The sequence below is a fragment of the Amborella trichopoda genome, chromosome 3 (genome assembly GCF_054954075.1).
Source record: "Amborella trichopoda isolate Santa Cruz 75 chromosome 3, AtrichopodaSantaCruz75HAP2 v2.0, whole genome shotgun sequence".
NCBI lineage: Eukaryota > Viridiplantae > Streptophyta > Magnoliopsida > Amborellales > Amborellaceae > Amborella > Amborella trichopoda.
This window is the reverse complement of record NC_142338.1, coordinates 51,551,532-51,623,620: the sequence shown is the minus strand read 5'-3', so window position 1 is coordinate 51,623,620 and position 72,089 is coordinate 51,551,532. Positions and strand designations below refer to the sequence as shown.

At 35.5% G+C, this 72,089-nt stretch overlaps 3 protein-coding genes, 1 non-coding gene and 1 pseudogene across 6 annotated transcripts in view; all 5 read right to left on the bottom strand.

The window, feature by feature from the left end:
* Positions 1 to 5,040: 5,040 nt before the first annotated feature.
* On the bottom strand, positions 5,041 to 12,199 carry LOC18429206 (eukaryotic translation initiation factor 3 subunit D). 2 transcript variants are annotated; one of them, XM_006838497.4, is made up of 3 exons: positions 11,876 to 12,199; positions 9,086 to 9,772; positions 5,041 to 6,305 (listed from the first exon to the last, which is right to left on the bottom strand). In XM_006838497.4, exons 2-3 carry the CDS (start codon positions 9,725 to 9,727, stop codon positions 5,274 to 5,276), a joined length of 1,674 nt encoding a protein of 557 aa, XP_006838560.1. In that variant the 5' UTR covers positions 9,728 to 9,772; positions 11,876 to 12,199; the 3' UTR covers positions 5,041 to 5,273. The 2 variants fall into 2 exon arrangements, with proteins under 2 accessions (XP_006838560.1, XP_088717322.1); XM_088861196.1 differs by having other exon boundaries at positions 11,585 to 11,920.
* Positions 12,200 to 20,995: 8,796 nt separating this feature from the next.
* Positions 20,996 to 33,520, bottom strand: LOC18429204 (putative pectate lyase 4). The gene is made up of 6 exons (XR_016051538.1): positions 33,398 to 33,520; positions 32,581 to 32,670; positions 23,113 to 23,463; positions 21,897 to 22,105; positions 21,633 to 21,700; positions 20,996 to 21,489 (listed from the first exon to the last, which is right to left on the bottom strand). It is a non-coding gene; the product is annotated as a putative pectate lyase 4 (transcript).
* Positions 33,214 to 34,542, bottom strand: LOC18429202 (Tetratricopeptide repeat (TPR)-like superfamily protein). Its single transcript, XM_006838493.4, has one exon. It carries the CDS (start codon positions 34,540 to 34,542, stop codon positions 33,424 to 33,426), a length of 1,119 nt encoding a protein of 372 aa, XP_006838556.1. The 3' UTR covers positions 33,214 to 33,423.
* An 8,995-nt stretch (positions 34,543 to 43,537) lies between these two features.
* On the bottom strand, positions 43,538 to 49,445 carry LOC18426977 (putative pectate lyase 4). The gene is made up of 5 exons (XM_006836034.4): positions 48,711 to 49,445; positions 46,452 to 46,803; positions 44,387 to 44,597; positions 44,063 to 44,131; positions 43,538 to 43,915 (listed from the first exon to the last, which is right to left on the bottom strand). Exons 1-5 carry the CDS (start codon positions 49,006 to 49,008, stop codon positions 43,679 to 43,681), a joined length of 1,167 nt encoding a protein of 388 aa, XP_006836097.2. The 5' UTR covers positions 49,009 to 49,445; the 3' UTR covers positions 43,538 to 43,678.
* Positions 49,446 to 60,096: 10,651 nt separating this feature from the next.
* Positions 60,097 to 72,089, bottom strand: part of LOC105420278 (non-specific phospholipase C3-like) — a 14,326-nt pseudogene continuing 2,333 nt past the window's right edge. The window contains exons 3-6 of the transcript XR_016050999.1: positions 70,884 to 71,155; positions 64,804 to 65,035; positions 64,500 to 64,673; positions 60,097 to 63,855 (exon numbers count right to left, since the gene is read on the bottom strand). The product of XR_016050999.1 is annotated as a non-specific phospholipase C3-like (transcript). The remainder of the gene's footprint in view (positions 63,856 to 64,499; positions 64,674 to 64,803; positions 65,036 to 70,883; positions 71,156 to 72,089) is intronic.

The following is a 72,089-nucleotide window of genomic DNA, read 5'->3' as shown; positions in this document are numbered from 1 at the left end:
TACTGGCAAACTCAATTAAGAAATAGTCAGTCCATCATTGAATTTTTCAGCTATCTCATTGCTGAATTCACAGGAACAGTCAAACATGAACAAATTACTGCAAGAGAAGAATTTTTCCAACTTAAATGTTGTTCTTTCAAACGGCATGATCTGGAAAAACATTTTATGGAAATGAACAAAAGATACCATAAGATTGGAGGAATCGATGATGTTAATCTCAAGCAATATTATTTAGAATCTATTCCTCCTACTTTGGGCAAAGAAGCCACCAAGACAATGGAAAACCAAGGACTCACAATTCAAACTGTTAGTTTTGGAGAAATTTATCAGTTTGTTTTACATGCTTTAGAACGGTTATGTAACCAAGTAGAATTTGTCAAGCAAATGGAGGAAAACAAGTATCTTCTTGGCAAATCCTGTGACAAGCCGTATTTAAAGATTAAATGTGACACTGAGAAGCATTGTACATGTCCATCTCTTGGAAGAAAAGCAAAACAGAAATATGGCCATACCATGGACCACAAGAAGAAGAAGAAAAAATTCAAAACTTATAAATTTCTTCGACGATCCAAATTCCGAAAGCATCGAACCAAAGGAGACCGATGTTATGTTTGCGGTCAAAAAGGACATTTTGCAAAGAATTGTCCCAACCAATAGAAAAAGAAGAAGCTCATCCATCTTCTTTCACATGTACTAGACGAATCTGTTAATGATGATTTGGAATCGGTATTTTCGCTGGATGATGAACACAATGATGAGACTTTGATCTCAATCTCCTATACAGTGGACTCTGAGCTTAATGAAATCTCAAATTCAGTCATACCTGATGTATTTTGTCCCCCTGAACCTCTTGACCAAATACCTGCTGACTCCTATCCACTCTCTCAACCAACCCCAATAGCCATGGTTCAACTCTGGCATGAACACTATTCCAAACCGCTTACCCTCCCTGCCTTTTTTGACACTGGTGCATCTGCAAGCATATTAAAACCGGATCTGCTACCTAAACAATTCTGGGAAAACTGCACCCAGTCCTTCAGAGTTGCCAATGGAGAAAAGTTGCCCATCACCCAGATCAGCAAACCTATTCTCATAAAACTTTTCCCAAAAGTTGTCATCCAACATAGACTCTTAGGATCATTTTTACCCAACAAAGACCTCCTGATAGGATTTGATGTACTACACCAGGTCAAATTGCACTGGACTTCCAAAGGACTGCACTATAGAAACCTCACACTCCCATGGATAGCCAGTCTAGATCAACCTTTAACCTTAGAACAGGTCAAAGACAAAATTATTTCTGAATGTTGTGCTACCTCTCATTCAAAATTCTTGAAAAAATGCACAAATCCTTTGTAAAGAAACCAAAACTTCTATGTCAAACTTCCATTCAAAAGGAATGAAGACATAAACCCCACAAAAGCCTCTCACAGAGGACTTAATCCTGCAATGTTAGAACAGGCAAAGCAAGAAATACATGACTGGTTAAGGAAGGATTAATTGAACCAACTAGCTCCCCATGGGCTTGTGAAGCTTTTTATGTAAATAAAAGAGCAGAACAAGTTAGAGGGAAACTTAGATTGGTAATCAACTACCAACCCTTAAACTCTTTTCTTGCTGATGATAAATTCCCTTTGCCCAACCAAACTGCATTATTTTCTCAAATTTCTCATGCACATATATTTTCAAAGTTTGATTTAAAATCTGGTTTTTGGCAAATAGGGATACATCCAGATGACGGACACAAAACAGCTTTTTGTTTACCAAATTACCATTTTCAGTGGACTGTCATGCCTTTTGGTTTGAAAAATACACCAACATATTTTCAAAAGGTTTTAACTACCATTTTCGAACCCATCTCAACACAAACTCTGATATATGTTGATGACATTCTCTTATTCTCTCCAAACTTGCAAAGCCATATCAATTTGTTAAACAAATTCCACTCTCTCTGTTGTCAATTTGGCATTATGCTTTCTGAGAAAAAATGTGTCTTTGCTACTACTGAAATTGATTTCCTTGGAATGCATTTTCATAATGGGATGTACAAACTTCAACCTCATGTTGCCAATCACTTGTCAGAATTTCTTGATACCTTATCCTCTGGTAAACAAATACAGCAATTTCTTGGTATTGTCAACTATATGTCACCCTTTATTCCAAGATTCTCTCCATACCAGCCCTCTTTATTTGCTGTTAAAAAAGAAAGCACCACCATGGACTTACAAGCAAATTGAGAGTGTTCGCGCACTAAAATCCCTTTCAAAAAATCTGCCTTCATTAAAAATACCCTCTTCTGGAAACAGATTTTGCAAACAGATGCCTCGGATGAATTTTGGGCTTGCATTCTTCTTGAAGAAATTGACAAAACAAGGAGAATTTGTGGTTATAAAAGTGGAAAATTTAAACAGTCTGAATTACACTAGCATTCCACTTTTAAAGAAATTCTTGCTGTAAAACGTGGAATAGAAAATTTCCAATTCCACCTTATTGGTTACAATTTTCTGGTTGAAATGGACTTATTTGCTTTCCCACATATGCTGAAGTTTAAAAACAAAATATTACCAAATCCCCAACTTCTACGTTGGTCGAATTGGTTCTCTCAATGGGATTTTGAATATAAACACATTTCAGGGAAAAACAATGTGTTAGCAGATATGTTTTCGAGACATCAATTTTCAGAAAAATTAAATTTCCAAGTCATTCCTTTCACAGGAGCCATTATCAGAATTGATGACACAGATCATGACCTCCCCGATGCAAGATATATGAAGTGATTCTGGATAAAACTCTAGCCTCTAGAAGTGACCATATGCAACAAAAAATGCATGAAATAGTCTTAAGAAATCATGGAGATTGCATGCATGGAATTCGATGCCATCCATCTTACCCTTATCTTAGCCTTTTTGAAACCAGGCATTATTATAACATGCCTAAAGAAGTAATCTGCCTCTTATGGTACTTAACCCAAAACCACCATATTTGTTTTATATTCCATGTAAGAAAACTCATTTCCTACCTAAGACACTGCCATTTTCTTCAATAGAATAATTATATGCACCATAATCCCAGAGCCATGAATTTTTATAGATTCCTCTTAAAATATTACCACTATACTCACTAGATGGATTCTTTCAGACCCTTTCTGAAACCTTAAGTTGTTATCAGTTTCCACCAAACTCTCAAACCTCTTCTTTATCCAGATTATACCTATATCACCCAACATCCCATTATAGAAACCATTAGATGGTATGATTCTGATCTCCTTAATTTCTGGCCTAATAATTCAGAAATTTAGTCCGAGCTCAAAGCTACAATGTGTTACATTAACAGAGTCTCTCCAGACATTATTCCTCTGAATGTTTATACAGGACAAGAAGTATGGAATGACACAACTCCTCGAGGAGCAGCTTTACTTCACTAACTTTACCATTGGCTTGCTGACCATCCACCCCCAGAAGATGCACCAACAGATAGCTCAAGTGATGATTCATACAGTGGACCTTCTCATAGCCCATCTACAGGAAGCTACGACTCAGACGGTTATCCGTACGACATGTTTCCAAATACAGACTGAGACACTGTGGAGCACTATTTTGTCGACAGACACTGTGGAGCACTATTTTGTCGGCAGACACTGTGGAGCACTATTTTGTCGGCAGATACTGTGGAGTACTATTCTGTCAGACGCACCTGTCTGTTACTGTAGAAAGACTTTTGCTCTTTACTGTTCATCTTTTACTGTTTTCAGATGCCAGCTGTCATGGCCTTGTTATTTGCTTTTAATTTTGTTTGAAATCCGGCTTTCACGTCCGGAGTCTATAAAAAGCCTCATATGGCCTTGTAAATGGCAGAGTGCTTCTAGAGCCTCTCAGCCTTGTAGTTCTTGTGTGCTTGCTTTCTTGCTTCTTGCTTGCTTTCTTCATATGTTCTTGCTTTCATCATGTCTTCCGTTTGATGTTTATATCTATCTTATGTCTTTCAATATCTTCTATCTGTTTTATCTGTCTTATGAGGAATGTCTTTCTCCTAAACTCAAGCAATTATGGGGCATAGAGATCTCGTTGTTCTAGCCCATTGGACATGTGACAAAAATAAAAAATCAACCGTCTAGTTTTAGGTACCGGAGATCAAATTTGCCTTATGCACATTAATTCTAATCGATATATGGGAAACAAGTATAAAGCAAGCATTATCTTGAGCTTTTAGCATGAAGGCTTTCCATGAAAGCACGCCTGAAAATAAGGCGTTTCATGAACCTTAATTTATAAGGAGACTTTCATAGCCCCTGTTTCACCCATTCCTTTATTATATTTTCTGACAAGACGGGCAAAAACTTATCAATGAATGGACAAGACATGAATAGTTGCATTGGTCCCATAATTTATTAAACAATCGAAGAAAATATCATCAAGTGGACGTGTGCAGGGCACATAAAATAATAGTACCAACTTTAACACTCTTTCATGTTATTTTAGTTCTTCTTCTTCGGAATGAATGGCTTCACATGGATAATTACAGCGCCTGACATATTTTTACCAAATAAATAAAGAAAAAAAACTATACTGCAAAATAATGACCTAAACTTCCCTTCTAATAATGTTCAAATTGTAAACATCGTCCTCAAAAAGCAGTCCACACAGTATACTCATACAGCTACTTGATATAAATAATGACCTAAACTTCCCTTCTACTAATGTTCAAATTGTAAACATCGTCCTCAAAAAGTAGTCCATACAGTATACTCATACAGCTACTTGATATATATAAAAAAAAAACATGCACATCAGATATACCAGGGTCCAGGGATCATCAAGGGCATCATCAATGTGGATAGGTTCTCATCCATCCAACTCAATTTCAGAGAAAAGCAATTCATTGTTGACTAGTAGATATCAATGGAGAACATACAACAGACGCTCAAAATAAACCCATAGAAAGATGAAGAAACGGCAAGATTTCAAAGCACCATAAGCAAAGTATAGAACATCAACATTCAAAATTTGAAACCCCACAATAGAAAAACAAACATGGCGGCAATTGCAAAAAAATGTTTTAATCCCTAGCTCTATCAATCTCTCCAGCATTGTCATATCAATCTCTGCCTGCAGAGTCACCCATGATATCCTCAGGGAAAAAAAGCTACATATACCAGAAACAAAAGTTTTCATCCTCACACAAATTTTAAGGAAGTTTGATAATCCACCACTCAAAACTTAAAACCCACAACTCTAGAGCACTAACTAGAAAAATAAAAAAGCCAAAGTAGAACCTTAAACATCAGCATCCACATCCTTCTCTTCATCAACCTTGCTAGCAGAAGCAGTAGCCATAGCTGAGTCAGCAGCTTCCTCTTCAGTAGGTGGCTGCACCTGCTCCTCTTCAGGCAGTGGCTCCTCCACATAATCGTTCTCAAAAGCATCTGCTGGGACCTCGTAAATCCTCACTTGTGGCTTTGAGGGGTCCTTGACCAAGACATACTTCCCCTCATTCAACTTCATACACAAGTCGACAATTGATTTCACAATACCCCACATGTTTGATGTGTTCAAATTGATCTGAGATGCAAACTCCCTCGGCTTGTGGCCTTGCACGCTCAATATCACATGGTTAAAGTGGTCACGGGGATGGATCCTCGAGACATATCCCAGCTTCATAACATCAGCACTAGCCAATAGAGCCTGAACAGTCCACTTGGCAAGCTTGTTGGCATTGTTCTTGAGCTCAGTAGCAAGCACCGCCCCCTTTTGAGTTTCGAGCTTTTGGCGCCAGTCGACCCCAGAGTACTTCGGGTCAAATTCATTCAATGCATTGAGGGTGAGAAAAGAGTGTTGTCCCCTTGCATCGATGACACTGTGGACCTCGCACCGGGCAATTAGTGAGGTCTCATCATCAAGCTTCCATCGTCGGTAACGGTATGCCACAGAGGCAACTTCATCTCCCTCAGAGGCAAATGGGTTAGGCTCCTCGAACGTGAGCTTGTTGCCATCACGAATGAGAACTTGTTGGGAGAAGTTCTGATTTATGTAGGCGGCCTCAACACTCAGGGAGTGGGCAGAGTTGATGTCGTCCTTGGCCTCAGGCAGAGGCTCTTGGGAGGTCTCGTTGACAGAGAGGAGGTCAAGCTGGGAGCCGTCACGCTTGTCAAAGAAGAGCTTGTTGCCAACGCGCTGCACAACGATGTCCCATGAGTAGACGGAGCGTGGTGCACACATAAGAGTGGCGAGGATGGCGTCGGTGGCAAAAACTGTTGCACGGTCCTCGTTGGCGAGACGGCGGATTACAGGGTCATCTGTGGTGGTGACCTGCAACACATTTTTTATGGTATATAATTTAGTCTTGAATTGAGGAAAAAACTAAAAGGTGCAATATAATCCAAAGGACAATGGAAAAGCAGAGCTTAGAAACTTGTTTCAACTCAGAAAACTTTGCAGATTCAAACTTGACTTGCCCAATAGCTGAGGTTTATAAATGAAAAAAATTGGATGTTCTCGAGTTTTTGGCTGTATATATACTTTTTTCATGATGTTTTGATACATAAAATGGTATCTAGGGAAGTGGTAGAGTGTGATTTGATATGGTAGCAATCTAGGTTCAAATCCTACAGCAGAAAATTGTAATTCTTTTTTGCTTTTAACTTTCTACAAAATTCTGAAAACACGATGAGATTTTCTAAGTTTACTGTTTAACTGGATGAGTAGACTCGATTATGGCAGTTCCCGACTCGGCCTCCAAGCTTGAATTTCTCAAGGCTGGAAAACCTGTATTCTTTTAGGCCAAGGGGCCACCCACGTGCCACCTCAACCAGATGCATATAAAGACAAATTACCTAATGCTGCAAGCACAAAGGGTAAACAAATAAATTGCTCACACACACATGCTTAGACATTTGTGCACAAGCATGGGAAAATCAGTGAATGGATATCCAGTTACTTCTGTGCCAGAATAATGTGAACATGACATCGTTTCAAACTTGACAAACATTGCAGAGGTCATGGCTGATTTCCAAAGAGGCAAATGCTATCCATATACCTGTATCCCCCACTGCAAACTCACCTTTACCCAAAGTAACAGAGCACCTAGTACCTTTAAGGATTAAAAATTAGCATACTCAATCATTCCTAAGTAATGAAGTATCGTATCGGGTACATAACTAATAATTTGAATTTCATAACTTAATCACGATCCCTTCCGTTTACAATTTACTTCAGTGAATAAATAGGACTAGTTCAGCCTACACCACAATTCTAGCTGTAGACAATGTTTTAAAATGCGGGATGCAGTCCCGATGCAATCGAGGGAGGGGGGATGCGGTCCACATGCGGGTGCATCACCCCGATGTAGTCAATAAATATGAAAAAATCTCAAAAAAATAGGTTAATGCATGAAAAAAATATGGAGGCGATTTATGTGATAGTGGGTATTTAATTTATCCATTAACTCCAATAGTATAGCTGTCAGAGATTTTGTATCCACTATCCCTTGATAGATCATAGAAGACATTAAAAAATAGAAACTAGAAACTAACTTTATAGAAGACAATAGAACTTAGAAGACATCATATTATCATAATTCATAAACAATCAAAAACCATAACCACAAACAACACAATTTCGGTCTTTCGGATTTTTGAGTTTTGCAAATTTCCAAGCGGGATCCTTGTTACTAGAAGACTATGAAGAAGACATTGCCCCAAAAAAATAATACCGATTATTTGATGAAATTATTGATATCTTCTTGACCATTGAAACCCTCGATATGTTGCCGAATCTTCACTTAAACTTCCTCAAATCAGCACCCAAACTAATCCCAATCAACAAGCAAAGATCCACCAATACGAAATTGAAATGTTTTTCAAAAAACATTTCGGCCATTTTCTTTTTATCATTTTGATGCAAACAAAACAGTGAAAGTGGCCGTTTTTGTTGTTTTGGGGGTTTAATACCCCCTAAACCCTATCCCCCCCTTTTTAGAGGGGAAAAATTATGTAAATACCCTTTTCGAGAGGTTTTTTTTTTTTTTTTCACCACGTCGATCGGCCGCATATGCAGTGTGATGCACTATGCGACCGCATATGCAATGCGATGAACTATGCGGCCGCATATGTGGTACAATGAGCTATGCGGTAGCATATGAGGTGGGATGCGGCGCATATGCGGGCACATCCTACCAAAGAGCATATGCACTGTTTTGCAATGCACCTCTTGGAGCATACTGCATGTAGCGGCCGCATTTTAAAACAATGGCTGTAGATACAAATGCTGACATCGGTTTCCATCACAGCATATTGTTAAGAATCATGACAATATACAGCATCAGTATTGTATATACATTCCTCCCTGTACAAACTTTTACTTAGGGAATAAATCATTCCAAAGAAGGTATAAGGAAACAGTACATGTACCAATCCTAATGATCGTATGAAATTCCAAATCTGAAATTATGTTACCCAGATATGACATTCAAGCTCCATGAATTTCCTCTTAGTGAATATTCCGCAAGTATTAGAGTAAACATATTAAAAAAAAATTCTGCAAGTACAAGTGACGTCTCAATGGCGCATTTTAGCTATAATGAAGACAAAACATCAATCAAATATTGGAATGCAGTCAACGATGATTGGTCACATATGTTTCATCATGAAAACATGAGATTGCCAGTCAATTGACCCACCAAAAGAAGACATGTATTTTGGAAAAAGATCATCCTGGTAAAGCAGGAAAGACTACAGACAAATTCAAAGCCAGGCTCGTAGCCAATGGCTAAGAGAAAAAAAGAAGAAGGAATGCATATCAATAGAAAATGATCTCTTTTTCGAATAAAGTTTCAGAAGCCCAGCAAAATGCATTCCAAAATGGCATCCTAAATTATATTAGTGAGAGAAAGATTGTGATTCTAAGATTATACATGCTACCAGGAATCGTATCATGGCTCTCTCACTTAATATTGTTGCAAATTACAATTAGAAACATTGTGACATATTAATTTGCAAAATAACCATGATAAAAAATAGATCATAGACCAACAACCAAAACATACATACAAGTTAAACAAAAAAACAAAACAAAATCCCAACAACACAAACCTTGAAGAAGTTGCGGGTCTTGAACCGCTCAAGGCGACGCTCATTCTTCGGGTTGATGCGATCATACGACCGGTCATAAAACTCAAGCGCTCCGCTTGTCAATAAGTCCTCTGGGGGGTCCGGCACTGAGAAAGAGAGCTTCGAGAAGGTGGAGAATGGTATCTGATCAAGCATCATCCACTCCGGCTGGATATCCACTGAGCTCTTGAATGCCGCCGCCTCCCTCTTCTGAGCATTAGCACGATTTTGATTGAAAAGTCGATCTCTTCTAAGTCTCTGCTTCTCAGCCTCACGCCTTTTGGCCTCAACCTCCTCGTCTTTACGCTGAGGGAGGAGGCGGTGAGGATTTTGATGAAATCGCCACTTGGGTCCAAACTTGGGCCGTGGTGGGGGCTTCCCATCCACAAGGCGAAAGGATTCCTCATCGGCATCATCGAGGGAGAAGTCGAAGACGGTGGAGGAGTCACGGGCAGAGGGGCGCATGGTATAGTTGCGGCTCCAGTCAGCAATGCGGCCAAGCTTCTCAGACTTGGAGAAGGGGGCATAGGGCACATTTTGGAGCTGGTTCTCAAGTACAGCGGGGCCCTCGGGGGGACCCCACCCATCGGGGTTCGAGGGGACATGACCAATCATGAAACCCATGGCTGGTTGCTCTTGGCTTCGTTTACTTTGGTTTAGTGGGTACCCCTGTAGGAAGAAGAAAAGATAAGAAAATCGGGATCTTAATTCCCAATTCCCAAAGAGAGACTGAGAGAGAGGGTTGAGGGGCGGGGGTTGGGTGGGGGGAGGGGGAGAGGTGCTTCCCTATTTGTGGAGGAGAGGGCAAGTAGAAGGAGAAGAGAAATTGGGGATTTCTCCATTAAAGTTAAGAGACTAAGGGGCTGTTTCGGTACATGGAAATATATAGTCCTATGAAATACATTACTGGTGCAATACATTTCCTGAAAATGGGCTTTTGCTGTTTGGGCAGCACATTGCTACTGTTTGGCTACGTCAGGAAGAAACATTTCAGAGAAATTCATAGTCTACCTATATAATTACGGTAGCGTGATCAACTGTTATAGATCAGCTTTCTCTTGATCTAACAAACTTCAAACTGATAATTAATTATTAAATTAATCATTTAATTACATGATCATGTATCACTAGATTGAGGCATACTTAAACTTATGATCAAATTTACAAGAAAACACTGCTGCAATTTTCTGCAGCATAATCAACAAAAAAAATTGCTCATATCAGTGTGATTATCATGATGTTAGTTGTTCCAATTCAATCATAATGATCTCATTCAACAATGTGTTTGATTTGGTGACAATTTTCCGTGGATAATCAACTGAAAACCAATGCATGATTCTCCTATGTGAATCCTCAGCATGAATTAAGAAAAAACATTTTCGAAAGATGCATTAGCATTATCGCACAGCCCCGATGTTGAACTTTGAATAGAAAATGTGATAGGCATATCAGAAAGCATAACATTCCAATGAAAAATGAGATGAGCATGCAAGTCCCTGATAATATTATCTCCTCAATTTACCAGATAAATTATCTCTCTGGTACGCCACCATTAAAATCGCAGTTTGCAAATGGTGAACCATGCATGGGATAAGCATGTTTTTGAGTATTACAAAAACAAAAATTTATATGGCATGCCATTTCGGAAAACCACCACTAAACCACTAAGAAAACTTCCTTTAATTCACTTAGAAAAACACAGCAATATATGATTAAATCACTGTAAATAATTACAAAAGATAGTAATACTATTCAACTCACTGTAAATCATAACTAAATATACATGGATGAATCCATGAAAGAAGATTGTAATACAATCCAAAAACTCAGATGTGTCAAGCAATGCGGATAACAAACCCTAGAATATTCGCCATTGAAACCCAACAGGAGAGAGAGGCATAATAGTAGAGAAAGAGGTACCTGGAACAAAGAAGGTGAGAGAGATGGGTTGGCACAAGCTGGGAGACAGTAGAGAGAGAGAGGGGTAGGGTTTTGCTGGGTCTTGGTCCTTTTAAACGGACCTCAAGCTCCTACAAAGCAGATATGCCCAGTAATCCATTTTGCACCAATCATGGTGAAAAATGGATTTCATGATTTTGAGGGCATTACACGGTAGTGTATTTCTATCTCATATACCTATGCATTGCATACCCAAACGGCGAAAATGGGGATTTCGTGAAAATCTCTGAATTCTTTTTGGGTAGGGCTCAAATCTACAAGCTCAAGGTTTCAACCAAAAGGACCTACCAGTTTAGCTACAGGTGTGAATTCCAAAAAACAATCCCAAAAGACAATGGTTCAGAACCATCAAAATACCAATTAAAAATTGCAACAAGTCGATGATTCATAAACACTACGAATGAAATAAAAATCCAACCTAAAAATTAATAAGGGAAAAACATAAAACTACGCCCATCCTGTGTAATAAAGCCTAATCACAGTTTTAAGATTTTTTTTTTTTTTTGAGAACATCGATAATACCTCTCAGAGAGACCTGTCGAAAAAAATAACATTATGAAGTATCCCAACAATAAATATTAAATCAGGAATAAGTCGACCCTGGATCCAGTACTAGAGCGAGAGGGAAACGTTTTGCTTTTTCACCCATGAACTCAATAGCTTTTGATAGGTTTTGAAAAGCACAAAAGAAAATGAAAACCCTATCAGGCACAAAAGTAAAGAGGTGAATCCTAATAGAGACAGAGAGAGAGATTGCCAACAATGAAAACAAGCATCGGCAAGAAAGTATGCGGTAGTAGAGAGAGAGTGTACCTGGTAGTGTGACGGAAGACGAGCGGCAAGAAGGCGACCGACTACTAGGCTAATGGTGAAGCCCAAACCGTCTAAAACCTCTCCAGGCTGAGGAGGAAGATGCGTTAGATTTTTGACCCCGATAAATGTAAATTCACGTTTCAGTCCTACCCGATAGATTTTTCCCCTTATAATTTTCAGGTTACGTGTTGGGAAGGAAGCACTCAGCAACGCCTACGTTGAAAATGATCAGTGTTTTCACCCGCAGACGGGCGCCGTCTCATTTTTTTATTGGCGTGGATTAAAGAACCGCAGCAGATCCATCATGTGACGACATTTTTTTGTACCATTGCTTTCACGATATGCGGTGGTTTTTAAAGCCCGCATCGAACATAGCATATTCATAACGGGATGAAATATTATATGATTTTGCCTCTGAATATTTTTAAAATTTTTTTAAAAGTTGATGTACTTCCCCAACCGTAGATACAGTGATTGTCTACCTATAAACTATTTATCTTTCGTATAAAGTAGTCACCATCATTATTGTCCTTTATATTTAAAAAGTAATAGTTGAAAAGTGTTAATGATTAAATACAAAGTTTCAAAACAAAATTTCTAGGAGTTCGTGGCTCACCCCAAAATATATACTTCTCCATCTATTTAGAACAAATGAGTTCAATCTAGTTCTAACGCTTTTGATTATTTTATTTTTATTTTTATTTTTTTTTAGGGAAATTATCGTTAATATACTTAAATTTTAATGAAATTGAAAAAAAAAAAAAAAAAAAAAGCCAACTTCCCAAAACCTCACTCAGATCGTTTTTCCCAATTTTCGACATTTTTTGGATGAAAATACTATTTACGGTAGTCTTTATACCATAATGCATTTTGGATCTTCACGGGAATCAAAATGCCGTTACAAATTCAATTAGTAGTTACGTATAGAAAATACCTTAATAGTTTGAAGCAGTGTTTAAAAAAACACCGAGTCGAACTGGACTCGCCCGGTTCGACTCGGGAATCGTCGTGGGGGGATCGAACTGCTAAAAAAATCGGGATTCGTCCGGTTCTAGAGAGAACCGGACGATTCTGCACAGTGACTCGCCGATTCACTGTACGAAATCGGCGAGTCCCGTGAAGAACACGGGTTGCACAGTGTTCTTCACGGGATTCTTCGAAATTTGTCATTTTTTATCATTTTTTTTATTTTTTTTGGCATGTAATCTAATTTGCAGGCTGTAAACAGCTTTTACACGGATTAAATGGTTGAAAAATTTGGTGTTTTTGGATCACGAAACTTGCATTTTTAGGGTTTCCGCCTTTCCTTGTGTTTCATGCCAAATAGGGCATGAATCTTTCAAAATTTGTAGGCATTTTGATCGTAAAGTTGTGCATCAAAACCTTTTGTTACTAATTTGTGATAATCGTTGAGAAAAACAGAGTTTTTTGAAGATTGAAGGCTCCGGTTCACAAAATCAGGTAAGAAGTTTGGTTTTTTTTTTTTTTCCGCCATATGATTAATTTCACACCATATTTTGAAGATAATGAGTTCAATTTGTAGGGTTTTTAATCTTTATTGTGTCTATTATGATTTAAAATTTTCAATTTTATGTAATTTGGTCAATTACAACATGAAATTTGAGATGAACACAGAGATGTCTGCGGAATCAAAATTCCACTGTTTTTTTTTTTTTTCCGCCTTTTGATTCTTTTTTCATGATATATTGGAAATAATGTGTTAAAAATTTAGGGTTTTGATTCCTTATATTGTTGTTTATCAAAAAATGTACTCAATTGGATGTAATTTATTCACTTAGAGGTGGATTTTTGAGTTAAAATGGCTTATGTAAGATAGCTTTGTGAAAAATAGAAATTTTTTTTTCTTTTTTTTTTTTTTTGTAATCCATGATCGAATTTTTTGTAATACTTTATCGATTTTTTTGTAATCCATGACTGAATTGTTTTTTTTTTTTTTTTTTGTAATCCATGATCGAATTTTTTGTTTTTTTTTGTTTTTTGTAACCCATGATAGAATTTTTTGTAATCCATGATCAAATTTTTTGTAATCCATGATCGAAATGTTTGCTTTTTTTCCTTGTAATCCATGATCGAATTTTTTGTTTTATTTTATTTTTTTGTAACCCATGATAGAATTTTTTGTAATCCATGATCGAATGTTTTGTAATCCATGATCGAAATGTTTGTTATTTTTTTTGTAATCCATGATCGAATTTTTTGTTTTTTGTTTTTTTTGTAACCCATGATAGAGTTTTTTGTAATCCATGATTGAATTTTTTATAATCCATGATCGAATTGTTATTTTCTTTTTTTTGTAATCCACGATCTAATGTTTTGTTCTTTTTTTGTTTGTTTTTTTTTTTGTAATCCATGATCGAATTTTATGTAATCCATGATCGAATTTTTTGTAATCCATGATAGAATTTTCTGTAATCCATGATCGAGTTTTTTGTAATCCATGATCGAAATGTTCTTTTTTTTTTCTTGTAATCCATGATCGAATTTTTTGTTTTTTTTGTAACCCATGATTGAATTTTTTGTAATCCATGATCGAATTGTTTTTTTCTTTTTTTGTAATCCACGATCGATTTTTTTATTTTTTTATGTTTTTTTTTTTTTGTAATCCATGATCGAATTTTATGTAATCCATGATCGAATTTTTTGTAATCCATGATCGAATTTTTTGTAATCCATGATCGAATTTTTTGTAATCCATGATTGAATTTTTTGAAAATTTGTGATTTTTTTTTTTTAATCCATGATCGATTTCTTTTTTTGTAATCCATGATCGAATTTTTTGAAAATTTGAGAATTTTTTTTTTTAATCCATGATAGAATTTTTTTTGTAATCCATGATCGAATTTTTTGAAAATTTGCTGTACTTTTTTTTAATTTCTTTTTATCCATGATCGAATTTTTTGAAAAATGATGATTTTCCGAAAAGATGTGAAAATCGTGATAAGGTTTTGATTATCATGATGTATTAAACCAAATTTTTAATTTTTATTGTTTGAGTTTGCTGTACTTTTTTTTTTTTCCATGATCGAACTTTTTGAAAAATGATGATTTTCCGAAAAGATGTGAAAATCGTGACAAGGTTTTAATTATCATGAGGTATTAAACCATATTTTAAATTTTTATTGTTAAAGTTTTTGTTGAAAAAATTGTATGTTGATAGATTATTTATGCAAAAAAATGCATGTTATTATATTTTTAATGCAAAACTGTATTTTTTTTATCTGTTGTTCATGGATTTTTTAGTTGGAATGACTGATGTTAGCTGGCTCTGTGAAGAATTGTTTTTAATATTAATTTTTTAATGCAAAAAATGTATGTTCTTGATAATTGAGTTGTAGCCATGTTTGGAGCTTGCATTTTGTATTATATTATCCTGAATGTTTGTAATTGATATGTATAAAAATATTATTGTCAATAAAGGTATTTTGCAATAACAAATAACAACAAATATGACTACATGAACTATCGCAACATATTATCACTACACATGACGATTATTTTTCTTTTTGAACTGTCAGGCTAATCTTATACTTTTTACATCTTAAAACAGTTGAATCATGTCAAGATCTGCAGAAGACCCTGCATGGAAACATGGGGTCAAACTTGATCCCAACAAAAAAGACAAAATTATTTGTAATTACTGTCAAAGAGTGATAAGTAGTTGGGTACATAGGTTCAAGCAACACTTGACAGGGGTTAAGGGAGAAGTTTCTGCATGCACTAGTGTCCCTAGTAATATAAAAAAACAGATGGCGGCAATTCTTAATGCTAACAAAGGTAAAAAAATTGCCAAACATAGGATGAATTAGGAGATAGCTAGTTTATATACACCATCAAGCAGGAATGATACAGAAGAGCAATATAATAATGACCTAGAAGAGCAATATAATAATGAGCTGGACATGGCCACAAGATTGAGTTTACATGGACAATATCAGAGGGAACGTGAGTTTAGAATGCTCGGTGGGTCTAGCTCAAATATGCATGGTGGGCCTAGCTCAGATATGCATGGCGGGCCCAGCTCGAGCATGTATGGCTGCCCCAGTCAAATATGTATGGAGGGGTTGGTGGCAATATGTATCAAAGAGAATCAGATGTTGAAGAAAATGTTTCTAGGTTACTTAGGAGTGCCAATATTACAGGTCATGGTCGTAAAGACCCATTTCTCTCAAAGCCTAAGTCACAACAGATGACCCTAAAAGGCATGGTTAAAGGTATAAGAAACATGTTAGGGAGATATGTTGGTAAATGGTTCTACGATAAAGGGATTCCCTTTGATGCAGCCAATAGCCCATATTTTTTACCTATGGTCAGTGTAATCCAGAGAGTCGGGCCCGGGGTAAAACCCCCGACGGCATATGAGCTCAGTGGGCCAATATTAGATGAAGAGGTGGAGGAAGTTAAAAAGTGGATTGAAGAATATAAACAGAGTTGGCCAAGGACAGGCATTACTCTCATGAGTGATGGTTGGTTGAATAAAGTTAGCAAAAAGGAGTTTTTAAACTTCTTGGCCTATTCCCTAAAAGGTACAGCTTTTTTGTCTAGCAAAGACGTATCAGGGACGAAGAATGATGCAAACTTTTACGGACGACTATATGATCAGATAGTAGAGGAGGTGGGACATAAGCATGTAGTCTAGTTTATTACGGACAATGCGCCTGCATGTGTTTCTGCGAGCAGCAAGTTGATGGATAAGAGGAAGCATCTAGTATAGACCCCTTGTGCTGCACACAACATCGATCTTATGTTAGAAGAGATCGGTGAGATCAAAATTGTGAAGGAGACTCTAGAGGAAGCAAGGTTGGTGTCGAGATTTATATACAACCACTCTAAAATTTTATTTCTGTTTAGAGAACACTCTAAGAAAAAAGAGATAATCAAGCTTGCCATAACCCGCTTTGCGACCGATTACTTAGCTGTGGACTCCATTCGAGAATATGAACGTGCATTAAAGAGATTGTTTACCTGTGAAGAGTGGTTAAATGACCGCCTCTCGAAGTCCAGTACCGGTATAAAAGTGGACAACGTAGTCTCAAATAGGCGGTTCTGGTCTCGATGTTCCAGTGTTGTAGAGGCCACTACCCCTTTGGTCACGGTGTTAAGAATGGTGGATGCTGACAAGAAAGCTACCATGGGTATCCTTTATGAAGGTATTGAGTGGGCGAAATCAGCTATTGGGGAGAAGTGTAATCTTGCTAGCAAAGTGATCGAGATTATAGAAAGGAGGTGGAACACCAAATTTGGACGTCCAATTCATTATGCTGGTAAATATATATTTATATCATTACAATGTTTCAGTTTAAATCATTTTTTTATAAAATTGTAAATGACATTTTTCTACCTATATATTTTTTAGGTTACTACTTCAACTCAAAATTTTTCTATTTGACACCTGAACAACCCCACAAGATTATGGAAGGGGTCAGATACATTATTGCAAGGTTGGAGAGAAGCCATCGAAACCAAGTAGCAGCAATACAAGTGGTATTATTTAATGTTTGGGTAAGAACTTCATTGAGTTGTTATATTTGTGAGGAATAATGCACTAAAACGTAATATATTTGTTTTAGCTTGTTATGTATAGGGATGCTATAGGATCCTTCGGAACTAGACTTGCCAGGAATTCTCGAACTATGATGGATCCAGGTTATCCCCTCGCTAATATTTTGTTCATTCATATATTTAATCTTATGAATTGTTCTTGCCCTTACAATGCTTTTTGCATTTTAATCCAGCTGAATGGTGGGAGATATATGGTACTGATGCACCTCACCTAAAGAGGATAGCAATCAAGGTGCTCTCCCAGACATATTCTGCTACTGGCTGTGAGCGTAACTGGAGTACGTTCCAATGGTTGCACACTACTAGGAGGAATCGACTCGCTTCTGAGAAGCTTCATAAACTAATCTACGTTCATTATAATTTAAACATCAGAGAGCCATAAATAAGAAGGAAGCTTGAAGACTATGGGCCGATAGACTTAGATACGATATTTGTCACAGACACAGCAGACCAATAGGTAGTAGAAGAGGAGGAGCCAGTGTTGCACAAGATAGCGTTCCTTGAGGCTATCGGTGATGAAGATCTTAAAGAAAGTGATGAGCAGCATGAAAGAGGAAGCAGCCAGCCAACGTATCCACAATTCGTCGGAGATGTCGGTGATATTGCTCCTAATGAGGGAGAGTGAGAAGGGGGTCTAAGAGAAAATGAGAGAGATGATGATTCTGAGGCCACCCTATCCCAGCCATATTATTCACATATCGAGTCCCAACAGCAATAGTGTAGGGATGAGCACAATAGTGCAGGTGAGCATGAAGTATGGACAAGCTTCGGGGATTTTGGATTGGGAACACAACAAAACACTAACACTCAGGGATTTGGGAATAGTCAGACGCCTGCTAATATCGATGATTCGTTTTTAGATCGAATCAATGAATTGTCAAACGAATTCAATCAATGGCACCAGCGTGACCAAGAAGAACACCAACGTCGTCTATCATTTTATTTTTAGATCGTATGTTACTAATTTTATGCTTTATTGTAGTCCATGCATGTTGATATACTTATTCCATGATAATTCCATGTTTATCCTTTTGTGTGATGTAAATTAAATGCTGAATGGCGGTTCATGCAGAGAAAGAACATATCAATATTCGCATATTCATTTAAAAACATGAAAATTTTTAATGGAGTACCCTCATTTCTCATTGAATTCCTAAAAAACAATATTTATAATGAATTTTAATAATTTTTCCGAATTTTTTTGAAACTTTATTCTAACCGATTCACCCGATTCCCAATTAATGGAGTACCCTCATTTCTTATTGAATATTACGGTAAAACGAGTACCGTAATATCTAAACAACATAAAAAAAATTTAGATGCTAAAAGAAACATAATATTTTGATGACATACCCAAAAATCAGTGTTCGTGTGCATATTTGATGCTCTCAAAGACCTCGTTCAAAGATTAATAAATCGGATAATATGATAGAAAATAGATGATAGAGATAAAAAATAGATGAAAGTGCTAAACGATTTGTCGAAATAGGGTTTTATGAAAAAAGTGGTAAAAAAAAAAGCAAGAAATAATTACGGTAATTTTATTACCATATAATTTGCAGAAGTATTACGGTACTGCGAGTACCGTAATTTAATGTAAAAATAATGCGGTAATTAAATTACCATGCAAATTATCCTCATTATTACGGTATATATATTACCATAAAGACCCTTCTAAACATTACGGTATTTAAATTATCGTAATGCTTTTTGCAGTAAAAAGACTACTGTGAAGGGTATTTTCATAAAAAAAATACCAAAAATTGGAGAAAAGGGTATAGGCGAGATTTTGAGAAGTTGGGGGTTATTTTTCCAATTTCATTAAAATTTAGGTATATTAACGACAATTTCTCTTTTTTCTACAAATCGTATGAATATGAAATTTGGTATATGCCATCTTCTCAATGGGGCACACTAAAACAAATATTAAAAAGAATTTTTTTTGATAAAATATAGTGATCAAAATACCCATTGAAACGTTCAGGGTTATTTATTTTATTGAGAATATTTTTTTTATAGGTGCGAGTTTAAGAGTGGAGTGGACACCCAAAATAGTGACAAAATATTTTGTAAAAAAAAATAAAAATAAAACAGTGTAGAGATGTGATATTGTGATTGGGACTATCTCAGCTGTCCATTCAGAATTGAGAGTTGGATAATGAAAAGTATATAATTTTTATGCAATAGGAGAAGCATAGAAAGCTTGCCCTTAAGGTAAGGTTAATAGGTGACATGCTTTTAAAAAAATTTCAGATTAAAATTTTCAAAGGATGAAGTTTTTATATGGCTTGCGTTTTATGAAAACGAAATAAAGCCTCACCTCAAATACTTGTCCAAAAAGCACTTTCAGCAAAGACAATCTCCATGATGGCTCTAAAATCAATTTCCAATACCAATAATAAAATTTAACACTAAAAAAAAATGTACAAATTTTGTGGATATATAAACGCTTATTTTTAAAGCAAAATGGATGATTTAGATAATTTATTACAATATACACCATTTTATGAGTTAAAATCCCAATTTTTTTTCACAACCATAATATCCAAGTTGAGATGATCAATGTAAAGGCTTTCCAATGCTTGAATTGTAATTTTCGATGAGTTATAGGTGTGGCTTTACTTATTTTGATAGGGTGCGAACCTATCAAACCATTTTCCTTGTTCAAATAACGTGAACGACATAGAATAGATTAGTGCTATTGCAATTTTATGTAAATTTTTTTCTTTTATAAAAATATACCACCATTATGAAAAAAGCTAAGAAATGCTCGATAAATAAATGAGCTTTACATATAAAAACCAGTAAAAATGTATATTTCAAAAGGGCGATGTATAATTAAAAAGAGCAATGGTATACAATAAGACCATTTATCTTCCATAAGAAGGTCATGATTGCTACAAGCCATTAGATATCAAATTGGATGGCTTAAAATGTATCATAAAGTTTGAGATTTTCCTTTTCTGAACTTTGAATCCAATGACAAATTTACAACCGTACGATTTAAAATCTGTCAAACAGAAGTGATTGTTACCTTATTGTATTAAAAGTAAATGGTCTATGTAATATACTATTCCTTAAAAAGGGGTAAGATTTTAGTGAGTCAACTCCCCCAAAAAAAGATTTTGGATCTTTGTGATCAATTTTAAATCCAAAAATTTATGGGCGAGAAGGAACATGAATATAAAGGAATGGAACATGAATATAAAAGACAATTACCCAAAAAAAACATGAATATAAAAGAGGAATTAGATTTTAAAAATAAACATAATAATTTTTATGTGCCTTTAACACTGTTCATTTTATGTTTTAGTGCTGGACAATTTAAGCTTCAAAATTTTTCTTTCAAGAATAATCATATAGTAATTCTTAGATTGCTTCCAAAATTAGCCAAGATGATGAATTTGAAGGTTTTATAATCCCCAACTACATTTTTCAGGTGGGGGTTTTACATACCTTACATTTTATCATGTCTAGGCCTCGCATAAACTTTTTATACACACATGTATACATATTGAGAGATGGAGAGGGGCAAGATGATTTTGCGTATGTAAACTACAATTTCGTTTAAAAACACGAATATACTAAGGCGCTTTACATGCACACTACGCTAATTTCACGTCCATTTTTTTGTGGTGAACACGTATAAATCACCACCTGAATACAATTTATCTTTTTTTTTTTCTAGTGTACCTGAATACAATTTATCTTACACTCCTGACCCAATCCAACAATACCATAATCCATCTCTCCTAAATAAATAGTTCGTTTATGCATACAGCTTAAAAGAGTTGCTCTCTCATGCAACACAACCAGCATCTTGAGGCCGAGCCACCGCTTGCCATCCTGTACAAACTTATGACATCCTTCAATGACTCAGTTGCTGGTTCCATGGTCCATTTTGGTTAGAACACTTGGGGCTTGAATGCACGTTTCTCAACACTCTCAATCATCAATCCAGATTGAGCAGCATTAAGGAACATGTCACCCTCGGATCCTATCCCGCCACACATAGCATATTCTCTATCTGTTGCCTGTGAAAAAACCAGTTTCTCAACAATGAAATAAGGCCAAAGAACAGTTTCAAGCCTGAGTGAACGGAAATGAAGAGATCAGGTTTTCTAATTGAAGAATTTTCGAGACGGAACCGTTTTCCAATATTGCAAATAGGATGTACCTTCCCTTCAAGATACTTGAAAGCCACTTTCTTCTGTCCACCTTCATATATGTTGCATTGAGAAAAAAGTGCAAGTTAGGAAGGCGTATCATCAAACTCAAGTGAGCAAATCCAAGCACATATTGGAAAGAAATAGTTTCGACTATGGATCCCCCACCCCTCTTTCTCTGCTATAAGAAAGCAATTTGAATAAGAGATTACTCTCTCTCTCTCTCTTGTTTGGTAAGAAGGTATATACTGAAAGGGAGTTAAAAGCCATTCTGAACTGTGATTCTACACTTGCACAGACAGCATATATACCCCAATTTCTTGTGTAGTTGTATAGATGCACTTTCCCAAATCTCACACGAGGATGTCTTTGCCTTGTCCCATCAAAGAAACAGTGATGAATAGTCACATGAATACATCGGTCGTCAATGTGAGTTGGATCTGCTCTAAGAAGCATTGTTTTATCGTGCCCAAAAAAATGGCATCTGGGGACAAAAGTAAATGCATGTTTGTTACGATATATAGCTTTGTAAACCATAGGAGAAGGCCTCTAAGGTCAATTGGAAGATATAATGCAGAATATATAATTATATGAGGCAATCATACAATTGTATAATGGATCTTCACTATGTTCATACCTTCTAGTAACATAGAAACATAACCCACATAAATATGTGACTCTGTGTATTATTAACCGTGGGTGTGTTTCTCCTTTCTTTCTTTTTTTTGGAGAATACTATGGAGAAAGAAAAGGTGTTCTCTCTCTAGATGTAAAGATAAATATGAGGAAGAGATGTTGTGATTCTAAATAAAATGATACAAATAGAGAGAAAAATGATGGGTTATATCTGCAATGGATTTGGTTGCAATGTTTATCTGGTCACCCTCAATATTCTTCCGCTTTCGAACAAGGACAAAGAAAAAAATATAATTACGCCACTTAAAAGTGCTGTAGTAGATGATCAATCAATCATGGTACTTAAAGTACCATGATGCCTCAAGACTACTTATTAGTGTCATCGTTTGAAAGATATGTTGTTATCATGGTACTTTATGTACCGTGATGGACCTTCACAGTAATATGACTACCATGAAGGCTATTTTAGTCCAAAAAAGCCCAAAATTGAGGAAAAAGGGTATAGACGAGCTTTATGAAAGTTTGGGGTTTTTTTCTAATTAGGTGAAAATTAGGGTATATTTCTGATAATTTCACTATTTTAAATTTTAACATTCTAAGGGATCCACACTAAATAAGCACAACATATAATAAAATACAATAAAAGAAAAAAGATAAAAGAAAAAGACAAACTCTAATGGCCACATCAACTTTGCATAAAATTTTTGGGTATTTATGAGCTGCCACCCATACTCATGCAGGTGGTAGCAACTTCAAGGTTTCATCAATTACTAAAAAATCTTTTGTATGTTACTATTTGTTGCTTTGGTATGTGAAAACCGTAGCTACTTTCACTACTTCGATAGAAATGCATACCTTGAGACCGTGATAACGGTACTAGCCCGTGTTATATCAATAAGTCCATCATCATAATCGCGCAAACTGCAACGGTCAATCCATATGTGCCTTGAATTGGGTTTTATCTGAATGGCATCAACATCAGGACCCCTGCCACCTTCAAACTCCAGGTTGCATACAATCACATGCTCACATTCTCTAAGTTGCAAGCCCTTGCCAGCAACTTTACCCTTTGGCCACGACCATCAATTGTTTTATAGGATGATACCTTTATGCCCGTGTTAAGTTTAATCGTTCCTGAAACTTCAAAGACAATCCACAATGGTTCCTTTCTTCTGCAGGCATCACGAAGTGATCCAGGTCTATCCTCTGAAGCAGAATAGGAAAGGAGTAAAACTCTGCTTTAACTTTGATTTACTAAAGAACCCAATATCGAAAAATTAGAAAATCAAGTAAACCTGACATGGAAATTAACTTGATAAACAGAAAGACCACTGCTAAGGAGAATAAAGTAAAAAACCAAGTTTGAAAAATGTATCCTTTTCTTTATTTTATTTTTTTTGAAACTGTTAAATGTGATCCTTATCTTTAAGTTGAAAAACATTTTCTTTAAGGTTAGTACTCTGACTAATTCTAGGGTCAAGACAAAATATATGGATGTAAGTTTGGTAATAATATGAGTAGAAATGAGGAACTTGTTAAGATTGATGATCAAGAAATACCTAAAAGAGATTGTTTCTAATATCTAGGGTCAATAATCAAAGAGAATGGAGAGATTGAGGAAGATGTCATACATAGAATTAGAGGTGGGCGAAATGGAGATGTGTATCCGGAGTTTAAGTGAAAGCCACATACACCACTGAGACTTAAGGAGAAGCTTTATAGGACAGCTGTAAGACCAGCTATGCTTTATAGGACGGAATGTTGGGCAGTCAAGAACAAGATAATCATAGGAAAAGCGCAGCTGAGATGAAGATGTTAAGATGGATGAGTGGTACAACAAGAAAGGATAGAATTTGGAATGAATACATGTGCAGGAACTTAGGAGTGGCCTTAATAAGCTATAAGATGAGGGTGCGTAAACTTAAGTGGGTTGGCCATGTAGAGCTAATATATCACCAGTTAGGAGGTGAGATTTGTGTCAACTAGAAGGTTCTAAAAGGGCAAAGGAATGGCCCAAAAGGGCATGGATAGAAGTAATGAGAAAAGATATGGTGACTTTTGGTCTTACGAGGGTATGGCCCTTGATAGAGAAAAATAAAAGAATAGGATTCAAGTTGCTGACCCCAAATGATTGGGATAAGGCTTGGATGATGATGATTATGACTCTGACTAATTCGCAGCATTGAATCAAAGGCAGTACTATTTATTTTAAAAAAAAAGGGCTCTAGGAGTTCTAAAACAAATATAACAATAGTTGGAAGAAACAAGAGAGCCATGAATTTCTTATACATAAATTCCATGAATTTCTTATACATAAATTCCATCAACAACAGCATAAGAAAAATTAAACAGATCTGCAAACGTAAGGGCAAGACATCCACAAAACTTGATTCAATACTCAAATGAAGAGAACAAACCAACTCAACACAGCAGACCCAAATGTATCAATATAGGGTGCACTATAGAGCTTGGCACACTCTGACCAGATAAAGGCTATCCCAAGATAGCATAGCTTAGCGAGGCTAGTCTTCCAAATCTTCATGTGCCTGAAAATTGATCACAAAGCAACAAGGGAGCTCCAATTTGGTTTTAGTTCAGGTTTGCAATTTGTCCGACCACATCGACATAATATGAACATAGCAAACATTTGCTTTCCCATAATCAAACATCGGAAACCCAAGGATTACGGGAAATATCCCACACCATCATGCAAGGTGCTTTATTGATACCTCTTAGTTCATATACATCTAATTTGTTTACACATGCTTTTCAGATCTTTCCAATTGCGAAGGAAAAGATAAAAGATATTGTACAAGTGGGTACTAGAAAACTCATTACTAGGGTTTTGCACGAGTGCCTACACTTGCATAGTTGCATCCAATATTCTACTCAAGAACCTGATCTAATATTAACTAATGTACAATCTGATAAAATGTTTTTATGTCATCATTTCGGACAAGCAGTGTATGTAAAAGGTGAAGTTCTAGCCAAAACCCGAACTCAATTATGAGATTACAATGGAAGCTGGCTTAGGAAACTGTCATATAAAACATAAAATATATAAAAGAAGTTCTAAAAGCTCAGAAGAGCTCTCCATGATCGGTGTTCCAAAATACTTTGTTCATCTCAGAAAGAGAGAGTAGCCCAATTGAACAAGAACCATCTATGGAAACTCTTGTTCAACTCAGAGAGAGAGAGTAGCCCAATTGAACAAGAACCATCTATGGAAACTCTAGAGGGAGGGAGAAAGAAAATGCAGCTGAATTAATCTATCTAGAGAAGAAATAGAGAGAGAGAAAACGCAGCTGAATCAAACACCAGAAATCAACAGAAACAGAAAGAGAACACGCATTAATAAAAGCAAATTGGAAACCCGACCTAGCAATGAGGTGACGCAGTAAAGAGATCCATGGAGACTACCAATGGCCATGCGCCCAAAACCCTCGGCCTGAGCCGCCAAAGCCCTAAGGCTCCCATCCACAAGAGCATAAGGCAACGCCATTGAACCACTACAAGAAGGACCTTGCTGGACCGTGAAATGCCCGTCTCAACCCTAGCGCTCTTTGACTTCACAAAAAACGTATTCCTCTGTATATACCCATTTGTACCAGAACCCCTAGGGGTTTGTAAACCCATGCCATTATACATGGCTGGTTTCAGAATTGGTTAGTAAGAGAGCACCTTGATGAGAAGAGCACAGGCCTAAACTTTCAAGTGATTTGAATTTGTAGAAAAAAATTAAAATTCAAACACGAAATGACGTCGTGACCGTCGGCTACCAATAGTATTTTTTTTGAAACTGTTAAATGTGTTCCTTATCTTTAAGTTGAAAAACATTTTCTTTAAGGTCAGTTACTCTAAGTAATTCTAGGGTCAAGACAAAATATATGGATGCAAGTTTGGTAATAATAAGAGTAGAAATGAGGAAGTCGTTAAGATTGATGGTCAAGAAATACCTAAAAGAGATTGTTTCCAATATCTAGGGTCAATAATATAGGAGAATGGAGAGATTGAGGAAGATGTCATACATAGAATTAGAGGTGGGCGAAATGGAGATGTGTATCCGGAATTTATGTGACCACCGCATACACCACTGAGACTTAAGGGGAAGCTTTATAAGACAGCTGTAAGACCAGCTATGCTTTATAGGACGGAATGTTGGGCAGTCCAAAACAACATATTCATAGGAAGAGCGCAGCTAAGATGAAGATGTTGAGATGGATGAGTGGCAAGACAAGAAATGATAGAATTTGGAATGAATACATGTGAGGGAACTTAGGAGTGGCTTTAATAAGCTATAAGATAAGGGTGAGTAAACTTGAGTGGATTGGCCATGTGCAATGTAGACCTAGTACAACACCAGTTAGGAGGTGCAATTTGTGTCAACTAGAAGATTCTAAAAGGGCAAAAGAATGGCCCAAAAGGGCATGGATAGAAGTAATGAGAAAAGATATGGCGACTTTTGGTCTTACGAGGGTATGGCCCTTGATAGAGAAGAATAAAAGAATAAGATTCATGTAGCTGACCCCAAATGATTGGAATAAGGCTTGAATGATGATAATTATGACTTTGACTAATTCGCAATGCATTGTCAATGGATATAGACTGTGGGAAGATTGACAACTAGCATGCACTTAAGACGATTACACTAGAAAATAGAATGCTTTAAACTTTCACCTAGATTTACGAATCCAAAATCAAGTACTATTAACTATTACCAATGCAGTGCTTAACAAGTCAAATGGATAAAACTAACACTGCTGAATCCCAGTAAAGGATCACTGTGGGTTCTTCTGATTTTGATAGAGTGGAAAAGGGGCAAAATGTTGTTAAGAGGTCAGAAAAACTGGCTAGAGGAAATGAAGTAACGATGATTTAACTTCTCAGGCTCAATGGTGAATAAAATTTCTTTCAAACTTCGTATGGAAATCGAATCTTGTTTGTGGCCCTAGTAGACTGCACCTATGGAATACTATATGGGACATCCCAGCAGAACTAGAAAGTGTATCAGAGACCCGTTTTACTAGAAGTAAAGTTAAAGTATACAGTCCCTTTTATTTAGACAGTGTAGGTTTGAAATTGCATTAAAATCTACACCGTTTAACTAAAATTGATGGTGTAAAACACCACAACGTTACCTTTACAAGTACAGTTTTCCCCTGATATATACCACACCGAATGATAAAATAACAAAAAAATGCTTAATAGTATAAGACACTTAGGGAAGATCACTGGGAGAAGTATCTGGAAAATTGGCAATGAAAAGATCAAGAATGGTAAGTTTTGCTCCTCAAAAACACTGGAAAAGGGTGCGTGCACACAAGAGTTCTCTGATATATTAGCCAAATAAGGAACACTTGGATGCACTTTGTTCAAAGCTCCAACAATATTCTTTTGAGTTTAACTAGTTCTGTATACATAGTATTTTGTCTATAATACACCTGTAATCAAATTTATAAAATTTAATTTCATCAATACTGCACTAGATTGTAACTTCCGAAAGAAAAATAAAGAAAACACATTCACACACACAAACGAGAATTGCTAATAACATACAAAGTCCCTATGAATGACGAGATAATTCTGGAAGCCTTTCTCAAATGTACGCATGCATCAGATGTCAAGTTCTGGTATAAAATATCATAAAGCCCTATTCTTCACTGAGCTTAAAATATACATAAAACCCAATATCATGCAAGTTAAGATAAACGCATGTGAGGAACCAAGTCAACCTACATGCTATGTGATTGGAGAAAACCCTATATATAGTTTAAACCATATGATAAACATCTTTTTTCCTTAATTTCTTTCTAAACAATTACAGAGTGGGTAAATGCTATACATGGAATGACATGGAAATGACAGGGAACCAAGATATGTAAAAAAACAGACATTGATCTTGAAGCTAGATAAAATTAATTAATAAAAAGCACAAAAGCTAAGTCAGAACAGACATAGAACGCGCAAGATTGAAGATCAAACAATTCATAGACCAACCAACACTCTCAGTAGCATTTGATTCATGAAAAATTAGAATTGCAGAGGGAGGGAATAGGTTTGAATTTGTGCTCCAAGTGACTAAAAAAATAGTTCTAAAAAAAATTTACTTCATTTTTTTTTTCTTTTGATTGGAAACTTTTTATTTCATTAAAATTGTAAGATTATACAATATCACGCTGTGGTATAAGAGTTTGCACAGCATCCATGTATTCATACACAAAATGTACACCTCAAAATTCAATTGTGCAAGGAAAGAAATCAAACACTCTGAATCATCAGCCATTATATCGGATTTCGGCATAAAAAATAACCTCAGGTATGTTGATTCCAATCCCATATACATTTTTTTTTAAAAAAAAAGCCAGAATAGGCCCAATCCCCACACACTCAATTAAAAGATGAAATTTAAGCAAGTAACTCATAGAAACCAAGAGTATAGAGAGAAAACAAAAATAAGGTAAAAAAAAAGGCAAGTTAACAAACAGAAAGGAAACACAAAGCAATAGCCCCTAAAACACAAAGAAAAAGAGAATTCCATCAAAAACTTAAAATCAATAACAGGTTTAAAAACCACTAAAAGGAAATTACTTATTGGTAGTGTTAATTCCACCATCCTCCACCTCCTCAGACTCAGCCTCGAACCTCTTTTTCGCCTCGTGTAACTCGTCAAGAATCTCATCCTCCGCATAACCCTGATCGGCTAAGGTTTCCTCAAGCAACACCAATTTCAATTGGATCTGGCGTTTCTTATCATGACCTAAAATTTCCTTGTTTGCTTTGTTCACACCTCCGATTCCCTGATCGCTCCTAAACTCGTTGGTCTCAACCCTAGCGCTCTTTGGCTTCACAAAAAACGTATTCCTCTGTATATACCCATTTGTACCAGAACCCCTAGGGGTTTGTAAACCCATGCCATTATACATGGCTGGTTTCAGAATTGGTTAGTAAGAGAGCACCTTGATGAGAAGAACACATGCCTAAAATTTCAAGTGATTTGAATTTGTAGAAAAAAATTAAAATTCAAACACGAAATGACGTCGTGATGGTCGGCTACCAAGAAAAAAATTAAAATTAAAATTCAAGTGATTTGAATTTGGGCTCATATCTTCCTGTTAGCCCGCCGGCTACCAATAGTATCTTCCATATATATATATATATATATATATATATATATATATATATATATATATATATATAGGGAAAAGTTTATATAGAGTTGAGGCTCTAAATGATCAAATTAGAGCCTACCTCAAAAATTTCATCAGAAGAGGTTGTTTTAACATAGATCGTTCATTTTGGTGAGATGCTTAGATCTAGGCTTAGAAGGATTTTTTCATTTTCAAATTTTTTTGATGGCTTTATTATCATTAGATGAACAATGTTAAAAAAGAAAAAAAAAAATTGAGTTTATAAATGCTAAGATCTTGAAATTCACAAAATGAATTGTTTAGATTCGTTTTTAGAGGGGACTCATTTTAACCAGGGTCAAATTGAACTTTTTTTTGGATTGATTATTGAGATGAACAGTGGGATTGATTATTGAGATGTAGAGAGTGATTGATTTTGGTCTATGAGATGTTTGACAATGTCCATATATTTTTGGGCCTAATGTCTCTGTTTAGCTTTTGAAATGACACCCCTTGTTAATCTCGAAGAGAAAGGAGAAGAAATACTATGGTTTTGTTTTTGTTGGGTAAATCAGTGAGGGGGAAGGCTCTCTAGCCATTTTTCATTAATAGAAGATAGAAAAAAATCACATTTATACTATTTTACAAACCTACAATAAGATAATTGCATCAGATCATGAAGTATATTTGTGATTCAATATAAGCATTCTGGGTTTTTGGTTAGTATTCTTCTTGTTCCTTTCTTTAATATATTGACCGTGACATTTTGAAGAGAAGATGCACACTTTAGTTTCTCTCCATTTAATGCCGGTAAGAGTTTAAATTGTGAATATGGGAAATTATATTTAGAATTTGATTTCACTGGTAAACCAGTGGGTTTCTCAAAAGAAATTTCATTGGTAAACCAATTCATCCTATAGAAAGTCAAAGCAAAAATTTTCTTTAAAAAGAAAAATAAAACAAAAACAAACAACCACATGCAATGTGGACAAATCTTGATCCTTCTATATGTAAATTTTAAATTGAAGTAAAATATTGTCGAGAAGGTTGATACCTACAAAGCTAGAATGCAAGAATGTTGATATCGAAACTAATTGGAGAAACAATCAAGAAGCGACTTCTCACCTATAAGGTTTTTACCACATTATTCATGTTACACATCCCACAGACTCAGATCGCGAAACAGACCTTGAATTAGCAATGAAAGGGAAACTATAAAACCCTAGACTACAGGAAACTCATAATCCATTGATCATCAATCCATTCATTAAAATGAAAAGTGTTTGAGAAAGAGTGGGATTCACCTTTGGGGTCATTCCATGCCCAAGTAAAACCCACACTTGCTCCATCATTGTCCCAAATTCATTGAACAGTGAAGACCCAATGTTGTATGGTTTTTCTCCTAGTCCATTGGTTTATATTAACATTTCCCTTCAATTTTCTTTTTAGAAATATGAATGACATACTCATAGGAGGATAAGAAAACATAATACTTCAGAAGCAATTGAAAAAGTCTGGGTCAGTGTATCATTCAAGAACAACCCCGAAAAGCATATGTGCCATCATCTTATAATAAGTCGGCATAACGTAACACCTCCTCTACAAAACAAATAAATCACAAACAGCAAGAGGAATAACACCAGGTTCAGCAGTTGTTCCGCGCATAGAGTGAGTCTTTCCACTACCAGTTTGTCCATAAGCAAAACCAATGCCTACAGACAATGCACAAGAGAAAATAGGTAGCTCCCATTAAACAGAATATGGAGAAAAAGAAACGCATCTGTGTCACTCCTTGTGCAACAGAAATTATTCCCCGAAGTTCAGAATTTTAAATTTGATTTGAATCATTCTTTTGTAGGCAATCTATTTATATAACTATAAAGGGGAATAGGACCAACTCATTTTTTGCCCAATCGTGAATCTTTCAAATGATAATGCCACAAAATCAATGAATGTGAATAACACAGTTCAACATAATCACTTTGGTCAAATCACACTATTTAAGTTTCACCAAAAGCCGTATGCTTTTTCTAGTCTTAACAGAAAATAATTTCAGCATAGAAGGAGAAGTGTATGGGGCAGCTTCGCTTGCTTATCTTAAAAAAGAATTGACAGAGGAGAGTGATCCCTGAGTTTGTGTGTGTTAGTGATGCTGGTTATTTTATCACAAGGTTTGCTTGGCAATATCGAGATTGAAGTTGAAAGGATCACTTAAATTTTTTCACAAGGTTCTCTAATGTCTCAAGATTGTACCAATCCAAAGGAGAAGTGTGTGGGGGCAGCTTTGCTTGATTATTTTAAAAAAGAATTGACAGAGGAGAGTGATCCTGAGTTTGTGTGTGTTAGTGATGCTGGTTATTTTATCACAAGGTTTGCTTGGCAGTATCGAGATTGAAGTTGAAAGGATCACTTAAATTTTTTCACAAGGTTCTCTAATGTCTCAAGATTGTACCAATCCAAAGGAGAAGTGTGTGAGGCAGCTTCGCTTGCTTATTTTAAAAAAGAATTGACAGGGGAGAGTGATCCCTGAGTTTGTGTGTGTTAGTGATGCTGGTTATGTTATCACAAGCTTTGCTTGGCAATATCGAGATTGAAGTTGAAAGGATCACTTAAATTGTTTCACAAGGTTCTCTAATGTCTCAAGATTGTAGTAGCTTGTGTGAAATGATGATAACTTTATGTTTCAAAAAACAAAAAAAAGAGCCATAGGCCCTATCATGGTGAAATGAGTAATTTATAGTGCATGGCGTATTATGAAGCCAAACGTTATAATTTCTCTGTACAATATAGAACAACAAAATAACCTACTAGAAATACAATCACATTACTACCTTTCTGAAAACACAGAATTGGCATCCATAAGACAAAATAAAATTACAAAAGTAAACAGCACCAGAGAGTAGCATTGATCACTAAAACCATGTGAACATATCATCCTATGAATAAACTGGCAGCCCAAACCCATGTATGTCGACCCCGATAAGGGAAACACAGCCAATACTGCAGATACTTTTCATAATGAAATATGAATGGTTTTTCTCAAGTAGGCATTAAAAAAAATGCCATTTGTTTAGTCATGAATTTACATCTTGCACTATAATAAAACCAACAATACTCATTGTAATCAAGGAATGAAACACTTGAATTCAACAAATGAAAAATTCCAGGACAAATAAAGCCTGCAATCCATAGGTACCATTGAAGTCACACACAGACGATCCAACAATATCTTTGGTTCTAGCTTTGTAGATATCAACACTGTTGCATTCCTCACCAAATACTCTATCTGAAAATTAGAAGAGAGATAGATAGAGGGGAAAAATTTTTACATTCTTGCATTCAAGCTTTGTAGTTATCAACCTTCTCAACAATATTTTAGTTCAGTTTAAAATTTACATATAGAAGGATCAAGATTTGTCCACATTGCATGTGGTTGTTTGTTTTTGTTTTATTTTTCTTTTTAAAGAAAATATTTGCTTTGACTTTCTATAGGGTGAACTAGTTTACCAATGAAATTTCTTTTGAAAATGGTTTACCAGTGAAATCAAATTCTAATATGATTTCCCTTATTTACAATTTAAACTCTTACTGGCATTAAATGGAGAGAAAGTAAAGGGTGCGCCTTCTCCTCAAAATGTCACGGCCAATATATTAAAGAAAGAAACAAAGAAGAATACTAACCAAAAACCCAGAATACTTATATTGAATCACAAATATACTTCATGATCTGACACAATTATCCTATTGTAGGTTTGTAAAATAGTATAAATGTAATTATTTTCTATCTTTTATTAATGAAAAATGGCTAGAGAGCCTTCTCCTTCACGGATTTACCAAAACAAAAAAAAAACATAGTATTTCTTCTCCTTTCTCTTCGAGATTAACAAGGGGTGTCATTTCAGAAGCTAAACAGAGACATTAGGCCCAAAAATATATGGACATTGTCAAACATCTCATAGACCAAAATTAAAGAATTTTGGCACTAAATTAGTTCATAGTAAAGGAAACCTCACAAGAAAAGGACTGAGAAAGCCCAAGCCTATTCTGCATCAAGTAAATGCAAGCAATTCAAAAGGCTTGAATAAGTCTTCAAATCCATTAAGCCCTCCTTCTTCTTTAACTCCTCTAAAAGCTCATATGCCTGTTTTTCTCTCCCCTCTCTTCCCAATCCCTCCAACACAGTCTTATAAGTGAGAAAATCAGGCACCATTGAATTGCCCAACATATCAAAGAGCACCTCAATTGCCTCATCAAACCTTCTCTCCAATGCCAAACTACATATAACAATCATAAAGGCACTACTACTAGGAACAAACCCTTTCTCTCTCATCTCTCTGAAAAACTTCAGTCCTTGACTCACTCTCCCCTTCTCACAAAGACCTTTTGATATATAATTGTATGTATAGGCATCAGGTTCACACCCATACAAAACCATCTCCTTAAAAACCCTAATCGCCTCATCCATTTCGAGACATTTCGAATAAGCCTTGATAACCAAATTCAATGTGAAAGTATCAGGCACGATGCCTGTAGCTTTCATCTGTCTCACGAGGGACCTCACAGTGTGGAGATAAATGCAAGAAACATTGAGCTTCGTGAACTTCTGCAACACCGAATTGAGTATCATTGTGTAGGTCTGCAGTGTCAGTTTACAATTCGGGTCTCTTTGCATTTTCTTGAAAGCATCGATGGCTTGGCCCAAGAGCTTTCTCTTGCAAAAATGATTGATAATCGTGTTGAAGAGGGGTGGGCTAGGGCTGCAGGCTCCGGCCATGACCTCTGCAATTAGGGTTTCTATCTGCTTGAATCGGTTCTCAGAGGCGAGAATACGAAGCATTGTGTAGTAGGTGAGATCGGTATGGCGGTAATGGCGCTGGTTTGAGGTCCATCGGAAGATATCTAGGGCTAGGTCAGGATCTGACTGGTTTCTTAGGGCATCGTCTACGTCTTGTGGGGTGAAGCCTGGTTTGAGCTTGTGGATCCATGACTCGAACTGTTTCTCTAGAGGAGTTCTAGATCTATGGTTTTGGGGTGAAGGATGAGAGGGAGGAGAGGAAGAAGTGCAGTAAGATAAGCTATTGTTAATGAACTTGAAATTAGGGCTTCTGAGCTTATTGGTTCGAGTGATGATGATGCCGAACTGGTACAACACTCCCATAGAAGTCACACGTTAGAAGTCACTGAGAGAGATCGAACAAGAAAACGAGAGTTCGAGTGAATTCAATATTTGTGATTGAATCGAAATTTTGGATTCCTCAGCCCCCAAGAATCAACTAAAATCTCGAACCTATGGAAATTTGTCTGGGTGAGGTTTGTATAAAGTGACAACTGTACAAGTAAGGAACACCTCTAAATATCGTGAGGAGACCAAGTTATGATGTAATCGCTGCTCTGAAGAGGTCGAGTGGCTGGACCTGAAGGGGAAGAAAGAATTCGGCGTATTAGAAGCATAGTTAGCAAATCGGCTATTAATCGCCGATTTTTTCAAAAAACGTTTTGAACGCCGTCTTTTTTAAAACTTCGCCAAAAAACGCCTTTTTCATAAAACGTGTTTTTTATGAGGAACAAAAAACGGGATAAAAAAAACGGTTTTTTTTTTTTTTAATTGTAATTTTTTTTAGAAAGAAAAACAATTATTTTCCTAAATAGTGAGCAACAAGAAAATACTGTGTGCAGTATGATTTTGCTAAAAAAATAATGAGTAAAGAAAATCATTTGCCTTACAAATACCTTATCGGACTAAATGCTTCATTTGCCCTTTCGATTTAGCTGCTGAAATGCTGCATTTGCCCTTTCGATTTAGGGTTTCTGCTTCCACTTCTTAGAGTTCGCCGTTCGATTTAGGGTTTACCTTCTTAAAAGAGATAGAGAGAGAGAGATGTAACCTTATATTGCAAAAAGTCTTCAAGATTTAGGGTTTACCTTCTTTGAAAAACAGGGTTTACCTTCTCGAAAGACAAGGGAGATAGATAGTTCGCTGATCGCAGGTTTGCCTTCTGTTCTCCGTTTACCACTTTGCCTTCGGTTTACTTTTTGGAAAACGTTTTCGTAAGGATGCCGCCTTATATTGTAGAGCTGCGGATGCACCTCAAAAATCATTAGAAAAAGTAGTTTTAATGCTGAAAAACTCTTTGATTGATCATCTCGACATCGAGATGTATGACTATAAAAAATAAAAATATTTTAAGTTCAAAAAATAGTACATTTTACAACATATTATCTACACCGTCTGTTTTCAAGATCTTCATATGTTTATAGATATATTTGATTTAAGGTGAACAAATATATGGTCTATTTTTTGGTGTGTATTTAAGTACGTATAATCTTTTTTGAAAGTATTTAATGTGAAAATTTATATGTATTTTTTTGGTATATACTAAGTAGGTGTGATGGTTGTTAAAACATTTAATGAAGAAATTCATATGGTGTATTTATCATGAACTTATTATTTTATTTTTTATTAAATAGCATAAACGCTTAATGTGTGTGTAATCATATATTCTTCTTTTTTTTATTAAAAAACAAGAAAGAATATACAATGGTTAGGTCAAAAGATCTATTTTGGGATTCTTGTGAATAAAGATGACACAAATTATATTGTAATTTTTGTGGTGAAGGATTTTCTTTAAGGATGACAAGATTCAAATATCACTTGTCAAGAGAACAAGGGAATGATATAAATGTTTGCCCTCAAGTACCAGATGATGTACAAGCTATAACCGGATGAGAGTCATGAGTCATCTAAATTAATTGACTTAATTATATTAGTCTAGTAAAGTTTTTATGAATAGATTAATTATTGATGGCTTTGACATAATTTTTATTTTTTATAATTTCAAATTTTCTAACATTTTAACTTATCCGATTTTTTGAGTCCAATTTTTTTAGCCTAATCCGATATATTGGCAATATCTTTATATGAAGTATTTTTGCCAATCCGTATTTTTTATCAGATTTTTTCATTCGACTTTTTAAAATAAAAACAATTTTTCTCCCGATTTTAAGGTAAGCCGATTTATTGAGAGTTCCCGACTTGCTAACTATGATTAGAAGCAAGGGGGTCGATTATGCTTCCCCCAAATAGTAGATCGAATCAAACACAATTGATCGAGACTAACTTGGCTGGACTGACCAGGAAAGGAGAGGGTTCTTCGGCAGGTGATCATGATACCCAATTAATTACATCGTCATAAGATATTGACTGCGAAAGCTTAATGTCGATCAGAAAAAGCATTAAAAGAAGGCACACTACCCACCACTGACCCTGAGAGAACAAGCCTATGGGATGATCCTTCCCCAGCTCTCTTTGACCTACCCGAGGAATCTTTCCTTTATCATACGGGGTGGATGGATGAACCAGGTGCATATGGGGTCTTTCTTTCGAGCAATCATCTACTACAACGATTGTATCGTACTATAATGTAACGACACTTTTAAAAAATTGGTATTTGTATGATCCAAAATTTTTTACACACACACTCTACATCTCAATAATCAATCCCACTCTTCATCTCAATAATCAATCAAAAAAAAGTTCAATTTGACCCTGGTTAAAATGAGTCCCCTCTAAAAACGAATCTAAACAATTCATTTTGTGAATTTCAAGATCTTAGCATTTGTAAACTCAAAATTATTTTTTTCTTTTTTAACATTGTTCATCTAATGATAATAAAGCCATCCAAAAGAATTGAAAATGAAAAAATCCTTCTAAGCCTAGATCTAAGCATCTCACAAAAATGAACGGCTTATGTTAACAAGGCTCAAAAAATACTTTCTAAATTGTGTTTTTAAATTTTTAATTTTTGTAATTGTTCATTAGAATAAAAAGATTGTACATTTCAAATTTTGGATCAAACAAATGGCCATAAAATGGTTTTTTAAGGTTGTTGCATCATATAACTATACAACGATCGCACAAAATCATTGCTCTATATATATATATATATATATATATATATATATATATATATATATATATATATATATATATATATATATATATATATATATATGGAAGATACTACTGGTAGTCGGCCAGCTAATAAGAAGATATAAGCCCAACAACCCATATTGAATTTGGGTAGATCTGACGATCACGACCTCATTTCATGTTTGAATTTTAATTCTTTTTCTACAAATTCAAATCTTTCAAGAACAACCCCAAAAAGCGTATGTGCCATCATCTTATAATAAGTCGGCATAACATAATACCTCTACATAACAAAATAAATCACGAACAACAAGAGGAATAACACCAGGTTCAGCAGTTATTCCGCGCATAGAGTGAGTCTTTCGACTACCAGTTTGTCCATAAGCAAAAACAATGCCTACAGACAATGCACAAGAGAAAATAGGTAGTTTCCATTAAACAATATATGGAGAAAAAGAAACGCATCTGTGTCACTCCTAGTGCAACAGAAATTATTCCCCGAAGTCCAGAATTTTAAATTTGATTTGAATCATTATTTCGTAGGCAATCTATTTATATAATTATAAAGGGGAATAGGACCAACTCATTTTTTTGCCCAATCGTGAATCTTTCAAATGATAATGCCACAAAAACAATGTATGTGAATAACACAGTTTCACATAATCACTTTGGTCAAATCGCACTATTTAAGTTTCACCAAAAGCAGTATGCTTGTTCTAGTCTTAACAAAAAATAATTTCAGCATAGAAAACAATGCATGAGGATAGTGTGGTGGTGCTCAATGACATGTTTTCAGTTCAAAAGTTTAACATAACTCAATGACGTGCTCTTCAACTTGAAAGCTCGATAAATTCAGCCAACTTAAGACAGTCCAAAGATAGCGCCTCTATCTACATCTTTAATTATAGGTCTCAGAGTCCAAAGGATAAGTGTGTGGGGCAGCTTCGCTTGCTTATTTTAAAAAAGAATTGACAGAGGAGAGTGATCCCTGAATTTGTGTGTGTTAGTGATGCTGGTTATTTTATCACCAGGATTGCTTGGCAATATCGCGATTGACGTTGAAAGGATCGCTTAAAGTGTTTCACAAGGTTCTCTAATGTCTCAAGATTGTAGCAGCTTGTGTGAAATGATGATAACTTTATGTTTCAAAAAAAAAAAAGAGCCATATGCCCTATCATGGTGAAATGAGTAATTTATGGTGCATGGCGTATTATGAAGCCAAACGGTATAATTTCTCTGTACAATATAGAACAACAAAATAACCTACTAGTAAATACAATCACATGACTACATTTCTGAAAACACAGAACTGGCATCCATAAGACAAAATAAAATTACAAAAGTAAACAGTACCAGGGAGTAGGATTGATCAATAAAACCCTGTGAACATTCCATCCTATAAATAAACTGTCAGCCCAAACCCGTGGGCCAGAAACACATTCAATACTGCAGATACCTTTCATAATGAAATGTGAATGGTTTTTCTCAAGTAGGCATTAAAAAAAATGGCACTTATTTAGTTAACTCAAATATTTCAAATTTATCAACAAACAAAAATATTTCAAATTTATCAACAAACAATAACAACAAAAAAAGAAAAAATAAAGCCAAAAAAAGAAAAACAAAGCCAGAGCCCAAATCCGGTTATTTTTTTGAAACAATTTGCAAAACCCAAAAAATAAATGTAGTTGCAGAAATGGGGCTATTAGGTTTTAGCTGATAGTTGAAGAAGATAGAGCTACTCGGTTTTGGCTGATAATTGAAGAAGATAGAGCTGTTACATTTTAGCTGCTAGTTGAACAAAACCTTTTGTTATTTTAGTTACTTGAGTGGCTAATTTGTCTAAATTGCACATTGAAGGAAGGACGTCTGTAGCCATTTTGCTAATTGTGTTTTGGTATGGTAACTTAAAGCATCGATAGTAGGTGGATGGTATTGGTGTTATATGACTTAGAGACAAGGGATACTAATTTAAAATTTAATGCATTGAAGGTAGGTAGATGGTGTTGGTGTTATATGACCTAGGGACAAGAGATACTAATTTTAAAATTTCGATTGTAGTAAAACAAGAAGTTTTAAAAATACAAACCCTTCATCAGTTACAATAAATAATTAGTTTAAGTCCACAAGCTATACTTAACACAACTTTCAATAATTAAAAATCTAACTCTAAGTCTCTTTGCCCAAAATCCAACTCTACAGTGAGGAGGGAAGACGAGCGGCAAGAAGGCGACTGACTACTTGGCAAATGTTGAAGGCCAAACCGTCTAAAACCTCTCCAGGCTGAGGAGGAAGATGCGCCAGATTTTTGACCCGGATAAACGTAATTTCACGTTTCAGTCCTACCCGATAGATTTTTCCCCTTATAATTTTCAGGTAACTTGTTAGGAAGGAAGCACTCAGCAACGCCCACGTTGAAACTGATCATTGTTTTCACCCGTAGACGGGCGCCGTCTCAGTTTTTTTTATGGCGTCGATTAAAGGACCGCAACGGATCATCATGTTTGTTTGTGATGGTATTTTTTCATATAAAAAATATAAGAAACCGCCATGGCTTTCAAGATCTGTGTTGATTTTTAAGGCCCACAACAGACATAGCATATTCATAGCGGGACGAAACACTATATAATTTTGCCTATAAATATTTTTAAGAATTTTTCAAAAGTTTATGTACTTCCCCTATTGTAGAAACAGTGGTTGTCTACAAATAAACTATTTATCTTTTATACAAAAAAGTCACCATCATTATTGTCCTTCAGATTTCAAAGTGGTAGCTGTAAAAGTGTTATTGATTAAATACAATGTTTCAAAACAAAAATTTTAGGAGTTCATGACTCACCCCAAACCATCCAATTTGACTTCTAATGAGTGGGAATAGTTGTAACCTCTTTATATAAAAAGTAAATGATCTCTTTATAAACAATCCCATAAATATATACTTCTCTATCTATTTAGATCAAATGAGTTTAATCTAGTTCTAACGCTTTCGAGTATTTTATTTTTAGTTTTTTCCTAGGGAAAGTATCGCTAATATACTTAAATTTTAATGAAATTGAAAAAAAAAAAAAAAAAAGAAAAAAAAAGACCAACTTCTCAAAACCTTGCCCACACCTTTTATCTCATTTTTTGACCTTTTTTTGATGAAAATACCCTTTACGGTAGTCTTTATACCGTATTGCAGTTTGATCTTTACGGTAATTAAAATACCGTTACAAATTTAATTAGTATTACGGTATAAAAAATACCGTAATAGTTTGAAGTTATATTACAGTAAATTGATTACTGTAATATCTAATATACGTTTTACAATATTCTTAATACCGTAATGTATTTAAGTTTTACAAGTTGAATTAGTATTACGGTATAAAAAATACCGTAATAGTTTGAAGCAATATTACGGTATATCGAGTACCGTAATATCTAAACAACATAATTTTTTTTTTATGCTAAAAAGAACATAATATTTTGATGACATACCCAAAAATCAGTGTTGGTGTGTATATTTGATGCTCTCAGAGAGCTCGTTCAAAGATTAATAAATAAGATAATATGATAGAAAATAGATGAGAGAGATAAAAATGGATAAAAGTGCTAAACGATTTGTCAAAATAGGGTTTTATGAAAAAATTGGTAAAAAAAAAGTGAGAAATAATTACGGTAATTTTATTGCCGTGTAATTTGTGGAAGTATTACGGTACTTCAAGTACCGTAATTTAATGTAAAAACAATACGGTAATTAAATTACCATACAAATTATCCCCATTATTACGGTATATATGTTACCGTAAAGACCTTTCTAAACATTACGGTATTGAAATTACTGTAATGTTTTTTACGGTAAAAAGACTACTGTAAAGGGTATTTCCATCAAAAAAATGTCAAAAATTGGGGAAAAGGGTGTAGGTGAGGTTTTGGGAAGTTGGGGGTTATTTTTCCGATTTCATTAAATTTTAGGTATATTAGCGATAATTTTCCTTTTTTCTACAAATCATATGAATATGAAATTTAGTACCTGCCATCATCTCAATGGGGCACACTAAAACAAATATTAAAAAGATTTTTTTTGATAAAATATAAAGATCAAAATACCCATTGAAACGTTAAAGGTTATTTTATTTTATTGAGAATATATTTTTATATTTTTTACATGTGCGAATTTAAGAGAGGAGTGGACACCCAAACTAGTGACAAAATATTTTGTAGAAACAAATAAAAATAAAATAGTGTAGAGACCTGATATTGTGATTGGGACCATCTCAGCTGTCCATTCAGAATGGACAGTTGCATAATGGAAAGTATATAATTTGTATGCAATAGGAGAAGCATATAAAGCTTGCCCTTAAGGTAAGATTAATAGGTGTCATGCTTTTAAAAAAATGTCCGATTAAAATTTTCAAATGATGAAGTTTCTATATGGCCTGCGCTTAACGAAAACAAAATAAAGCCTCACCTCAAATACTCGTCCGAAAAGCACTTTCAGCAAGGACAATCTCCATAATGGCTCTAAAATCAATTTCCAACACCAACAATAAAATTTAACGCTAAAAAAAAAGTGTCCAGATCTTGTGGATGTATAAACGCTTATATTTAAGGCGAAATGGACGATCTAGATAATTTATTACAATATACACCATTTTAAGAGTTAAATCCTATTTTTTTCTCACAACCATAATGTTCAAGCCGAGATGATCAATGTAAAGGCTTTCCAACACTTGAATTGCAATTTTCGATGAGTTATAGGTGTGTCTTTACTTATATTTGATAGGGTGCAAACCTATCAAACCATTTTCCTTGTTCAAATAAAGTGAACAATATAGATTAGATTACTGCTACGTTTTACAAGTAAGGTTGCAATTTTATATAATTTTTTTTTTTTTATGAAAATAGGGAAATGACCTTGTGAGACCTTCCCACACCCATGTGTGTAAAACTCCAAAGGATCACCGTTAAATTTGGTATAGATCTCTAGAAAAGTCAAGTCTCACACTCATGTGATAACTTTTCTATGGATTTATGACAAATTTAATAGTGATCCTTTGGGGTCCTGCACACATGGATGTGGGAGGATCTCATAAGATCATTACTTATAAAAATATACTGACATTATGAAAAAAGCTAAGAAATGATCGATAAATAAATGACCTTTACATATAAAACCCAGTAAAAATGTATATTTAAAAAGAGCGATGTATATTTAAAAAGAGCAGATGGTATACAATGAGACCATTTATCTTCTATAAGGAGGTCACAATTGCTACGAGCCATTAGATATCAAATTGGATGGCTTAAAATGTGTCACAAAGTTTGAATTTTTTTTTTTTTAAACTTCGAGTCCAATCAATGACACATTCACAACCATACGATTTAAAATCTGACGGACATAAGTGATTGTTACCTTATTGTATTAAAAGTATATGGTCTATGTAATATACTATTCCTAAAAAAGGGGTAAGATTTTAGTGAGTCAATTGACTCATTTATTTACATGAGTACTCCCCCAAAAAAAGATGTTGGATCTTTGTGATCAATTTTAAATCCAAAAATTTATGGACGAGAATCTCAACCATGGGAAACATGAATATAATAGAATGGAACATGAATATAAAAGACAATTACCCAAAAAAAACATGAATATAAAAGACGAATTAGATTTTAAAATAAACATAATATTTTTTACGTGCCTTTAACACTGTTCATTATAGGTTTGTGTTAGACAATTTAAGCTTCAAAATTTTTCTTTCGAGAATGATCATATCGTAATTCTTAAGTGGCTCCCAAAATTTCAACCAAAAAAAAATCCTCCCAAGTGACTGAGGGAATGGATGTAAACAATGCTAAGAGCATTATATACACCTTCACTCTCTAAAATCTTGAAAATATATGATTTAAATAAATTTTTAAAAGGTAAACCAATATTAGGACTTAGAAATTCATATATTTTTATCTTATAATTAGCCTAGATGATGAATTTGAAGGTTTTATAATCCCTAACTTCATTTTTCAGGCGGGGGTTTTACATACTTTACATTTTATCATGCCTAGGCCTTGCATAAACTTTTTATACACACATGTATACATATTGAGAGATGGAGAGGGGCAAGATGATTTTGCGTATGTAAACTACAATTTCGTTAAAAACACGAATAAACCAAGGCGCTTTATATGCGCACTAAGCTTATTTCACGTCCATTTTTTTTTGGGTGAACCCGTATAAATCACCACGTGAATACAATTTATTTTTTTATTTTTTCTAGTGTACCTGAATACAATTTATCTTACACTCCTGACCCAATCCAACAATACCATAATCCATCTCTCCGAATTAATAGTTCGTTTATGCATACAGCTTAAAAGAGTTGCTCTGTCATGCAACACAACCAGTGTCTTGAGGCCGAGCCACCGCTTGCCATCCTGTACAAACTTTGATGACATCCTTCAATGACTCAGTGGCTGGTTCCATGGTCCATTTGGGGTAGAACTCTTGGGGCTTGAATGCACATTTCTCAACATTCTCAATCATCAATCCAGATTGAGCAGCATTAAGGAACAGGTCACCCTCGGATCTTATCCCGCCACACATAGCATATTCTCTATCTGTTGCCTGTGAAAAAACCAGTTTCTCAACAATGAAATAAGGCCAAAGAACAGTTTCAAGCCTTCCTGAGTGAACTGAAATGAAGAGATCAGGTTTTCTAATTGAAGAATTTTAGAGATGGAACCGTTTTCCAATATTGCAAAGAGGATGTACCTTCTCCTCAAGATACTTGAATGCCATTTTCTTCTGTCCACCTTCATATATGTTGCATTGAGAGAAAACCTAAAACACAGAGAGAGTGCAAGTTAGGAAGGGGTATCATCAAACTCAAGTGAGCAAATCAAAGCACATATTGGAAAGAAACAGTTTCGACTATGGATCCCCCACCCCTCTCTCTCTGCTATAAGAAAGCAGTTTGAATAAGAGATTACTCTCTCTCTCTCTCTCTCTCTCTCTCTCTCTCTCTCTCTCTCTCTCTCTCTCTCTCTCGTTTGGCAATAAGGTATATACTGAAAGGGAGTTAAAAGCCATTCTGACCTGTGATTCTACACTTGCACAGACAGCATATATACCCCAGTTTCTTGTATAGTTGTTGTATAGATGCACTTTCCCAAATCTCACACGAGGATGTCTTTGCCTTGTCCCATCAAAGAAACAGTGATGAATAGTCACATGAATACATCGGTCGTCAATGTGAGTTGGATCTGCTCCAATAAGCATTGTTTTATCGTGCCCAAAAAAATGGCATCTGGGGACAAAAGTAAATGCATGTAAACGTGCATGTTTGTTACGATATATAGCTTTGTCAACCATAGGAGAAGGCCTCTACGGTTAATTGGAAGATATAATGCAGAATATATAATTATATGAGGCAATCATACAATTGTATAATGGATCTTCACTATGTTCATACCTTCTAGTAACATAGAAACATAACCCACATAACTGTGACTGCGTGTATTATTAACTGTGGGTGTGTTTCTCCTTTCTTCTTTTTTTTTTTGGAGAATACTATGGTGCGTTTGTCTACTTAGTTTGCTCAGCGGATAGAGTATGAGCATGGAGATGCCTTGTCCAAAGTGCCACAAGCAAAAATGGTTACTCTACCTCTAGCAAAAATTCAAAACCAGATGAAATAAAAAGTATAATAAATATCCATGGTTATCACTTTTCTCTGCCCGATTATTTTAAAGGGAAATTATTAGAAATATACCCTAATTTTTGCCTAATTAGAAAAAAAAACCCAAACTTTCATAAAGCTTGTCCATACCCTTTTTTCTCAATTTTGGCTCCTTTTTTTTAGTCAAAAATAGCCTTCACGGTAGTCGAATTACCGTGAAGCCTATGCATCACAGTACTTTAAAGTGCCATGATGACTAAAGCTTATATTTTAACAGGTTATTGGAAGGTAATGTCTTGAGGACATTATGGTACTTTAAGTACCGTTATTCACAAGACATCTTATATAGCCCATAAAATGCCGTGAGGAGCCAAGAACAGCAGCGTAAAAAGAAGCAAGGGCGGTGGGATTGAAGGAGGTGCCTCCCATGGCATCCCCCACTAATGTGAAAACAAAAAGAAGGATGAAGAATAGCAAAGTCGTGACGAGCACAGACGTGAGGAAATCCCCCAGCTGAAGATGAGGGAGGTAGGAAGAGGTGATGATGGAAGTCATCGGCCCAATCACTGAAGCAGAGAAAACCCATAGGAAGGTGACGAGGGCATCTCCTATTGCAGATTTCACAACCCCCATCCTCAACACTGTAAACTCTCTCTCTCTCTCTCTCTCAACCCTCCGCTGATTGATTAATCAATAAAAGAGTGAGTCATCACGATGATCCTCACAAGGATGAGGGCAATAAGCAAATGGAGAAAGAAAAGGCGTTCTCTCTCTAGATGTAGATAAAGATAAGGAAGAGATGTTGATATAATGATACAAATCGAGAGAAAAAGGATGGGTTATCTCTGCGATGGATTCGCTTGCAATGTTTATCTGGTCACCTTCCCTATTCTTCCGCTTTCGAACAAGCACAAAGAAAAAAAATATAATTACGCCACTTAAAGTACGGTAGTAGATGATCAATCAATCATGGTACTTAAAGTACGGTGATGCCTCAAGACTACTTATTAGTGTCACCGTTTGAAAGAGATGTTGTTATCATGGTACTTTATGTACCGTGATGGACCTTCACGGTAATACGACTACCATGAAGGTTATTTTAGTCCAAAAAAGCCCAAAATTGAGGAAAAAGAGTATAGACGAGCTTTATGAAAGTTTGGGGTTTTTTTCTAATTAGGTGAAAATTAGGGTATATTTCTGATAATTTCCCTATTTTAAATTTTAACATTCTAAGGGATCCCCAGGAAATAAGCACAATACATAATAAAATGCAATAAAAGAAAAGAGAAAAAGACAAACTCTAATGACCACATCAACTTTGCACAAAAATTTTGGGTATTTTTGAGCTGCCAACCATATTCATGCAGGTGGTAGCAATTTCAAGGTTTCATCAATTACTAAAAAATCTTTTGTATGTTGCTATTTGTTGCTTTGGTATGTGAAAACCATAGCTACTTTCACTACTTCGATAGAAATGCATACCTTGAGACCGTGATATCGGTACTAGCCCGTGTTATATCAATAAGTCCATCATCATAATCGCGCAAACTGCAACGGTCAATCCATATGTGCCTTGAATTGGGTTTTATCTGAATGGCATCAACATCAGGACCCCTGCCACCTTCAAACTCCAGGTTGCATACAATCACATGCTCACATGCTCTAAGTTGCAAGCCCTTGCCAGCAAGCTTTACCCTTTGGCCACGACCATCAATTGTTTTATAGGATGAGACCTTTATGCCCGCGTTAAGTTTAATGGTTCCCGAAACTTCAAAGACAATCCACAATGGTTCCTTTCTTCTGCAGGCATCACGAAGTGATCCAGGTCCATCATCTGAAGCAGAATAGGAAAGGAGTAAAACTCTGCTTTAACTTTGATTTAAAACTCTGCTTTAACTTTGATTTACTAAAAATATCGAAAAATGAGAAAATCAAGTAAGCCTGACATGGCAATTAACTTGATAAACAGAAAGACCACTGCTCAGGAGAATAAAGTAAAAACCAAGTTTGAAAAACGTATCCTTCTCTTTATTTTATTTTTTTTGAAACTGTTAAATGTGATCCTTATCTTTAAGTTGAAAGACATTTTCTTCAAGGTTAGTACTCTGACTAATTCTAGGGTCAAGACAAAATATATGGATGCAAGTTTGGTAATAATAAGAGTAGAAATGAGGAAGTTGTTAAGATTGATGGTCAAGAAATACCTAAAAGAGATTGTTACCAATGCAGTGCTTGACAAGTCAAATGGATAGAACTAACCCTGCTGGATCCCAGTAAAGGATCACTGTCGGTTCATCTGATTTTGATAGATTGGAAAAGGGGCAAAAATGCTGTTAAGAGGTCAGAAAAACTGGCTAAAGGAAATGAAGTGAGGATGATTTAACTTCTCAGGCTTAATGATGAATAAAATTTCTTTCAAACTTCGTATGGAAAATGAATCTTGTTTGTGGCCCTAATAGACTGCACCTATGGAATACTACATGGGATTCTATAAAGCGTATCAGGGACCCAAAGGGTTAAAGAGGACATCTTAGCAGCATTGAATCAAAGGCAGTACTATTTATTTTAAAAAAAAAGGGCTCTAGGAGTTCTAAAACAAATATAACAATAGTTGGAAGAAACAAGAGAGCCATGAATTTCTTATACATAAATTCCATGAATTTCTTATACATAAATTCCATCAACAACAGCATAAGAAAAATTAAACAGATCTGCAAACGTAAGGGCAAGACATCCACAAAACTTGATTCAATACTCAAATGAAGAGAACAAACCAACTCAACACAGCAGACCCAAATGTATCAATATAGGGTGCACTATAGAGCTTGGCACACTCTGACCAGATAAAGGCTATCCCAAGATAGCATAGCTTAGCGAGGCTAGTCTTCCAAACCTTCATGTGCCAGAAAATTGATCACAAAGCAACAAGGGAGCTCTAACTTGGTTTTAGTTCAGGTTAGCAATTTGTCCGGCCGCATCGACATAATATGAACATAGCAAACATTTGCTTTTCCATAATCAAACATACCCCAAGGATTACGGGAAATATCCCACACCATCATGCAAGGTGCTTTATCGATACCTCTTAGTTCTTATACATCTAATTTGTTTATACATGCTTTACAGATCTTTCCAATTGCGTAGGCAAAGATGAAAGATATAGTGTAAGTGGGTACTAGAAAACTCATTACTAGGGTTTTGCACGAGTGCCTACACTTGCATAGTTGCATCCAATATTCTACTCAAGAACCTGATCTAATATCAACTAATGTACAATCTGATAAAATGTTTTTATGTCATCATTTCGGACAAGCAGTGTATGTAAAAGGTGGAGTTCTAGCCAAAATCCGAAGTCAATTATGAGATTACAATGGAAGCTGTCTTGGGAAACTGTCATATAAAGCGTAAAATATATATAAGAAGTTCTAAAAGCTCAGAAGAGCTGTCCATAATCGGTGTTCCAAAATACTTTGTTCATCTCAGAGAGAGAGAGTAGCCCAATTGAACAAGAACCATCTATGGAAACTCTTGTTCATCTCAGAGAGAGAGAGAGAGAGTAGCCCAATTGAACAAGAACCATCTATGGAAACTCTAGAGGGAGGGAGAAAGACAATGCAGCTGAATTAACCTATCTAGGGAAAAAATAGAGAGAGAGAGAGAAAATGCAGCTGAATCAAACACCAGAAATCAACAGAAACAGAAAGAGAACACGCATTAATAAAAGCAAATTGGAAGCCCGACCTAGCAATGAAGTGACGCAGTAAAGAGATCCATGGAGACCACCAATGGCCATGCGCCCAAAACCCTCGGCCTGAGCCGCCAAAGCCCTAAGGCTCCCATCCACATGAGCATAAGGCAACGCCATTGAACCACCACAAGAAGGACCTTGCTGGACCGTGAAATGCCCGTCGATGAAAGAACTGGGGATAGGGGTAGGGTTTGTGAAATGGCCTATGTTCTCCTTCTTATTGTGGTTTTTTCCTGAATCCATGGGAGAAGGTTGAGAGTGGCGGGAACGGAAGCAACAGAATCTACTCATTGAACCCTAATCCTATTTATAGCGGCTGCTCAGCTTCGCAAAAAATTCGGAATTTGTTTGCTTTCTTTCTAAAATTTGTCGGTTGTTTGTGTTTGTCAGATTGGAGAACCGGTAAATGGCGGAGAGACAGACGGGGTTTCTCAAAGTTTGTTTGAGTAAATTCGTTTTCTGAACGAGAGAAAGGGGAAACTTGAGCAGAGGTCAGAATGTGTTCCCCCAAAATTGGGTTTGTTAAGCAGAGAGAGGATTAGAGTTGAGCGCGTTCCTCAAAATTATAGAGAGAGAACGCGTTTCTCGTAATTCATAGAGCGCGAGCGTTCCTCGTGATTAGAGACGAGACGGGATAGAGCGCTTCTCGTGAATCGGAAAGCTCAATCTTAAGATCGACTCAGATCCGATGCGACCCGCTTACACCGCCCCTCACCATGGTGTCCTTTGAAAGCTCAAAAAACACGTCCAGCGTTAAATTCAAAGAAAATTTATTAAATTATCATGTAATAGTCCCAAATAGGCAAATAAAAAAGAAGGCAAAAAACCTAAAACAAACTTAAAATGTGCTTCAGATCCAAAATCCAGCACAGCTAGATTTTTGAAAATGGGTTGCTTTTGGATACGTGTGTATACTTTCCATAATTTAAAGGGTGTAAGCAAGGCTGTCTCGCCCGTACTCCCAAACCGGAAAATCAAGGGGGGCACAGTGGGAAATAAATTAAAAAGTGGGTGGAACTTTTTTAAATAAGATAAATGATCTTATATGATCCTCTCCCGTCCGAGTGCATAAGATCTCAAAGGATCGCCATTTAATTTGGTACGGATCTATAGAAAAGTCAAGTCTCCACTCCCATGTGATAACTTCACTAAAAATCCGTATCAAATTTAATGGTGATCCTTTAGGGTTCTACACATAGGTGAGGGAGGGTCCTATAGGATCATTACTCTTTAAATAAAATTATAATATGGAAAAATATATGGTGTCTATGCTCCCAACCATCCGATTAAGTTGGCCGGTGGTGATAGCAAGACTATCTTGCAATCACCACCGTCCAACATAGTCAGACGGTAGGAAACTTGTAGCAAGCCTGCATGAAAAACAAGGTTTAGATTAAAAACGGTTCATCCTGTGCTAGGCTGGGCCGAGCCTGACCAAGCCAAAGAGTACATGTGTTTGGGCCAAGCATGCATGGCAAGACTTGGCCAATAAAAACATGGTCTCCATTTTGAATAAATATGTTTATCCAAATTGTTGTTTGTTGTACACTATGAACGGGCTGTCTAGGCTCCACAGGGCCGAACTTGGGCCTAGCTAAATGGCTCGATGGGCAGGGCCATGCCAATAAACCTGAATTTTTTTCGGGCTGCTTTTGAGCACCAAGCTAGGTTCGACTCAGCAGCACATCCCAGTCTCGTAGAAACATATTAGTGTACAACATATGTAGGACTAAAAACAAAGTCTGGCTTGATCGAGCCAGGCCTGTGTCGGGCTCAAAACAAGCATGGGTCTACCTGGCCCAAGCATGGGTTCAGACTTCATACAGGGACTGTAAAACACAAGAGGGGCTAGGCCAAAACTGTTGGGTTTATGTGGCCTTTAAAAGGCCTTATGAGTGCTTGTAAAATGAAATGATAGAGTAAAAAATGAACTCAGTGGGAGTGTGGTCCCTCGTGGGCCATACTAAGCAAACGATGGTTTGCTGATATCGATCTATCTTAACGATCTTGGTCAGTCGGATGAAAAAAACTCATGTTACTTGGGCATGAAAAACAAACCGATTATGGTTTATGGGTTAGCCCTTGAGTGAGCCGAAGGGCTGTGCGACCTTGTGTGTGATGGTGGCCTATTGAGACGGGGGTCAAAACCTTATCCATATTTCATCATATGGCATGCATAGTGATAGATAGTTTGGAAAAGCCAGATATCCACCTTTGAGTGAAACATATGCATGTGCCAGAGATACCCCTATGCGTCATAGAGTTATGGTCGCATCAGGTCTAGGTGACCTTGACTCGTCTCTAGGGGAGGACCTGTAATCCACATACTGGGATTGCGACCCCTTGATTTATCGACCTGACTTCGGTGATTCGCTAATGAGCTTCTGCCTGGACTGTGGGTCATGAGAAACAGTGGGTTAGTTTGATAAAGCAAGTGTGGTCTGTAATCCACAGTTAAAAGTGAAGTGCCCCATGATTGTTGATTCCTAAACCATATGGATCCTTTCCGTCATATTAATTTAACTGTGTTCGTTTTATTATTGAAATGATTTTAGTTTTATTATTTGAATTTTTATGAATTTCTCAATATTTTATTTGTGATTTTTTTACTATAAAAATATAGTTATTGTTCCTTACAAAGTTATAAAAATTCAAATATATATTTTAAATTATTTTATTCAAGTTTTAAAAATAATTTTTTTTTTATAATATTCCATGGGGGCCTATAGTGCACATGGGCCCACCATGTGGAATATGGGTGGGAGCCCACATGTGCCACAAAATGGTGGCACGCCCCACCCTCTTTGGATTCTCTTGTTTGCTTTTAAGATAAGGTTAGTTTGATTTGTGTCATGTGGTGGAAGGGACATATTGGCTATGGCTTTATCTATTTTGTACCAAGTTTGTTTTAAAGAGATATGGTCAATTTGTATTGATATGGATCTTATCTTATTTATATTTGGTAGTATTTATCTACTTGATATTATTTGACATATCCTTATGATATGTGACATGGATCGTGCAATTTTATAAAATGCATAATATTTATTTTATTTAAATATATCAATAGAAAAAATAGTTTAAAAAAAGGAGGATAATAGTTCATGCACCTTCCATAATGTTGATGGCCTATTTATGAAATGGATGGCTCAGATCGCTCACCCCACAAGTCACCCTTGATCGACGGTCTATGTTCAATCTCACAAGAAGATGCAAGCTAAGGAGATCTGTCACCCCACAAGTCACCCGTGATTGACGGTCTATAGTAAATCTCATAAGAAGAGGCAAGCTAAGGAAAACCCTAACAAACCCTAACCTTATTCAAAGCCTATAAAAAGAGATCGTCTTTACCAAAAAATCTCTACACCTTATCTCTTGTACCTAATTCTCATATTTCTCTCTCATATCCCAAAAGGGGGCACGCACCACTCTCTCATGTTTGGCTATGGAGTTCTTCTCTCCTATCTCTCAAATATGAATTTGAGGCTAATGTTTGGTTATGGAGTTCTTCTTTCATATCTCTCAAATATGACTCTGAATATGGATTTACGGCTAAGGGTTTTAGGATTTAACAAAAAGAGAATCAGTCTTTCTCAAACTAGGTTGCTATAAGAGTTTTAGGGTTTAGCAAAAGAAAAATCCATCTTTCTCAAATTAGGTTGTTAAGACTCATGTCCATGCATCTTGAAGTCGAGATGATCAATTTGAGGATATTTGGGGCATCCAAACAACCTCTTCTAGTGATCAAAGGGGTTTATGTTCCTTTGGTGTGGCTTGGCCGAAATTTACTTTTCCGGTTCGAGGTTGAAGCTAGACCGTTGATCCCGTGCCATTGGATGGAGGTGACTTGATGTGGGGAGTAATAAGCCCGGTTAAGGTAATCTCTGATACTATTCCTTTTGTGTCTTGCAATCTTATCTTTTATTCTCAAACATAGTAAATAGTTGTTTCAATGACATCAAGTTGTTAAGATCTTGGTTTTATTTTTATATTGATTTTATTTTAAAATTTATCTTAATACCACCTGTAAGTGATCTTTTGCCAAAAGAAAGAGATGAAAAAAACTAAAAATAAAAATAAAATGTATTATCCGATAAAAGATCACATAAGTCGTTTTTTCACGAACAGACCCTTGGACAAGCCATTGCATTCCTGCTTTGGTGGCTCAAGAACAATTTTGGCAACTTTGATCTAAAGCCTTATTTGTTGATTCTTCTGATCATGGGAGTGAACCAAAAGAACCAACCCACCTCTCACGCAGAGACACTCAAGATATTAAACAATAAAATCTCCCCACATTCCTTCCAAAATTTCGACTTAGTCCACAAATCTTGCATTTGACCGTCTATGAAACAGTTTTGAAAGCACTGTTCTTCTGACTTAAGAGAGAGCATTGATAGATCCATGCCTAGGGGCATAGTTCACTTGTACCCAGCGTTTTAAAAAACGCCGAGTCGAACCGGACTCGCCCGGTTCGACTCGGAAATAGTGAAAAAGGAACCGGATCGCCCCGAAAATCGGAAATCGTCCGGTTCTAGAGAGAACCGGACGATTCTGTACAGTGAATCGCCGATTTACTGTACGGAATCGGCGAGTCCGAACAGTGAATCGGCGATTCCGTACGGAATTTTTTTTTTTTTTTTTTTTTTTTTTTTTTTTTTTTTTTTTGGTAATCCATGATAGATTTTTTTTGTAATCCATGATCGAATTTTTTGGTTTTTTGTAACCCATAATAGAATTTTTTGTAATCCATGATCGAAATGTTTGTTTTCTTTTCTTGTAATCCATGATCGATTTTTTTGTTTTTTTTTTTTTTTTTGTAACCCATGATAGAATTTTTTGTAATCCATGATCGAATGTTTTGTAATATATGATCGAAATGTTTGTTTTTTTTTTGTAATCCATGATTGAAATGTTTGTTTGTTTTTTTTTAATCCATGATTGAATTTTTTGTTTTTTGCTTTTTTTGTAACCCATGATAGAGTTTTTTGTAATCCATGATTGAATTTTTTGTAATCCATGATCGAACTATTTTTTTCTTTTTTTGTAATCCACGATTGAATTTTTTGTTTTTTTTGTTTGTTTTTTTTTGTAATCCATGATCGAATTTTATGTAATCCATGATCGAATTTTATGTAATCCATGATTGAATTTTTTGAAAATTTGTGATTTTTTTTGTTTAATCCATGATCGAATTTTTTTTTGTAATCCATGATAGAATTTTTTGAAAATTTGTGATTTTTTTTTTAATCCATGATAGATTTTTTTGAAAATTTGTTTTTTTTTTTTTTTAATCCATATTATTCAAAGAGAAAACGAGAGAGATGATGATTCCGAGGCCACCCTATCCCAACCATATTATTCACATATCGAGTCCCAACAGCAACAGTGTAGGGATGAGCACGAAATACTGTAAATTAAATGCTGAACGGCGGTTCATGCAGGGAAAGAACATATCAATATTTGCATATTCATTCAAAAACATGAAAATTCTTAATGGAGTACCCTCATTTTTTATTGAATTCCTAAAAACCAATATTTATAATGAATTTTAATAATTTTTTCGGATTTTTTTGAAGCTTTATTCTGACCGATTCACCCGATTCCGATCCGGATCGCCGATTCGCCGATCCAGATCGGTTTTTTAAAAGCCCGATCCGGATCACCGATCCGGTTTTTAAACCATTGCTTGTACCCATTCCCCCATACAAAAATCTATCATCCTCATCGAAGCTGATATCATAGCATCGAGGTCGCTCGTCGATTTGGACGAACCCCTAGGGTGCTGTAGTCGTCGGCGACTAGGAGCCCATAAAAATACATAGGCCAAGCCTTCTCACAAGAAAGCTCGACTTCCCGCCTCGCATTGACCTTGAGTCCTAGGCTTAATTCTCAGACAAGAAGACTTAGAGCAACCTTAATTCTTGTTGAGCCTGTAGAGAAATGATGGCCCCACCAAAATCAGAAATGGAGGGTCTTAAAACAAAATAAAAAAAATATTTTTTTTATTTTTAATATTATTTTCTTTTTTAGAGGGTAGACTCATGTAAATAGATCAGACGGCGGAAAACCTTATCCTTATAAGTAATTGGATACTTGAGCTTGGGTTAGTGTGCAAACTTGGAAACCTAAATAAAGAAGGGGTGATTGTTTCTCATTTGGTGTACTGAAAAGAAAATGAAAATTTGAAATACCCAAGCAGCTTGAAAAAATAATAAAGGTGGTTGAGTCAAACAATTAATCAACAAAATGGTTACTTTAGTAAGGTCTTGTTTAGCTTGAGCATATTTTTTAACCATTTTTTATAGGGCTGGGCTGCCCCGCCCTAAAAAAGTAGGGCATGGGCCACAAACAATAGCCTTAAGGTTGGACTAGGGCTAGTGGTAGCCTGGTTTGGCTGGGTTCGGCCCTCTTTTTTCTTTAATATTTCTTCATTTGTTTTTGACCTGGCCTAGCCTAGTATCAATGGTGGCCCGGCTTATGCCCCCAACCGGTTGCCGCCCTTAACTTTTTTGAAATCCCAATCAAGTAAGGGTATTTTGGTAATTTGACCCAAATAATCAAAAGTACTTCCTATCCTGGTTTCCATGTTGGAAGCAATAACTTTTAATAAGAACAAATTTTGGGTTTTGAAAGGATGGGTAGTTTGGTTTGAGCGACCTAAGTTAGATGATCCAAATAACATAAATAATTTTGCTCGTCTCAAGTTATAAACTAAAAACAAGAGATTTTAGGAAAAATATATTTTGGATTTGAAACTCAGAACAGATGGAGATATTTACGTTATTTCGCTTGAGCCGAGGCGTTAAAACACTTAGCTATAGATTCCAAAACCATAATAAATATATTTGAGTATTTTTAATATAGTCAAAGTAGGAGGTATTTGAATTCGAGAGAACTCAGATGGGACATGTATAGGCGATAAAATAAGATAAAGTAAACTTAGGTGGGTTAACTATGTTCAATACAAAAGCAGTAAAACACTTGTTAGGAGGTGTGGGTTAGTTCAAGTAAAAAGCTAAAAAAAAGAAACAAAGGGTAAAGCAAAAAAAAATATGGTTGGAAATAGTGAAAAAGACATGGGGACTTATGGCTTCATTAAGGGCCTGTTTAATAACAGGAAGCAAGAACATGAATTGGAAATTCAAAGTTATTGAAGAAGTGTAAATCAGAAGTTACTTGAGAAATTAATGGTTTATGTGTTTGATAACCTCATTGGGAAGTTAAGAAGTTAATAGTTTTGATGTTTGATTACTCCTGGGATATATAGTAAATATCTTATATTTATATTTATATAGATAATAATTTAAATAGAAATATATAATATTTATAACATACTATAATATATGATATATTGTATTTTATATTTATTTTTAATATATATATATATAATTATTTTATATTACATAAAATAATATATTATTTTATATATTGTATATATAATATAATATAATATATAATATATAATATATAATATATATTTTTATAATATAATATTATAAATATCTCTTATATAAAAAAATATATAATATAATATATTATATATTGTATACATTTTTATCATATAATATTACAAATATCTATCATATAAATAAAATAAAATAATATATATATATATATATATATATATATATATATATATATATATATATATATATAATGGACAAAATAAAAAAGTATGGTGAATTTTACTCAAACCTAAAAGGTGGGAACTTCAACTGTAAAAAGGAGTTATCAAATTATCTTCCACTTTTTATCAAACACAACAATAGGTAAAGTTATTTTGTTTTCTTCTTCTAATTTCCTGTTATCAAACACGCTTTGAGAGTATGACCTTGATAGATCATAATGACAAATTAGAATTCATATATTCAAGCATAAATCGTTAGAAAAAGGATGATGATGAGGACCACGAAGAGGAGGTATTTGAGCGGAATAAGTCTTATAATATTTTTTTGAACCCAGCAAATAAAAAGAGAATTTGAGAAAAAAGAAAATTTTAATTAACTACTTTACTAATAAATTAATTGATTGTCACCTCAATGATTTCAATAAGTGGTTTGAACATCGACATTATCTTGTAAAATTGGAGGGGGAGACGGTGTGTATACTTCACTGCAGAGAGAGAGACAGAGATGGCATGTCTATTTCAGAGTTGCAGGGAGAAAGGGAAAGAGAAAGAGGGCAGGCGTGCCACTTTTGGATCTTAATATCGACAATGGAGAGATATGAGCCAAACACCAAAAGCATGAGAGACGAGCCAAATACGTAAAATGAGAGAAAGCGATAAAAACGGATGAAGCAGGACGACGACAAAAAAAAAAAAAAAAAAAAAAAAAAGAAAAAGAAAAAAAAGAAAAAGAAAAAAAGAAAAAAAAAGATGCTAAAGCAGTAAGAATCAAATCTCGGCTTTGAGGAAATTACACGTGGCGAATTTGGGGCAAAAGATTTATCCAGTCAACTCACTCCTCGTATTCCCCTGTCATCACGCTTCCTGGCGAAAGAGACGCTGGATCTCTCTCTCTCTATAACCACAGAAGAAGCCTCTCTCTCTCTCTACACCGAAAAGAAACCTCTCTCTCATCCACGAAATATATGCTGTCTCTAAAAGCGACTGATGAACCACACTCTCTCTCTCTCTCTCTCACTAGAGGGGAAACGACTCTCTTTCTCTCTCTCTACCATACCAGCCTACTGTAAGGCCTTTTGCTTATAATAATGCAGAATTAAGAATCCCAACTACTAGAGAGAGATAGATTCACTTTTATATAGATGTAAGGCTACATATCACATGAAGAACGGATGATAATAACATGGCTACTCAGGCGGTAAAATCTCTCTTTTCCTCATTTCGTTCCATTTCTCTTCTGTTATTTTGCATTCATTTTTTTGAGGTTTATTATTTTTCAGGCTGTGGTTTATAGTTGATCTATGATACGTGCTTCTGATATATTGATGGGTGAATTCATGGATTAAACTTTAAATTCAGTATCAGAGAATTAGTTGCCATGTTTGAAGCTTGTAGAAATTGATGATCATAAAAAAAAAAAAGGAATTAAATTACAAATAATAGAGTCATTGACTTCATGATTCGATAAACATGCTGTTGGATTGACAATCCGATTAATTTTGATGGAAAAACGTTTATATGAGTGAGGATCGTATTGTTGATAAACCCCCCTTTTGTCTCAGCCATTAGCATTGATCCTGGCTTTCAGTTTGTGAATACTTTTATCAGTCTTTTGCTTTATCATGTTTACCTCTATCCGAATCCATTTTCAAAATCAAATACACCTCTAGACTCAGGTCTTTCGTTGGGTGAATTGGCTTGAGACTAGGATTTAATAGCATTCATCCCATCATCCATGGCTCTGATCGATACATGAGATTCGATTGATGCGATATTACTGTAAATGGTCTGTTGACATCTAGCTGAAAAAGGAAAAAGGAAAAAAAATAGCGAGGGAGAGAGTCAAAGAGAAGAGAAAATGGTCCATTGTTGAGGACTCACTTATACTTGGGAAATATTTAAGAGGGAAAGTTAATGAAGCTTGAAGATTTTGTCTACATTAAGTAGGCTTGTGATCTATTACCTCTGACTGAAAAGATTCAGATCTTTGTCTTCGCCCCTTTTAAGGAAATACATATGCAATACTGGTGCTGTATATTGGCATGGCTCTAAGACCATGATGCTATAGAAACTGATGTTTGGGTTTCTGGATACTACAACTAGGATTATGGTATAGACTGAAATACTCTTGTGGAGGTTGTCATGCAACTAAAAATCTGGAAGCAGTGTTTCCTTTGGTAGAGGCTATGAGAAAGGTCTCTAATTGTCACAAACCATCGCCTGCAGTTAGGAACTTGGTTGTTATCTCTCGAACCAATTTCTTTATCGAAGCCAACCTTGGTAGTGACCCCATATGTTGCAGTTCTCTTCGATAATAGTTAACTATTTCTCCAAAAGAAACAAAAAAGTTATCTTTAATACTGGTTTTGTATGCTTATTTATTGCCTTCTACTTCGTAGTTTACCCCAACTGATCTGATTGGCCTCCTACCTTTTGGGAATCAGCCCAATCTATATAAACACATCATGTGATGGTCTTGAAACCTCTTGTGGACTTGACTTGGCCTTCTTCCCTTCCATGGTTTAGAACAATGTTATCAAATTCGCTTTGCTTCGGCCGAAGAGGCCGAAGCCTTCGGATTTTGGACATAAACTGAAGAGAAGCGAAGCCAGGTGTTGCCGCTTCGGTCAGATTCAGGGCGGGTCTGTTTCGGCCAACAAAGAAATAGCTATATAAAAGTATTTATTTATTTATTTTTTCCATTATTTGTATATATTTTATATATAAATATTTAATTTATTTATACTAAATTAAATATCTAAATTATTTATACTAAATTAAAAAAAAAATCTGAAATTTTTCCCCGAATCAGCCGAAGCACCAAATTGCTTCATTTTTCTCACCAAACCGAAGAGGAATCTGAAGCAAATTTGACAACATTGGTTTGGAAGTTTTAGTAAAATTCTAGAGTAAACCACATTTATTCTAGGCTGCATTCAATGTGGCCAGCTTTAGTTATATATATGGACTATTTAGTATATATTAGTGACTGTGCCTTTCACATGGCTTTTGCACATGGGCGCTATTAGGGTTGCTATGGAGGAGAATGATGGGGGTTTTCAATTCAGACACTTTGAAGGTTATTGAATCCAGCAAAAGGCAAACAGCTGGTTGATTTTGAATTGAGAAACAACAGCAACAATAGGCTGTAGGGCTTAAAAGGGCTTATCTGAATGGTTGACTTTTATGCAATGTCAAAAGGGATACTTTTCTCCATGAAATTCAGGTTTCAAAACTCACAAGTTCCATTTGAAGATGGATTAAAACATAGGAAATTATGTGGATTTTAGAGAGTTATCTTCTCAAACTCAATGTAAAGGATCGAATTGACAGTTGTATCCAAGTGTAAATATGCACATATGCAAATGTTACGAGTTGCCTTTGTTTCAAATGGAACTTCTGTGCATGTGACGTAATCATATTCCATGTTCTAGTGAAATAAGTCCCTCCAAATGATGGAAAATTCACCGTAATTTGGGGCAGTTGGAAATTGGTACTATGGCGATTTTCAGTAGACTTATTTGTTGTGCATTGAAGTGCTTCTTTTTCTGTGAGAAATCGGCCTTTACCTCTGGGTGGTTTTCAAGTGTGAAATTATGAATTATGCAGCACAGGAAAATTGGATATCCATTCGTTAATCTTCCCATGTATGTGCACAAATGTCTATCCATATGTGCACCAATGGTTTACTGCTTTCCTATTTATCTACACTTAGCGCTTGTTTGCATTAATGTCTTAACATGCTCTTAGGTTGACAGGATGCCAAGTGGCTGGCCCCTTGGCCTAGAAAGTTTGAATTTGAGACTCAGGGTGATGGAAACCTTTAACATTGCAGCAGACGATCCAGGCTCTTTCAATTTGGGCTCAGTGAGCTTCTCTTCCCTATCATCGTCAGACCTTGATACACAGGTGCCCTCTCTCTCTCTCTCTCTCTCTCTCTCTCTCTCTCTCTCTCTCTTTGTGCATTTGCATATTCCCTGCTTTTGTCCCTGTTTTGCAGTCCACGAGATCCTTCTTTCGAGATAATAGCAGTGTAACCCTTGGCCGACTAATTGGCATCATACCGGGTTATGGTGAACTTTATTTCAATCAACAGCGAGATCCTCAGGAAGCTTCTTCCACCTCTCATCGTGGGGAGAAAAATTTATGTATGTCGCTATGCTGTGTTTCCTGGTAAAGAATGCTTAGCAACAAAATATGAAATTGTTGATGCATCGGCTAAAAGGAAGTGGGGTGTGCTTCTTTTTCTGTTTCCCTTTTTGTTCTTTACTTGTGGGTTATCATCATGGCATCTCTCATTACAGATTGTATATTATGTTTCTTTTTTTATTAATAAAACAACATTTACCTTCTTCTCTAATAAAACAAAGAAAATGGAGAATTCTTAACACGTGGTATTGCTGTAGCTGTTGCTATTGATTAATAGAATAGATTTTGTGGCTTCTTATGACTTGATGCAAATTACTTGGAAAAGGGATTACAGTGGACAGAAGAACTGATTCATTTCTGTCTTTTATGCTGGAAGGTAAACTGACAAGAACTAGCGGTTGATACAGACACACATGCATATACATATATCTGCATGCTGCGTGGTGTGATTGCATGAGTGCATGTGTGTGTGTAAAAGGAAATTTGAGGTATAATCATCCAAACATTTGTTAGACTGCTTCCAGTATAATATTGGGGTCTTACTCTTAAGGCCTTTAATTTGTTTGGCCAACTTAGTACAACATTTTACGAATAATCGAAATGTAAAAAAAATCCGTGAAAACAATGATGATGTCCTTGGAATTTCTTGAAAATTCATCAAAGTATATTATTTGGAAAGTTTTTTTGAGACAATATGTCCAGACTACAGACGGTCAAAGTGGGGAGCCCGGTAGTTTTGACAAACAGTTCGGATAGGCCAAAACCGTAACCTTGGTGAGACCATTTTTTCCAAAAATCTTGAGATATCTTTCCTTAATAATGAAAAGTCTTTCACTCTTATCCTCTTTTTCGAATTTCCAAATGCTTTTCAAATAATAGACTTATGCTTAAATATTTCAAAATTTTTAGAGCAAAGTATCGTAAATTTATATATTAAGCTAAAAATATAAATTCATATAAACTTATAATTATAAAAATGTAGAAAAAATATTTTCCTTTTCCCCCCCCTTTTTTCTAGTTTCTCATTTTCGGGATGAACTAATATCCTTTGAAATTATGCTGTTGAGAAATTCCTATTAAAGAAATTTGTCAGTATGGACATAATACATGCATAGATCTCATAAATCGGGCATGTTTGATAACCGGAAGTTAAATCTGAAGTTCTGGATTTTTGTGTTTGATAATCTGCTGGAATGTTAAAGAAGTTCTGGGTTTTTATGTTTGATAACCTCCTGGAATGTTAAGTAAGGTTCCAAGGCAAATCATCGTAAACATGCAATTCTTCAGTGGTACAACTCTTCTCTGTGTTGCTTCCTCCAAACATTTGAGTATATGAATCAAAGTACACTAGATTGTCCCCGTAGCATACTTGTTTATGTCATGGCCTTCAACATATGAGAAAAATTGGCTTCTAAGGATACACAATATCGCATTAGGGATCTAGCTAGACAAAGAGAAGGATACTATTGTTATCAAGGAAAATCTCTCTACATGTCTCTTGCATACTTTTTGTTTGAAAGATATATTTCTCTTTCATTTTACATTATATTCTATAATAAAGATCTTAATTGCCCCAGTGAGATAGGTAAAAAATACATAGACACACATTGCCACCAGTGGCTTACCACTACAAAGAATAGTTGCTTAGAATACCTCAACCACGCATACACATGGATATTGCGGTCATGGAAGTATACCATTTATTCTCTTTGAGTCAACCTCTGCCAATTTCATAAAATCTAATCCCCTATAAAACATAGTTTGCAAAAGAATGTAAAACACATACAAGAAACCACGGATGCTCTCTGCGGAAAACCATATAGCTAGATTCCAAGAACTTTAAAAAAATCATAAAACTTAGGACATCGAAATTCACTTCATTACTTCAATTTTTTGTGTCAGTAGACAAATATAAAGTATAATAGTCTGTCACAGCTTTTAATCATTGCTTGTAAAGAATAATTTCAGTTAAAATCTATCACATCCTACAACTAAATGAACGTTTGGATTCTTCCAATGAAATGAATAAGACCTAAACTTGAAAAATTAAAGAAATATAAGAGATTCGCACAATACAAAATCATTATATAAGCACTAACAACAATCAAAATCACTGCTCCTCAATTCCCAAGTGATCCCAAAACCCTAGAAATTGTGTACAGAGTCGTGCGTAACCTAGACTCCATGTTTGTGAAAGAAACACATGATCGAACAAAAAACTGAAAGATTTTAAAAATACTGGAGCTCTTGATTCTCAGGGTCATTGGACCTAACATTTCCCTTTTCTTTCCTTTTCTTTTCTTTTGATTAATCAGAGCTAAAGAACTTTGTGCTACTAATTTGCAGAGCAAACAAACAGGGAGAGTTTGGATCTTCTCATCAGTTACCCAATAGGAAAATACACAGAAATATTACTCGAACATCCCATTGATCTCACTGATATTGCTGAAAACGATCAACTGCACTCAAATTTCAAAAGTGAAAGTTTTAAGGTATAAATTTCATAACCGAAAGGACAAGAAATTGACCTGTAACCTTTGGAACAAAGGTTATGGCGAAGAAATCTGAGCTTGGAGCTTCAAAAAAATGGCGGACTTTGAATGAGCTTTTGTTCCATAAATTGTAGAAACGATGGGAGTCGTTCTCTTTCTCTCACTAAAAATGGACTTTCTTTCTCTACTATAAGCTTTCGCATGGGTACTATTCAATGAACTTATATAAGCGGAGAGGCTCACTTTATCGGGACAAAAAGTTCCAGACAAACTTCTATTTTTAAGTTCCGTCCAAAAGGATGGAAGTTTTTTTAAACTTAAAGAGGCGAACTTCTACAGTAGTATGAAGTTCTCATATTTAACTTCCTTTTTTTTATCAAACAGAAAACATGTACAGTAACAAGTAACTTCCAAGTTCCGGGAAGCAAGTTCCTGTTATCAAACATGCCCATGGCTTACATAGGGATGAAGGTGCTTCATGAATATGAGAGCATATGATTTAACTAACAACATTTCGATTCACTGATCCTTGAGGCAAATTTACTTCGAAGGGTTGCAAAGTAGACAAGAAACGCACTTGTGCATCAAGTTCTTGGAAGATTGTTCCTTGAGGAAGGATAAGACTGGGATTTCTGATTCATCCATTCCATTTTCCCTGGCATTCTCGCATGCTTTAAGGAATGCAGTGAACGTATTGTGCGGCCTCTTTAATATTCATATTCTCTACTAATTTGTCTGGATAGATGTCTTTATTATGGTTCCCATTTAGTTGAGCAGCCAACTGAACCAGTTCCCTTTGAAACTCACTCAGTTTACCTTTTACATTTGGTTCCATCTTTTGCGATTTTTGTGGTTCCGGAAGTGTGACTGTGGAAATGCTTTTGCAGATTAGAAGTCGTAGATAGTTTGCATATACCAATTTACTGTTCCTAGGAATATATGACTTGCATGCATCATGGATGGCACGATTTCTCCTCAGCATGACCATTTTCATGATTGTCATTTTTGCAATGTGCTCATACTTGCACACGTTCTCATGTAACACATACGTAAATACAAACACACACAACTTAATACACATACAACAGACATTTTTAGATAAATGCATGTATACAATTACCTGTACATATACACATACATATATACATGTACGTACATATATACACTCATAGATTGAGATAGACTATACATACATTTACACAACTTGACGTCTGAAGTTCTATTCCCACTATTGAATTACAGGGGAAAGAAAAAACATAAACATACACTGCAGTATGGGCACAACAACTTGTACATTTTATGACTACATGCACAAATATTTTCATGCAATGCAAATTCATAGATGTGTATGAACATGAATCGACATACACACAAGACATTGGAAAAATAAAAATAAAAAAGGCTGTTGGTAAAAAAGCAAGAAACATGACATGGGCTATTGATTATGCACACTCAGAGCATAGGCACACAGAAAACATGGATTAGCTTGCTTGGGATGGGTGAAACATTACCTGGGCAATCTGTTCTTGGAGTGGTTCTGGTGTGAAGGATGTGTTCAAAAGTTCCAGCCCATGCATCTCTCTTTGTGAGAAAATCCTTGAGGTTGAACAGCTTCTTCACAGTTGCAGGGATGGAAGAATGCCCATATTCTGAAGTGGGGTATGGCCCTGAAGGCCTATACACAACTACAAAGAAAATAACATTCACATAGCTTATTGTAATAAGTGATATTTCCTCTCAAGTTTTAGTCCTCCATTTGAGAGTGTATCTAAGCATGTTGTGACTGCATGTGTGTGTGCTAGAGATAGAGATTACCCGTGCCCTTCTCAATCCATGGCGAAATAACAATTGCAGGGAACTGCACGCCTAGACGATCAAATTTGAAATTGTAGGGCTCTTGCCCCACTAGACCATCGGGGTTTGGGACCCTCTTATGGGCATCGGGACATGATCGTAGAAGCCCCCATGCTCATCATAAACAATAATAAAGACCAGGTCATTCCATTGTGGACTCTTCCTCAGAGCCTCATACACTTTCTTCACAAACCTTTATCTCATTGAATACAAAAACAAACACCACAATCATATTAGAACGTTCCTCACCATTTTGAAAAGGCAAATAGAAAGAGCCGAATTTGTCTATGATATATATAGGTTGTGGCTTTGTAAGAAAGAGTATAATAAGATGCACAAGGGACAACACTGTGCTCACTTGGGGACCATATCGTAGATCATCTGTTTTGACATCCACCATCGAACAAGAACTGCATGATGGATGTTGAATTGGAAGAATAAGGTCGGACCTTAGTGGTGAGAAAGACCCCACGTATAGTCTCTCCACTAGTTTAATATCCACTTCACAATGCTTGTTGGATACTCACTAGGCTATAATGTTGCATGCTCAATTTGTGATGCAGCCTAGAATACTGCTTTCGAGTATCTAGATAAGAGAGCCAAGCATAAAGTTTAGGGATTGTCTACAAAGAGACCATTTATCTTTTGTATATGGACGTCACAATCATTCTTACTTATTAAATTTCACATTGGATGGCTTGGGTGAGTCACAAATTCCAAGAATTTTGTTTTATGTCAATTCATTGACACTCTTACAATCACCCATTTTGAAATTTAAGGGACAAGAATGATTGTGACCTACATGTACAAAAGAAAAATAGTCTCTTTGTATACAATCCTTACAATTTATAAGAGGAACCATAAAAGGGCAAATTAGTCATTGAGTCTATCCTTTTATGTCTTTTATTTATTTATGGGGTCATTTTATTAACTTAAGGGCATAGGTCGTAATTTCTATAATCGTTTATGTTTTTTATTCACATAAAGTTTGTTATAATAAATGGTCATGATTATATTTGATGGACGGCCAAGATTAACTATTTTTTACGATATTTTTACATAATGATGTACTCAAACATAATGCATGATCATGTTATGAACTTTATTCAAAACTCTAGAGAAACACGTGCTCCTTTTTTTATCTTTCGTTATTTAATCTCTATAATTTTGGATCTTCCTATCCTCTTCTTTGTTAAAACCATAGCTAAAGCTACTAGGTCTGTGCCAGGTTAGTATCAGAGCCCGAAGATTAGTACAGATGGTATTGTAGCACAGTATTGTAGCGTTCAATTTTTGTGCCCTAGATCAACAATCATGCCTCCATGTAGAGGAAAAGTGGCAACCTTAAAAGCATTTGATGGTAGTTCGCGAGAAGGGATTACAGATGTGAGGTGATTAGTCGAAAACCTAGCCCTATGTTTGGTGCAGATGGATTTTCTGTCTCGGGAAGATGAGATTGAGGTAGATGAGGCGGTGACCATGTTGGTGTCACTTGGGTAAGATTCATGTTGTGATCCTAGTCAAGAGTTCAGTGCATAGTGTCATGGAACTAGACACAAAATTGATGATGACTTGAGCAGGTGTTATGGTACTCTATTTGAGGACAACCATGGAGAAACTTTGTTCTCATCTTATGGTTCTAAAGATTATCATGTTGTCGACTGGAACTCACCACCAGTCTTTGATAAGTAGCTGGATGAAGATTTAAGTGTTGAGAAAAAAGTAGAAGTAGATGATCACAACTTGCATGGTGATCCAATCATCGAAGAGGATCAAGAAGAAGATCTTACCCTTGGAGGGAATCCTACGAATGCTTGATGAAGACCTGGGTGATAGTGACAAACTTGCTCCTAAGATGATGGGGATAACTAATTTATTTGTCCTTGAAGGAATTACTGAGAAAAATGATAATGTTGATAGAGGTAATGATGATGTTCTTCTTCTTAGAGTTTTACCGAAATATGGAGTATCATGTGAGGTGCGCCCCAAGGGTCTGGTGATATTTGCCTTTGAGTTTTTTGCTAGTGAATTCAAAATAAAAGGTGGCCATCAAATGGTTGCTTCTGTGATTCCTGATGTTAGTGTTCAACTTTAACCATTATTTTGGTTTGAGTGGACAACCGCTATATCTAATCACTTTGTGTGAATTGAGGAAGTCATAGGGGTAATGCATCATTAATCTTGAGCCGCTTCAAAATTCATGGTAGAGTATCATCCGATGTGTTCTGGACCAAGTGTTGTGCTTATGTAATACAAGTATAACAGTTCCCAGTGGGCCCAAAACGTGGTTAATCCGATGTTTATGGGGAATGAAATAAAATGATACGTTTTGATCTTAAGTCTCATCAAGGTAGGAGACCATTCAAAAATTTGAAGAAAGTCAATGCAAATGCCTATTAGTTAAAGCAATTAAGCTATATTTGCACATCTAATGTTTTTAATGTCAAGCATCTTATTTTATATCGTGGTGATACCTCCGACAATGAACCATTGAGTTTGAGGGCGAATTCTTTTGAGGGAGGGGGGGCTGATGTAATCCAGAATACTGCTCTGCAAGTATCTAGGTAAAAGAGACAAACTTAAAGTTTACAAGATGAACCATAGAAGGCCAAATTAGTTGCTGAGCCGATCATTTTATGTGTTTTATTTATTTCTTGAGTCATTTTATTAACTTAGGGGCATAAGTAGTAATTTCTAGATTCTTTTATTCACTTAAAGTATTTTATAATAAATGACCATGATTATATTAGATGCATGGTTATGATTAGGTCTTGTTTAGGGGTTTCTTATCAAGGATGTATTCAAATATAATGAATGATCATGTTACAGACAATTCAAAACCTTAGAGCGGCAAGTGCTCATTCTTTTATATTTGATTTTTTAATCTGTCTAATTTTTGGATCTCGCTTGTCTTTCTTCTTTGCTAAAACCCTAGCTCAAGTTGCTAGGTTTTCGACAATCTGACTTCAAACTTATCAATCTAGAGCACGTGCTTGGCACCTTAACTGTTTGGAGAATTCTAAGGAAAAAGTTTATATAAGGATGCCTTATAATGTAGAACTACGGATGCCCCTCAAAAATCCATCGGAAAAAGTAGTTTTAATGTTGAAAAACCCTTTGATTGATCATCTCGATATTGAGATGTATGACTATGAAAAATAAAAAGATTTTAAGTCTAAAAAATAATACATTTTACAACATATTATCTACACCGTCCATTTTCAAGATTTTCATATGTTTATATATCTACTTGATTTTAACCATTTTTTAAATTTAAAATTTTATAATTAGATATAAAAATAGATTTTGAGATAATCTTAAGAACTTTTTACATCAAAATTATATACCATAATAAAATTTGAAGGTGCCCCTTACCTCTACACCTACGGATGCATCCGTATGCCAACTGCGCACCAGAAGGAAAAAAGAAAGAAAGAGATGATGGATTGAAAAGGGCTCTATTACTCTTTTAGCCTAGAGCTGCTTGGGTTTATCAATAAATGGTAGGTATGAAGGAAACAATGGCCTCACCTTTGGTGCTGCAAACATGCCAGGGATGAGATGGGTTGACCCTGACCTTGTTGTAGCTTGCGGGGTACTCAGACCTGGTTGGTCCAAATTTCTCCTACCTGGATGTGATCCACTTACAGGTTCGAATATACCCAAACCCGATCTCAACATGGCTGATCTGGTCAATCTGGGTCATGGTTGGTTGACCCGGAGCCAACCTAGGTCAGACCCAGGTAAAGATTTTGGTTTTGGTTTTTCTTTTGCTTAAGTTAGAAATTTTTATCATTAAAGGAGAGGGTAAAATGTATAATTTTTCTTAATAAAGCGTTATTGAAAATTTCAAATATTAAATAATCAATATACTAAGTATTGGTAATATATTAAATATTTAACATTTATATATTTATGCTATAAGGATACCAAATTGTACCAAAGAGGTTCACCATATCACATTTCACCCATCACTTTGTCATAGTTTCAAAAATCCCATCACAATAGACATAATAAAGGATCTTATGTTGATGTAGAGGTAATTTTCAATTCTGCCCTCCAATAAAATCACAGTAGCTCTTAGAAAATACTAGCTACATGTAATATTGGTGATTGTGAACTCCAAATCTCTTACTCTAAATACCCTGGGAAGGTCATTGGTATTCATAAATACCAATATTTCTATGGTGAATTAGTGAGATGTCAATGTTAAATGCCAATATCTAGTTGTCTAACTTATATGGGGAGATATTTTTTCTATTATGTAAGCTAGATTGAGATATTGGTATTTGGAAACACGTAATAAAATAGTACTTTTTTTTCGGCAGTGGGGCAAATTTTGTTTAGGGCTATTTTAGGTAATTAATTGGAGGTAAAGTAGAAATTTTTTATAGAAAGAGAAGTATTTATTAATTATAATAGAGGATTACATCATCGCATGAAATGTGACATCATACGCATGGATCAATGATTGCTTATTAACCGCTAGTAAAATGCTATTAATTTTTTGTAAAAATATCTATTCCACCTCTCTTAATAAAAAAAAATGTCGTTTCTCAAAAAAATTTGTATTATAAAGCAAGAGGCAATGATTATCCAAAAATGTTTAGTCCATTAAACAAATATTCATATGTATGAGTACCCTAATATAACCCAATAAAAAAAAACTATATGTTTCCTTGTGGACACTTGAAAATAGGTTTAAATTATTGGGGTAATATGACCCTTTAGAAGAACATAGCATGAACTAACTATCCTAAAGAGGTCAAGCCACATCCGATTTTAGATCAAATTAAACTAAAATTGACTTTTTCTAATTATTTTAGGAAAAACATATGGTGTACTAGCAGTTTACGGTCTATGTTACACCAAGGGCTAGTGATTCAAAACTTGCCGAGTTTCATTCAGACTCCGTTGATCTACTTGGAATCAGTATCCTTTTGTGACTGGAGTTAAAAACTTTCAGAACTGCCGAATCTCACCGATTCCCAAGGGTTTATTTCAGGGCTCTAAGTTCTAAATCTATAATTTAAAGGAAAATATTTTGATAGGCCTGCAACCCAATCAAAATAACTAAAGCACCACTATAAAACTCCTAGAAATTGCACTTCTGGTGTCGAAAAATCTTTAAATTGATCATCTTGGCTTTAAACATATAGTTGTGAAAAATAATTAGGATATCAAATTATAAAAATAGTGTATATTTTATTTCATTACCTCTACCATCCATTTCACCATAAAAACAAGTGTTCACAGATCCACAAGCTTTGCACCTTTTTTATTTTTATTTTTATTTTATTTTTAATTTTGATATATACCATTTTTTGAGCTTCAAGTTTCATAATCCGTCTTGGAAATTGATTGTAAATACATGATGGAAATTTTTGATGCCCACAGTGCTTTCCAGACGAGGATTGGAGGTGAGGTTTTACTTGATTTTCATAAGGCCTAGTCCTTATAAAACTAAATCCTAATTTAAAACACTAAATGAGGATATCCCTCACTTCCAAGTTACAAATTGTTGGTACTAAACATAATTATATGGCTACAAGTATTTAACTAGAGAATAAAGTCTTCAATTTGTCTAGATGCTTATAAAATTTTGTGTATTCATACTTCTCATTCAATATATTTTTTTTTCGCAGAGAGAGACCGAGATCAAATACATAAACATGCACGTTAACTAGCTATAACTAATTGTCACTTTGGATAGTAAAGTCTTCAATTTGTCTAATGTTTTTAGGATATCTATGAAATTTTACATGTCTATACTTCTCATTATATACATCTATATATAGGGAAAAAATCATATGAGCCCACTGGTCGATGGAATAGTATAAGCCAATAGCCCATATTGAATTTGAGCCGATCTAATGGTTGCGAATGTATTCATCCCATATTCAATCTGGACCATTGGATCTTTACTGTAGTTGCTAGCTAGCAAGCTGACATCTGCAAAAACATGAAGATGATCTCTCTCTCTTTATATATATATATATATATATATATATATATATATATATAAACATGCCTGTATGCACCTTTGGCCCACAGATACATCATGGGGAGGGTGATCATCGTTGCTGCGGAAGATCTTCAAATTAAACCAACGCTGCTCTATGACCACATAATTCGCTAGCTGCCCCCCTTCGCAATCTATTTTGAACTCTAAATCGAATGATCTGAAATTACAGGCGTACTTGATCTTTCTCAAATTCCTAAAATAGAGTGTAGCTAGTGGGTGCTGGTAATATATCCTGAATGTGAAATTGGACTCCTCCAGTGACTCAAATATGGCCTTTTGAGGAAAACCCTGCAACTAACAATATGCTAGAAATTTATCTAGAGAAGTGCTGGTGGATGCTGGCTATCAGTGTTCAGAAAGTCGACTCAGCCAAGGTATTTGAGTTTTGGTTAGGGCGAGTTACTTGAACAAGTTCGAGTAACTCGTCCAAGTCCAGGTCAATTTTTTTGAAAAAAATAAAAACAAAAATATGGTTTATATAATGTAGTGACCAACTTTTTTACTCAAACAATGTATATCATGTAAAAAGATAAAATGATGGTCGTAACGGTCTTTAGAAAATGATGTTTTCTTGTGAGTTTCGAACCCTTACCACACTGAAATATGTGTCGCGATGAATCCATGTGACTTAAATTTCACATTTAATATAACAAACTTTGCAAACACCCTACTTGCCCAAAACTTGTGTCGCCCATAAAACGAGGCCGAGTTATTTGGCCTAGTCCGAGTGGTCTCGGTACCGCTGGTAATATAACTTGAATGTGAAATTAGACCCCAATGACTCAAATATGGTCTCTTGAGGGAAACCCTGCTACCATCAAATCAAAGGCCCATCATTGGTCATCTTTCCAAATTTTGCAAATTTTTAATTTTTTTTTGGAGTCACCTATATAAAATGAAAGTACAAAAGTATCCTGTTAAATGTTATTTGAGATTGTTTGGACCCCTTTAGTGAATTTGTAATGGTTTCAACCCCTTAAATGATATTTTTACAATTGTGACGCTTAGTTTCTTGTACATATGTCTACCCATAGCATAAATTTAATACTATAAATTCCTTAAAAGTATAACAATATTTAAAAAAAGGGATTGTATATTATGAGACTATTTATCATTGCGGATTTACAAAAAAACAAAAGAAAGAGTGTTTACCATTGTTACAAGGAGGTCACAATCACTCATGCCCTTAGATGTCAAATTGGATGGCTTTGGGTATCTCATA

Coding starts and splice junctions, on each gene's coding strand:
- LOC18429206 (XM_006838497.4), bottom strand. CDS start 9,727: ATGGGTTTCATGATTGGTCATGTCCCCTCGAACCCCGATGGGTGGGGT. Junction 6,306..9,085: donor AGACCCGCAACTTCTTCAAG/GTTTGTGTTGTT, acceptor AATGTGTTGCAG/GTCACCACCACAGATGACCC.
- LOC18429202 (XM_006838493.4), bottom strand. CDS start 34,542: ATGGGAGTGTTGTACCAGTTCGGCATCATCATCACTCGAACCAATAAG.
- LOC18426977 (XM_006836034.4), bottom strand. CDS start 49,008: ATGAGTAGATTCTGTTGCTTCCGTTCCCGCCACTCTCAACCTTCTCCC. Junction 46,804..48,710: donor CTGCGTCACTTCATTGCTAG/GTCGGGCTTCCA, acceptor ATTCTGCTTCAG/ATGATGGACCTGGATCACTT. Junction 44,132..44,386: donor GTGCAAGTGTAGAATCACAG/GTCAGAATGGCT, acceptor TCTGTGTTTTAG/GTTTTCTCTCAATGCAACAT.